The 72,089-nt window shown below is 36.5% G+C and overlaps 3 protein-coding genes across 11 annotated transcripts; 2 read left to right on the top strand and 1 right to left on the bottom strand.

Moving 5' to 3' along the window:
- Positions 1–1,407: 1,407 nt before the first annotated feature.
- Positions 1,408–24,923, top strand: LOC108680490. The gene is made up of 24 exons (XM_047882952.1): positions 1,408–1,552; positions 2,107–2,231; positions 3,668–3,759; positions 4,913–5,706; positions 6,102–6,216; positions 6,902–7,043; positions 8,312–8,583; positions 9,251–9,317; positions 9,880–9,977; positions 11,102–11,175; positions 11,738–11,833; positions 12,562–12,749; positions 13,302–13,594; positions 14,656–14,807; positions 14,987–15,085; positions 15,370–15,446; positions 16,169–17,189; positions 17,938–18,240; positions 19,392–19,571; positions 20,183–20,287; positions 21,143–21,373; positions 21,926–22,126; positions 22,552–22,645; positions 23,089–24,923. Exons 2-24 carry the CDS (start codon positions 2,107–2,109, stop codon positions 23,637–23,639), a joined length of 5,370 nt encoding a protein of 1,789 aa, XP_047738908.1. The 5' UTR covers positions 1,408–1,552; the 3' UTR covers positions 23,640–24,923.
- Positions 24,924–35,690: 10,767 nt separating this feature from the next.
- On the top strand, positions 35,691–57,600 carry LOC108680493 (serine/threonine-protein kinase Tao). Of its 6 annotated transcripts, none has more exons than XM_018169321.1 (19): positions 35,691–36,047; positions 36,418–36,621; positions 37,167–37,316; positions 37,822–38,017; positions 38,696–38,808; positions 39,410–39,625; positions 40,210–40,372; positions 41,474–41,559; positions 46,928–46,969; positions 48,387–48,608; positions 50,036–50,143; positions 50,618–50,823; positions 51,220–51,355; positions 52,655–52,792; positions 54,001–54,117; positions 54,573–54,653; positions 55,336–55,488; positions 56,282–56,562; positions 57,487–57,600. In XM_018169321.1, the coding sequence occupies exons 2-19, from the start codon at positions 36,463–36,465 to the stop codon at positions 57,593–57,595; spliced, it is 2,676 nt and encodes an 891-aa protein (XP_018024810.1). In that variant the 5' UTR covers positions 35,691–36,047; positions 36,418–36,462; the 3' UTR covers positions 57,596–57,600. The 6 variants fall into 6 exon arrangements, with proteins under 6 accessions (XP_018024810.1, XP_018024809.1, XP_018024811.1 ...); XM_018169320.1 differs by having other exon boundaries at positions 48,384–48,608; XM_018169322.1 differs by lacking the exon at positions 46,928–46,969.
- A 4,796-nt stretch (positions 57,601–62,396) lies between these two features.
- Positions 62,397–67,557, bottom strand: LOC108680492 (phospholipase A1 member A-like). Of its 4 annotated transcripts, none has more exons than XM_047882956.1 (8): positions 67,506–67,557; positions 66,786–66,911; positions 66,328–66,467; positions 65,549–65,702; positions 65,048–65,148; positions 63,972–64,172; positions 63,278–63,373; positions 62,397–62,852 (listed from the first exon to the last, which is right to left on the bottom strand). In XM_047882956.1, the coding sequence occupies exons 1-8, from the start codon at positions 67,508–67,510 to the stop codon at positions 62,731–62,733; spliced, it is 945 nt and encodes a 314-aa protein (XP_047738912.1). In that variant the 5' UTR covers positions 67,511–67,557; the 3' UTR covers positions 62,397–62,730. The 4 variants fall into 4 exon arrangements, with proteins under 4 accessions (XP_047738912.1, XP_018024806.1, XP_047738913.1 ...); XM_018169317.2 differs by having other exon boundaries at positions 67,420–67,556; XM_047882957.1 differs by lacking the exon at positions 67,506–67,557 and adding an exon at positions 67,137–67,400.
- Positions 67,558–72,089: the final 4,532 nt, after the last annotated feature.

Genomic DNA, 72,089 nt, shown 5'->3' with positions numbered 1-72,089 from the left:
GTCAGTAGTAGTATCAGATAAAATTTTCAGCCTAATTGGCACTTGAATTGTCTTGTTCACAGGTGTCATTTTTCCAATTTTCTTGGTGGGTTTCAGTAAAGTTTATTGTTCAGTTCCGCATATAAATGTTTCAAACATCTCAGTCAAGTCAACTCATTAAAAAACAAAAAACTTTTGTCTAATTTATTTCAGGTTTAGAAAATACATATTTACATATCACCTCCAACCCTTAGCTGGATATTTTGTTCAAATTTAAATAGTACAACTCAATATTGGATTAAATGAGAAAAATTATACATGCATGATGTATAATTTCAAAACTAATATATTGTAGCTAAAAATCTAATTGTAGCTCTGGATGGAGGTGTGAAGAATATCTTCTTTCCGAACTTCAACTAGTGACTCTAGTTATAAAAAAATTAGAAACTTTATTTTTAAGAATGCATGTACTGACTGAATTCAGTCAAAGGGATATCCAGCTGATAAATTCAAGGTTTATTTGTTTTCTCAAGTAGGATCCAGAGTCTGGGCAGACTTTCATGCAGCATGTCTGTGGGGAGACTTGCCCTGGCAATCTTTACCTTAAACAGGCCAAGGATAAGCTAACTTAACAGTAAAATATAATGTTTATTGCCTTTTTGATATAAATGCCAGCATTTACTATGAATTATAACTCCCTAGATAAATATATACTTTTATATGGTAAAATCTAAATTTTATGTGGAATTGCTCAACCTAATTGGAAGAAGGTTCAATTACAGGTCAAGAAGTTGCTCAGCTGACAGGGAACAGTAACACAGCAATGTTCTGGCTCACACAGCCTCTTGTGTTAACTGCTCAATGTTTTGTTTGCCACTCTATGGTAGAGATTTGGCTCCCTTGGCCTTATTTTTGTTTTCTCTCCTAATAATTCTTTTAAAAGGATAGATTCTAAGGTAACCAAGGACTCGGTCACTGCTTTTACAACAATTCTATAAGCCATTACAAAAAATGCTTACTAAAATGCCTTCAATGATTAGAAATTACACTGGCAGTGCTATCTGAGAGCAGGAAGAACTTTTTTGTTACCAATCCAGAGGCTAAAAATGATTAGCTTCATAAATTTTTTGTCCGTCCAATCCTAGCCAAGGAGGCTCAATATTAAATGGTACCTGCCACAAAATCAAGGAAATATATGCTCACATTACCTATTGATTAAATTTCAATAAATAATTGCGCAGTATGTAGTATGTACCTACCTGAAAATTTTCTATAGGCCTAGTGATAACATCTAAAGATCAAAGTAAACTAATTCTTTTACATTATTTCTTTCCATATTTCATTACCATTAAATCAATGTTGTGAGTAATTAAATCAACATGAGAGAAGTGTGCGTATTTTTGTCAATCATTAATTTTATGATTTTTCAGATATTACTTTGATGGACCTTAGAAAATAACTTTATGTAATAAGATATAAAACATTCAATAGAAATATCATCCTGACTGTGATGCAAGGGGCATAGTGTCATATAAATTGCAGCGTGGAGCAGTTCTGTGATAGCTCTGGGAAGGTAAGTTTTATTTGCTGGATTCGATGCCAAATAATCGAACATAAATGCTTGATATTTACAATAAATTTACTGTAATTATGTGTTTTATGTTGTGAATTTTTTTGATTGTATAGCTACCAGTGCAGCAGGAGAAATTTTACAGATATACGGTATTCAGAAAATGTTTCTAATATATATGTACATTTTCTTTTAAATGAATTTTTTTAATGGATGCAGTGCTTCATTTTATCTTGGTTTGCCATTTTGCTTTAATCTAAAGCATAAAAGTTATTATTTTGCACAAGGAAGAAAAATATAAAATTTCTTGTGTTCTATTTTCTTTCAGCATATCTCATCATTAATTATTTTCTTGGACTTTTTTTTTTGTCTTGACATATTCTGAAAAATAATGATGAAAAGTAAACAAAAAATTTTTTCTGAATAGAACAAAACTAATTGATTAGGCTTGGCAAGAAAGATACTTAGATGTACCATGTTTACATTCTTGAGACATATATTCTGGACATACACATATATATAAACATATATTTTTATGTATATATTTGCCATTACAGATGGTCCGCGTGGTGAGCGTGCACCACTTCACCAAGCAGGACGTTGCTGTGCTGGCTGACAGAGGCGACTGTCATGGCTGCTGTGCGGGCCCTGGGGAGCTGCTGCTGGTGGCGGGAGAGCACAGGTACAAACAACCAACAAAATAAATCATATAATATAAATAATAATTGCACAATATACATAAACTGTTTTAATAGTCAAGATTAATTGACTGCTTAGACCCCAAAGTCACTAAAAATTAAAAAAAAAGTAGCCAGAAAATTAACCATTTCTTTATATGAAAAAATGTTTTGGAGTCCAGCTCCTTACTCAGTTTAAAATCATAAAAAAATAATGACTACATTATGCATTGCAATAATTATATGAAAATAAAGATGGCATTGTGTTAATAAGATATAGGTAAATAATAACACCATTGAATTACTAATATAACAATAATAATAGCATTACAAGTATAAGATAAATATAATGTGAGTATCCCAATACTGAAATTTAAATAATAACAACTTTGCAATAATAAAATGCAAATGACAACTGCATCGCTGACTGGAGAAATTGGATATGAAATTCTCAGATGGAAATTTTAACGGCACATTAAACATGGGTACATCCTTTAAAATATTCTATGGCAGATTTTTGAATAATATTTCTATTTCTTGAATCATGACGAATGATTAGAGAGTACATTGGTAGCCTTATTGTCATCTTGGTAGCCTTATTGCCATCTTGGTAGCCTTATTGCCATCTTGGTAGCCTTATTGCCATCTTGGTAGCCTTATTGCCATCTTGGTAGCCTTATTGCCATCAAAGCCATATTGAACAACTGGATGAACTTTTCCTCCTAAAATTCTATCCTATTCTGCTTGTCAGCTATGGAGATTAGTGTGTTATTGATAATGAATATTAATAAATAGGTATTGTATTGACTGCAGAGGTAGGTAGCACCTTGTTACCTCTCTTTTTTGTGGTCAGCACAACAATGTTATTTTATTCACCCTAGGGATACACTCGCTCTCAGGTTTCAAAAAACTTAATTTTCCAAGTAGGTTGATAATATTTGGTTAGCTATGCACCACATTTGCTTCTTTGACTTCGCAACATTTGTGTTACATTGATGTCACTTGTTTGCTTAAATCACAAATTAAATAAAAATTTAAAAGCAAAGAATAGTCCGGGAAAAATTTATTCATTCATATTCCTTGTTACATTTAGGCACACATGTATAAAAAATATATCTCAGATACTTTACATTATATTTATTATGTCCAAGAAATGATTTATTTCTTCTTTATTATTTCATTGCAATATTGTTGTGAGTATCATAAGATTCAGAATTTTTGCCTGCATAACATTATCTTAGGGAGAGCTCTTTCACAACTCATGAGTGGCTTAGAATGTTTTTTTTATGTATTTATGTACGGTGTATGCTATAACAAGTACATAATTTATTTAATTATTTTTAATATTGAAATTATTATTATTAATAATAATAATAATATTAATAACAATAATTATTGAAATAATAATTTAATGATCAATTAATAATTGATTACTTTTCAGGGTGAACATAAGGGACTTGCAGGAGGGAGGCAGGTCTCTGGGGGGGTTCCCTACTGTTGACATGGTGCAGCAGATTGTCTACTGTCCGCTCGGTCAGTCTACTAGTAAACAATTTAAAATAAAACAATACTTGTATTACAATACAAGTATACAGTCTCCTGGTAAACAATTTAGAATAAAACAATACTTGAATTACAATACCTAGTAAACAATAAATTGTTTACTAGGTCAGTCTCCTGGTAAACAATTTAGTATAGTATATTGTATACTCATTTTATTCATGGTGAACTTGGGATTAGACTCATTAAAGCAAACTAATGATATGACGACCTGATGCTGTGGCTTTTCGCTTATCCTAAATATCACTATTCTCACCAACAGTATTCTATGTATACTGTGGAGTTTACAGTGTGTAAATACCATAGTCTGCAGTACATTCTATTATCATCTCCTTCTGCAATTATGGCTGCTTTGAGTACATGTCAATTAAACTAATTGAAATTTTTTATTCACGTATTTTATGCTTTTGATGCTCTACCTATGGTTGAGTTTTAGTTAACATACATCCCTCATTTTATTTAGTTAATATGGTAATTAGTTTAATAATGATTAATTATGTTATTCAAGTATTGATATCAAATGTTCTGACAATCCTGATGTCTTTTGTCCTTTTTTTTCATTATTTATATATTCTGTTTATTCACATTTGCTATTTATACACCTACTGAAATAGTAAAAGTTCTCACGTATTATTCATTTCTGAATTGTTTATTGTACTCATTTCTTAATACAGATAATTGTTATTGTACAGCATGTACATGTTCATACTTGAACATTGCATTGTTCAATATACAACATTGTTTCTGCTTCCATTGCACCCATTACCTCAATTTGAATCCTGGCTCTTCTATTAGCCATTAATAAATTTAAGCTGCTCTGTTACAGCACATCTGTTGCACAATTCTAATATGTATTAGGATATAATGTACCAGCATCTCTATTGACATATTATAATAATTACAGTATATAACATACGTACATGTATTAGAACAGAATATACTGACGTCTCTATTAACATATTATAATATATAACATACATGTATTAGCTCAGACTATACTGGCATCTCTATTAAATTATTATAATATATACATGTATTAGCACAGACTGTACCGGCATCTCTATTAAGATATTGTTTATTGAAATATTCTACTAAAATATATTAAATTTTGGCCTTATTTCCTCAGGAGACTTCGTGGTCACCCTTGAGAACGCGCCTTGTGGACCCGATGAACCTGCTGTGACGTATGTCCGTGTGTACGTCAACTGGGGGGGACACGCCCCCCTCCGGCCCTCAGTTACCCTCATACACGACATAATCGAGGGGAAAATCGGCAAGAAACCCCCTCATGATGACCCCATTGAAAGAGGAACACCCATAATTAGAGCACGCATCGCAGGCCGGGTGACCCCAGCGGGCAGCGCTGCTTCCAAGGATACCCTCGAAATGATAGAAATTCCCCTCACAAAACCTGCAAGTTTCGTGAATGTGTGTGAAGTGACGGGCAATATCATTGTTTCTTGTGATAAATCATTATCTATATTCAAGTTTGAGCGCAAAACATTAGGTATTTCTCGCGTGGAATATATCGACTTTGAAGAAGTCATGGAGATTGATGTCGGGTCCAGGGTACGAGAAGCCTGCCTTCTGGAAGACTTGGTAGGGTTTGTCTCTGAAAAAGAAGCTCATGTCTTCCAAATTGTCACCAACCAAGTCCCAAACGGGAAAATTATGTCCCCTGGTCCCAGTTCAGTGACCAACTTCTCGATTCTTGCTCAAAAATCACATTGGGATGAGATTGTGAGCAAAGAATTTAGTGAGCCGCAACGCGGGGTTTACCAGTCCCGGTCCCAGACTCGGTATCAGTCCCGGTCTCAGAGTCGGTCCCCATCTGTGCCGAGGTCCCCAAGGAGATCCCCCAAGAGGTCCCCAACTCCCACTTCCCGTCTCAGGGGCAAGGCTAAGGAAGCAAGTCGTGAGGTAAGGACAAAATTTTTTCATTTTGTTATGGACAAACATTTATATTGACACTCATTGTTCATGGGGACAAACTATTTCAGCATACCTACCTAATTTGTCTGTTCACATTTATAGTTAATAATTACTATATCTTATTTTTTCCTGATATTGCAATTTCTTTACTTAACATATAGACTGAACCAGACTTCACGCTTACCTTAATATTTCAACATATTTCATCAAATATATAGACTAAAATTGAGTTCTACGTACACTAACGGCTCTCACTTCTTCCTAATATTACAAATTATTTCTATAATAAATAGAGAAAAATGGACTAATAAATAATCTGAAGGTTTCCTATTCTATAATAAATAGAGAAAAATGAATTAGTAAATAATGTAAAGGTTTTCTAGCGCCAGGGGCCAGGCCGGCGTGGGACGCACGCGGTGTACAGAGCCGCTGGTCGCGTCGACCTCAGCAGAGCTGACCTCTCCTCCATGGTTCCTTATGGCGCCCCTAGGATACGAGGTCAGTCCCTGAGATCCTTATAGCGCCCCTAGGATACGAGGTCAGTCCCTGAGATCCTTATGGCGCCCCTAGGATACGAGGTCAGTTCCTGAGATCCTAATGGCGCTCCTGAGATCCTTGATCGTATAAGTAAAAGGATCTTCTTGTTTGTTTTGTGTTATATGTTCAACAGAACAATTTATTAAATTAGAATAATATAATCCATGAAATATTTCTTATTATATATCTGTAATAGTACTAGTAATAATAAATATATCTCAATTATTATAAATATTATAATTTATATCATATATCACTCGTAGTATAAGGTGGCAGAATTCCTTCCTTTAAATAAGTTGGATTGAAGATCAGAGAACGTGAATATTATTGATAGTGTAGGAAATATTATCAAATAAACACATTCTCCAGTTTTCAATTAAAGTTGATTATATCATTATTGTGCAGGTTTACTTGCAATTCAATTAATAATAATAATGGACATTGTTTTGTAATGATATCATAATAATAAAGGGATATAATAATAATGATAACAGTTATAAAATTATATAATAATATTTAAAAAATAGTAATAATAATTATAGTAATAAATTTATTTAATAAAATAATAATAATAACAATAATAATAGTAATGATAATAATAATAATGAAGAATTATTAATGCTAATGATGGTTGGTGACACTGTAGGTGGACTGTGCCAGTCCCTGGGCGGCAGCAACAGACTCCTGCTGCTGCCCTCAGTCCTGCAGTCCTTCCAGCCCCCTCCTCCCCCAGACCACGTCCCCCCCACCCCAGACCCCAGCGTCGGGGAGTTTCTGGGGCCTTCAGAGTAAGACAAATTACACACTCAAAAAAATAATGGGCTTTATTGTCCAAATAACGAAACACTATCTTACCCATGGCAGGGGCAGAGCCCTTTTGCCGGGCCAAACTGAGTCAATATGACCCACACGAAGACAAAAAGTGCATCAATATTTTGTTTTAAGGGTCACTTATTTTTCTGAGTGAAAGACTTTCTTGGAAAAATGAGTGGGACAAAGTTCATATAGCGACGAACTTTTTTCCCTTGTTTTGTTCATCCTTACTCACTTTTACCCGAGAATAGGAGTTAGTAGCGCTATTCCCCATTCATGTGGGTAAGAAAGTGTGTCGTTATTTTAACAATATGACCCATCCTTTTACCTGAGTGTATAGGCATTTATTTATAAATGATAGTTAAGCGAATAGGCATTATCGATGGTTTATAAATGATAGGTAGTTAAGTAGATGATAGATTTTGTTTCATTGCCTTACATCATCAGAAGCTGTCTCGGTTCCCACATATTACGTTGGTATTCATAAATATATATGAATATATTATGTACCTATATTTAAACCATAATTTCAGTGCTATAGAATAAAGCTAATCCTCAAAGGCAGTCCTGATTCTCATCCGTGAATGAAGAAAATATATTATTTCATGTGTAACCATCGTACATTACTGCGTTATTGATCCACGGATAGATCTGAGCAATTATTTTGAAATATTTCACGTATAAGAATATTATAATAATAATCGTGAATATATTGCATTGTAGGTGCAATCAATCCATTATAACAATGGGCACATATAGAAAAATTATCGAGACTTTGTCCAAATACCGATGCCCTTTTGTATGGGTCACCTTGACCCAGTTTGGTACTCCTGCATAAAGTCGGAGACAATGCATGAATCAATTTGTAGAATGAATAATTTTAAAATTTAGAAAAATAATAATAAAAAAAAGTAAAAGAATTTTTTATACATAAAAACATAATAAGAAATTCATTGTACATGAGTAACATTGGAGACATTGGTCTCTTTAGAAAGGTTGTCATTAACGAGTAATTTTTAAACGCTATTATTTTGAGAACATGACCCCTGCATTTTCCTGGGGCAAAAAGTTATTTTTAAACGCTATTATTTTGAGAACATGACCCCTGCATTTTCCTGCGTGCAAAAAGTTATTTGTAAAAGCTATTATTTTGAGAACATAACCCATGCATTTTCCTGGGTGCAAAAAGTAATTTTTAAACGCTATTAATTTTTTTGAGTGCTATTAATTTTTTTGAGTGCAGAAGTAGTCCGGGCTCCCCGGTCCGCATCCGCGTTGTGAGCAGCTCCGGGCAGCGCCTCATAGCGGGCCTGTGTTACGCCGTGTCCCTGGTCTACAGGGGGCTACCTGCCCCCCTGGGGGGGAGTAAATCCCTTCCTCAGCACATAGGGGGGAGGAATAGGTCCCCACGGGACCTTCCCCACCACTCCGGGCCTCGGTCCCTGGCCCGCTCTGATGGTCCCGCTCCTTTCTCGAATATTAAGCTGGTCCCGCTACGTCCCGGCAGTGCCGCAGGTTGGTTAGATATTTTTACTTAATTATATATATTAATAAATATATAACTAATTTTATATATTAATAAAAATATATACCTAATTATATTTATATTAATTTATTAAATATATTTAATTTAATTTCAGTTTTCAGTTTAATTCCATCTTTTTCTTTTACCCAATAAAATATCTATTTTTAAATCTAGCTATTTCTGTTCACTTCAGGTTTGATTTTTTTTGTTGGTCTGCTTTTAGGACGCATCTTTTAAGACTTTATAAAAAGTATATACATATGATCTTATTTGGGCATGAATAATAGTCTTTATTAACATCCGAACAGACGTTATTTTGCTTATTTATCTATTTGAGATGATCAGTCATAGAGTAATATGTGTAAAATATATTCGTGATCATATAACGCACTATCTTTGGGTCAGTGTATCGTGGGTTCGAATTCCGACCAGCTGCAAACATTTGGTGGTGCACTCAGAGAAATTAGTGAGACTGTCCAAATAGCGACGCCCTTTTCACGCGTTTTGTACGTCATATCGTCCCAGTTACGCCTGACTATGACCCATCCATTTTTCTCAGTGTGATGTTATAAAAAAAGCCCAAAAATCTTAACAATTTAAGTAATAGCCTTGATAAAATATGTTCTCATTACAATGTATAATGATTTTGACTGTTAGGCGTGAGCTTCAGTCGCGCGTCTCACCCGCTGCTGCCGTCGCCAGGCCACAGCGGCGCCCGTCCTCGGTCAGTCCTGTAAACGGCCAAGTCCTCATCATATATTATATTTTAATATATGATATATTGTTATTAAATATATATATTGTTATTATATATTATATTAATTTTTTGCTTTAAACTTAAATCCTAGGTATATTCCCAGCTTATCGCGTGTCAACGTACATATGATGCTGAATAATCATCTATAGTCATTTATAATGCTCAATAATCATCACGAAAAATCAGTACCTAATAATCCATAACCATCAATAACCGTCTATAATTAAAGTAATCATTTATAATCATTAATAGCCATCAACTATCATCTAAATCCTCAGTAACCATCGTTCATCATTTATAATAATCAATAACCGTCAACTATTATCTATGGTAATCCTCAGTAATCATCATTAATCATTTATAATCATCAATAACCGTCAACTACCATCTATAATCCTCAGTAACCATCATTAATCATTTATAATCATCAATAACCGTCAACTATCATCTATAGTCCTAAGTAACCATGCATCAATAATCATTAATCATAATGAGGAAATTTCAATAATCGTAAATAATGTGGTGGCAGGAGCGGGGGGGCTGTTGCTGGGGGGCTGTTCGCAGTGTTTTTCTCCGCCCCCCAGAGGGGGTACCTCTACCACCTCACCCTCACCCCCGACCCCTACGGTAATCATCCCCCCCCCCCTAATTACACTCAAAAAATTAATAGATCGCTTTGTCCCAAAAGTTCAAAAAATGACACATTCAGAACGTTACATATTCAAAAAAATGAATGGGTTATATCGTTTCAAATAGTGAGTGATACGCCTTAATAGTGGGCCAAACTGGGTCAGAATGACCCACTCACAAGCAAAAAAAGCATCACAATTTAGACAAAGGCTCGCTCATTTCCCTGAGCGTAGTAGCGTTTACTATAACTCCATACTTTAATGTTATAGAAATGCATGGGACATATTCTACTGGTGTGTAGTACATTAATACAATTTATTTATTAATAATATATAAGAAGTATCCATTTAATTGCACTGCTAATTTTATTTAAATTAACCTATTAAGTTGATTGACAATTTAAAGAAGCACATCGTGCCTAAATTACTAAATTATATTAAATTATACATCACCAACGTACTCTAATTATTGAAATATAACTCTAAATTAATAAAATCAAATTATCTATACAGCATTATATAATTAATGAACCGCAATTGTTTAATCAAAGCTCTAAATTAATATATAATAGTTAATTAATTATCAGTGGCAAATAACCTTTATTCTGTCGTCAAAACTCTAAATAAATAGAATAAAATTAACTATACAGCACTTATCAATTATATAGCAATTAATTATCTATTAATTACCTGAATAATGAATTATTACATTATAATAATCAAATTACATATTAAATACCTATATAATTATTATTACATAATAGTAATCGAATTACATATTTATTACCTATATAATTAATTAAATACATATTAATTACCTATATAATTATTTAATTACTTATTAATCATCTATATAATTAATTAATTACATATTAATTACCTATATAATTAATTAATTTCATATCAATTACCTATATAATTAATTGATTACATATTAAGCACCTATATAAATAATTATTTACATATTAATTACCTATATAATTAATTAATTACATATTAATCACCTATATAAATAATTAATTACATATTAATTACCTATATAAATAATTAATTACATATTAACTACCCATATAATTAATTATTACATAATAATTGAATAAAAAATGTAAATTATGTGCCCAGGTTCAGACGTGCGGCGAGGCTGCGTCTTCAGCTACACGTCCCCCGCCTCCGCCGTGGTGCTAGAGCAGTCTTTGGTCAGGGAAAATCACTTAACAAATGTCTATTCATTATTTAATTGTGAAATAATAGATACATTATTATTTGATAACTAAATCAAAATTAATTTTTCAATTACCACTCAAATTTAGCAATAATATTTAATGATGCAGCATCTAGCAACAATAATAATATTTAATAATGCAGCATTAGCAACAATATTAATGGTATTTAATGATGCAGCATGTAGTAATAATAATATTTAATAATGCTGCATTAGCAACAATATTAATGGTATTTAATGATGCAGCATTTAGTAATAATAATATTTAATAATGCTGCATTAGCAACAATATTAATAGTATTTAATGATGCAGCATGTAACAACAATAATAATAATATTTAATAATGCAGCATTTAGTAATAATAATATATAATGATGCAGTCTTTAATAATAATATATTTAATAATGCTGCATTAGCAACAATAATGAGAATATTTAATAATGCTGCATTAGCAACAACAATATAATATTTAATAATGCTGCATTAGCAACAACAACAATAATAATAATAGTTGTAATAATATATAATAACACAGCTGCACGCGCTCACGCTGACGGGGCTGGAGACGTACACGCTGCCTCCCCACCCCGGGGTGCTGGGGGAGGTCCTCCCCAGGGGCGTCACCATCAACGTAATTAATATTTATTGTTGTTATTATCTAGATACTATTAATCCCCACCAATTAATATTTATTGCTAATAATAAGTAAATATTATTAATACCCACCACAAGTTACCCCATGGGGTTGAAAATACCCGTGGTAACCGAATGGAATTCCTTATGGTGGGAAAAGTTATAAGATTTTTTAATTCAAATTAGGATTAAATTTACATTACTTCAGCTTGTGAAAATGAAATTGCATTCACAACCTGAAAAAAGTTAATTTGGTAATTAGTGATTAATTTTGTAATTAGTATTTGATAATTATCAATTAGCAATTTCCTCTGTAACTAATTAGTACATATTCATTTACTTTAATTTTATAGTCTTCAAACAATTAGAGAATTAGACTATGATTAATTTCTAATTTCTAATTAATCGTTTTATTTTCCTGGTCTTTGAACAATTAACATTAAAATGCAATTTACCACTAAATTTTAATAAATAACTGTAATCGGTATCATTTTTTTGGACCTTAAATGCCTAGCCTTTGCATTTAGAATTAACTGTACACTCAAAGAAATTAATGAGACCTTGTACAAAGAGCAATGCCTTCTTTTGTGGGTCATCCTGACCCAGTTTGACTCAGTAAAGTGACACATCCGATCTCTGCTCGTGCTGTGTGGTAAGAAAGTGCGTCACTATTAGGACAACATGACCCATTAATTTCTCTGACTGTACACGATGGATCTCCCCCAGGTGCCGGGGGAGTGGAGCGTCAGGGGGGGAACGGGGGAGTCCTGCCCCCTACCAGCCCCCAGTAATGGGGGTGACGGTCATGGTGGGGGGCTGGGGGGATGTTTGGTGGGGCTGCGCCCCTTCCTCAACGTGCACTCTCTCGCCCTCACCCCCTCCTGCCTCGCCCTCATCGCCTCCCCAGGGGATGCGTGAGTCAATTATCCTCTACTTAATTAATTAACATAATTAATATGTAATTATTTAATAACTCTAAATTCAATAAAATAAATATCTATTGCTCCTCACAAATACCTACTTACCTAAATTATGAATTGCTGTTTCTTTTCAAAAAAATAATTAATCTACATAAATTATGAATTACTACTACTTAAAAAAAAATAAATGAATAAGCTACATAAATTATGAATATAAGCTACATAAAGTATGAATTACTATTACTTTGAAAAATAAATAATCTACATAAATTATGAATTACTATTACTATTACTTTTCAAAAAATAATCTACATAAATTATGAATTACTATACTATTACTATTCAAAAAATAATCTACATAAATTATGAATTACTATACTATTACTTTTCAAAAAATAATCTACATAAATTATGAATTACTATACTATTACTTTTCAAAAAATAATCTACATAAATTATGAATTACTAGGTTATTACTTTTAAAAAATTCATAGTACAAAAAAATGTATCAATTAATGTCGGTAACCATGAGGTTCACTCACGCAGGCCACGGGGGTGCCGCTCCCTCGGTCCCTCCGAAGACACCCTGTACTCCCTACGCCTCCCCTCCCCCCGCTCCCTCTACCGAGAGATGGTGAGGGTAGGTCACACTCACTACCTCTCCTCCCCCTCCACCTACCTCCACCTCCTGCTGGAGGGCATCATGGTGCTGGTCATGCACCAGTACAGTGCCACCATGCAGTGCCACCACACGCCTGATGGCAGTGAGTCATCGCGCAGTGATGGCAGTGCCACGTCCGGCCACAGCAGTGACAGCTCAGGTGCCACCACTGGTCCTGGTGAGTGCCACTCAATACATATTCCATTAGCCGTGCCAGAATTTAATCTATTTTTTTAACTATTTAAAAAATTAAACTTGTGACCTTGTGATGAGTTTAGGACGTCGTAGTCCGCGGTCAAGCTGATGCTCCGCCTTCGTCGTCCTCCATCTCCGAGTCGTCACTAGGCGTTAAACTGTTGAAGTGTTAAACTATCTTATTTCAGGATACGTCTCCTCTGCAGTTATATCAATTAATGCCGATAATTTGATAACTAATAGACATAAAATTCGTCAGAATTAAGAAATATTCACGGGATGTAATGAACCTAAAAATTAGATGCGGGCCGGACTCTGAAATAGGTGCCGCCCAAGACTCGGGGAGCACGTAAATCAGCCGCTCCATGTCCACTTCGACTCGGGGTTTCAAGACCAGCCTCTAGACCGCTTACTAGCTTGGTATGACTCTATTGGCCCACCAATCTTATACCCTCAAAAGACGATGAAGTCTTAGGGAGATTCTGACCAAAAACTGTTTTTGATCGGGTGGCTAAGCAGACCCAAAATAACTTTAAATCGAGTGTAGCGACTCCTGGGCAGAAGTTTAGGCGGTACCCGAATTTTGTTAGGTATGTTCATATTATGTTAGGTTTGCTCATATATTGTTGGTTATGTAGCCTGAATTTTGTTAGGCATGTTCATATTTTGTTAAGTATCTACCCCGAATTTTGTTATGTATGTTCAAATTTTGTAAGGTATTTTCATATTGGTAAGGTATGTTCATATTTTGACATATATGCTCATATTTTGTTAGATATGTCCATATTTTGTTAGGCATGTTTACATTTTGTTGAGTATGTGGCCCGGATTTTGTTAGACATGTTCATATTTTATAAGGTATCTACCCCTAATTTTGTTAGGTACCGGTATGTTCATATTTTGATATATATGTCCATATTTTGTTAGCTATGTAGCCCGGATTTGGTTAGGGAGCGACTCTTGGGGTACGAGTGTTTGTCTAACCAGAATTTTTATCGGGGATAAGCGTGTCGTTAAATACTTGTGTTCCCCCACCATTACTAGACACCGCGGGTGGAGGTATAGAGGAATGCATGAAGATCAAAATGGCTGGCAAGAAACTCGAAGAAATGGAAAGCGACGTGAAAGTTTTGCACTCTCCTCGAAACTTGACCAAAACCACTCCTAAAAAAACCGAACACTCCACCACTCCTTCCGTGAGTTACTCATAGGCTTTGTGTTTATAAACTTTAAACCAATTTCTGTTACTATTAATATTATTATAATGCAGATATATTGTCTTTATTTCTGTCATTATTGATTTTATTATAATGCACATATTTGGAATCTTGTCGTTTTGAAATATATATACAGTTTGTTGCATTTACTCCCCTAGCCCCGTGAACCCCCTGCGTCTGGGTGGGCCCGGTCCCCCCCGCGACGCAAGCCCCGCACCCCCATCAGGGGGCGGCGCCCCGCCTCCTCTGATCAAAAGGTCGCCATGACTCACGCAATCTGTGTTATCACAAGTTTTATATGTGTGTTTTAATACAAATCTTTTTCTTTTAATCTTTTGGTTTAATTATTAGGAATAGTCAAAAAGTCGCTTTGTCTCACACAATCTGTGTTATCACAAGTTTTAATTTGTATTAAAACAAGCACTTTTGATCTTCTGTGTCAATTATGAGGAATATTTGGGATAATCAGGCAAAATAATCCCATTTGATTATCAATATTGTTTATATATTTTTATTTTTAAGCATTGTTTTTATTTTTTAGCGCGCTGAAGACGGCGATGTTGACCCGTGGACTTTACTGAAGGAAGCCATGCTGCTTCTCGCCGACCACCACGCGGTGTACGTTCATTAGTTAATTAATTAGTGCTAATTAGTTGAGGTTAATTAATTGGAATTAATCAGAGTTAATTAGTTGGAATTAATCAGAATTAATTGCTTGGAATTAATTAGAGTTGATTGGTTGCAATTAATCAGAGTTAATTGCTTGGAATTAGTTAAAGTTAATTGGTGGAATTAATTCGTTAATTGATTGAAATTTATTAGCATTATTTGCTTGAAATTAAGTCGAGTTAATAGGTTGGAATTAATTAAAGTTAATTGGTTTGAATTTAAAATGATAACTTCTGACCAATGTAGCAAGTTTTAAGTACCTATCTAATTAATATGTGGGACTTTTCTATCGTCCAAATATCGATACATTTTTGTCCTTATGTGTGTAATCCCGATTAAGTCTGGCCTGATAAAAGGGCTTATCAGTGCTTCGTCCGCTCTCTGCTCGCTTCGTACCTATGAGAGTGTCACTATTTGGACAAGATGATCCATGCATTTTTCTGAGTGTTCTGCTGACAGGCCTAAATTTTAAGAATTTATGCACTTAACTAACCTGAAGGAGACAGAGAAAAAGAAATGTGTCATATTGTTGAAATAGTGACACGCTTTCTGTATGTAACACTGATACACCCTCATGCCGGCCAAAATGGGTCATGATTAGGCAAAAAACACAAGGGCAAACAGTGCATCGCTATTTGGACAAAGTTCCACTAATTTACTTGAGTGTGCAGGCACGGCAAGGAGCAGGAGTGGCTGTGGGCCTGCGTGCAGGTTTACTTGGGCTTCGGTGTGTCCCCCAGCGCCGTCATATCCCGCCTTACTGCTATCAATGTCGCCAGAACTGGCAATTCCAGTGCAAAAACTGGCAATTTCAGTGAAAAAACTGGCGATTCCAGTGCAAAAACTGGCGATTCCAGTGGAAAAAATACTGCTACTTCCAATAAAAGTGTTACTTCTTCCACTGTAAGTTTGAATACTTCGTCTGAAAGTACGACTGTTTCCGCAAAAAGTTGCTCTGAGCGAGTCATCACCACTAGTGCCCCTGCTACACTAGTCTCGAATACTAGTGTTAAAACCGCTACTAGTTCCATTAAAGCTATATCAGGTGCTACCAGAAGAGGTAGTACGGTTAATCGCTCCAACCAATCCAAAAAGCCGCTACCACCCAGCAACCAGGGTAAGGGATCTACCGGGAATTCGGTTAGGGGAGCATTACCTAGTGCTTTGCCCAGTGCCTCAGCAGGTGCCTCATCTAGTGCCTCACCTAGTGCCACGCGACGGTCTTCCCCTGGCACCATGAAAACTAGTGCTGGTAGTGACAGTAAACCTTCAACTAGCGTTGCCAGGAACAGTTCACCTTCCGGGAAATGCACTCCTGGTACTGACAGAGATACTGTGGCTCTGTCATCAGTGTCAGAGAACAATAAAACTGGTGACCCACTTTCAGGGACCATCACGTTGGTTAAGGACCCACCTACAGAGGCCATCGCGTTCACAATATGCAACATGTTGACCCACTTTGATGCTCCAGTCTTGTCTTGCTCCGAAGCGACCTCCGTGCTGGAGTCCATGGAGCAGCTTGCTCCAGACTGCGTCTCCAGACTCCTCTTGATATCTCCAGCAATTAAGGAATTTAAAAAAGATAAAATATATTCTCTTCTCAAGAGGAAACTGGCCAAGTTTTCGCCCCCGCGAGCCACGGATGTCCTGGCGGTTGCCACAGTCGTCGTCGAGTGCGGGACTCCCGAACAGGTATTGAGAATTTTTTCATAATTTCAGAATATTTCATAATAATTTTTCATGATGATTTCAGAATTCTTCTTAATAATTTCAGAATTTTTCATAATATTTCAGAATATTTCATAATAATTTTTCATAATTTCAGAATATTTCATAATAATTTTTCATAATTTCAGAATATTTCATAATAATTTTTCATATTAATTTCAGAATATTTATATGATAATACTATACTGTTATTATTATGGCGAAACTTTATTATAACATAGTATTATTATATTATACTGACGTCTCGGCGGTGGCTACGGTGTAGAAGATGGCATTCCCGAAAATGGATTGCAAACTTTCAATTGTTATTCCAACATTTTATGATAGATATTATATTGTTTTCTGGAAACATTATTATAATAACTTTATAATAATGTTATAATTTCACGGATTAACGACGATAAATATACTCAGATGAAGTTCTGAAACATTTAATGCACGTTTCATGCCATAAAATTCTATTGTGGCATCGATTGCTATATGTATCCTACTTCATATAATTTGTCTGGATTATTGTTACCGAGCCCAATTGAAAGGAAGATAATTCAAATCTTATCAAATTTTGATAAACTTATCAAACCCTTACTTTTATAATTCAAACCTCGATAAAAAGTAAAAATAGTTGCCATTGATGCTCATACAGAGTGACCCAGATAAGCGTAAAAAGAGCATCACCATTTGGACAATGAGCCTCTTATTTCTCTGGGTGCAGGTTTCGTCAGTGCTAAGTCTTCTACGGCCGCACGAACTGCTGCATGTCCTGCAGCAGCATCCTGCACTGCTGCTGCAGCCTGTTGCTGCTGCAGAGGACGGCGAGAGCCCGCGCTGCAGCTCTGCAGCAGCTGCACGATATGCTTCCTCAGCTCCCCCCACCCCCCGGGGGGCGGGTGCCCCCTATTCCCTCACCCCCCTCGCCTTGGTTCTCCTGGACCACAAGTGGGACGTTTTCTGTGCCCTCTTCATCGGCCTCATCGGCGACGGCTGCGACCACAACCTGACACACAATCCTGACAAAGTGGGTCATGACTTCTAAGTGGGTCATAACCTTAAAGTGGGTCATAACTTCAGAGTGGGTCATAACTTCTAAGTGGGTCATAACCTTAAAGTGGGTCATAACTTCTAAGTGGGTCATGACTTCAAAGTGGGTCAAAACTTCAAAGTGGATCATGACTTAAAAGTGGGTCATAACTTGTGAGTGCGTCCTAACTTCAAAGTGGGTCATAACATCAAAGTGGGTCATAACTTCAAAGTGGGTCATTACTTCAAAGTGGATCATAACTTCAAAGTGGGTCATAACTTCAAAGTGGGTCATAACTTCAAAGTGAGTTATAACTTCAAAGTGGGTCTTAACTTCCAAGTGGGTCACCCGGTCAGAACTTCTAAGTGGGTCATGACTTCTAAGTGGGTCATTACTTCAAAGTGGGTCAAAACTTCAGAGTGGGTCATAACTTCAAAGTGGGTCGTAACTTTCAAGTGGGTCACCCGGTCAGAACTTCTAAGTGGGTCATGACTTCTAAGTGGGTCATTACTTCAAAGTAGGTCAAAACTTCAGAGTGGGTCATAACTTCAAAGTGGGTCGTAACTTTCAAGTGGGTCACCCGGTCAGAACTTCTAAGTGGGTCATGACTTCTAAGTGGGTCATTACTTCAAAGTAGGTCATAACTTCAGAGTGGGTCATAACTTCAGAGTGGGTCATAACTTCAGAGTGGGTCATAACTTCAAAGTGGATCATAACTTTCAAGTGGGTCGTAACTTTCAAGTGAATCGTAACTTCAAAGTGGGTCATAACTTCCAAGTGGGTCACCCGATCAGAACTTCTAAGTGGGTCATGACTTCTAAGTGGGTCATTACTTCAAAGTGGGTCATTACTTCAAAGTGGGTCATAACTTCAAAGTGGGTCATAACTTCAGAGTGGGTCATAACTTCAAAGTGGGTCATAACTTCAAAGTGGGTCATAACTTCAAAGTGGGTCATAACATCAAAATGGGTCATAATTTCAAAGTGGGTCATAACCTCCAAGTGGGTCATAACTTCCAAGTGGGTCATAACTTCCAAGTGGGTCATAACCTCCAAGTGGGTCATAACTTCCAAGTGGGCCATAACTTCGAAGTGGGTCTTATTCTAAGTTGGTCCTAACTTCTACCTAACACAATCGTTCTTGGTCAGAAGCAGAGCCGTGACCAGCACAAGCACGCCACGTCACGCGTGACGTTGGACGTGTTCGTAACATGTCTGATGGAGGCTCGTCCCATCGTCACGTGCGGCCCAGAGTGTAACGTCAACTCCCTCAGGCTCAGGGACTTTCTCGAGGCCTACTTCATGGAACACGTCGATGTCATCGTCAAGGTTACATTATTATTATTATTATAATTCACCGTGAATTATTCAATTGTAAACGCGTACTATTTGCAGAAACTAATTGTAATTGACCAATAATTTTTCCACCGGGAAAACGAAAGGTGAAATTATTGTTATTATAATTCACCATGAATTATTTAATTGTAAACACCTATTATTTGCAGAAACTAATTGTAATTGACCATAAATTTTCTGACCAGGCAAACGAATCAACGTTAAAACAAACGCTTGGTTAAATCAACGTTGAGTAAACGTTATACCAACGTCATTCGTATTGGTTGATAATTGCCATCGTTTAACTAATTATTGTATTTATGTATATAAATTTTAATTACCAAGAATGAATTAATGATAATCATACGTGTTAATTGTAAAGATTTAAAAGTTTAGAAGATATTTAAAAGTATTAAAAATTTAAATTGTAAAGATTAAAGATAAATTGTTGCAAAGAGTAAAAATTAATTGAGCTTAAAGTAATTAATTGTAATGAATCTCAGGCTGCAGCACAATTAAGGCTCCCAGGTATTAATTGTAAAGATTAATTGGGCATAATTTAATTTATTATCATTTAATTATTATATAAATATTAACAATATCAGGCTGCAGCACAAGGCCCCCAGGACGACACGCGCCCCTACAGCCGCGCCGTGAGCGTCCTAGTGAGCCTCTACCTCGCCAGCCTCCTGGGCGCCTTCACCCCGCAGGTCATTATTATATTGATATTATTTAAATTATTAAATGTTAAATAGCGTTTTATAGGTCATATATTATTATTGAGTAAGGCGTTACACCTCCATAATACGGATTTTAGGAACTCAAGGAATCATCCCGCCAGCCTCCTGGGTGCCTTTACCCCGCAGGTTAATATTGTATTGTTAATTAAATTATTGTATGTTAATTAACGTTTTATAGGTCATAACATTATTATTGAGTAAGGCGTTACACCTCCATAATAGGGCTTTTAGTAACTCAAGGCAGCACCTCGACATCGCAGGTTATTATAATGTTAATAGTTAATACTTGATTTATAGATGTTAAATAAGACGTTATAGGTCCACAGGATATACGGTTCTTAAATAACACGTAAAAGGCCGACGAAACAGTTATTCAATAGTGTGTACACATTTTACTCGTGACAAACAATAAATGAATCGTAAGATTTTACTGCAGTGATATTAAATAACACTTTATTTGCCTCCAGTTATTAGCCTACACTCACAGAAATGAGTGAGACTCTTTCCACATAGCGATGCACTTTTTGTCCTCGTACGTTATATATAGGAGTCATCCTAACCAAGCAAAAGAGCGTATCAGTGCTACATGCAAGAAGTGCGTCACTATTTGGACAGTATGACACATCCATTTTTTTTAGTGTAAATGGACATATTATGCGCTACCGTGCAAGGTAAATGTGTGTCACTATTTGGACATTATATGACCCATTTTTTCTGAGTGTAAATGGACATATTAGCGCTACCGTGCAAGGTAAATGTGTGTCACTATCTGGACATTATATGACCCATTTTTGTGAGCGTAACTGACCTAACTGCCCCTCTCAGAGCCGCGACGCTGCGGTGCGGGAGCAGCAGCGTCAGTGCGTCAAGGAGCTGTACGGGCGCCGCCCTTTGTACCTCAACCTCCTGGACCCACCTGCTGCTGGGGGACAAGGGGCACCCTTCCCCCATCAGGGGGGATGTGAGGGTGTGGGGGTGCAGCCCCCAGACGGAGGGAGTGACGACGGGGGGCGGCAGGGGGGCGGTAACCCCCGAACAGACCTCCTCATCCTGCAGGTGGGCGGGGGTGTGCTGTTCCTGTTAGTTTATTATATTTAATAATGAAATAATATTTATCTTATCATTTATAGAAAATGTATAATATTTATTTATATACATTTTTAAATAATAAGTAATGTAAATATATTATATATATTTATTAGTTCATAATTCTACCATCACTTGACCTGAATCCACACGAAAAATATTATAATCGTGTAATAATTATAAAGAAATAATAATTATATGATTTACTATAATACTGCACTGAAAAGATGAGTGGGACTTTATCCAAATAGCGATGCACTTATTCCCTTAAAGTGAGTCACCCTGACACAGTCAGTATCAGAACCACATCGGCACATCCACGGCTAATCAAGCTGTGTGTAGGAAAGTGTGTCAATAAATACGGACAATATGACCCATGCATTATCCTGAGTGTTGACTGCTACAGTCACTGCTAAATACGGACAATATGACCCATGCATTATCCTGAGTGTTGACTGCTACAGTCACTGCTAAATACGGACAATATGACCCATGCATTACCCTGAGTGTTGACTGCTGCAGTCACTGCTGTGTTCGCCGTTGCCTTCGTCTTGTGATCGTCGCCACGTCGCCAAGTTCGTTGCCAGCAACGCTGGTATTGCTGGCAGCAGCAGCATCCTGGCAGCATGTCTGACAGCACCGTGCAGCACGTGCAGCATCAACGTGCAGCAGCTGCAGCTCCTGCTGGACCAGCATCCTCATGCTGTCGTCGTGTATGCCAAGGTGCTGCAAAATTACATATTATACCAAAAATTCTTAAATTTTTTTCCAATCAGACTTTGTTCCTCCCAAAATGGGCATTTTTTATAAAAAAATGTTATTTGATCTTTTCCCATCAAAGATTTTTAGTTTCATTTATTTTGCTAAATATAATGATTGTCTATCAGTAAAAAAGCTACTTTAGTTTCCTGGTGAAGAGCATCTTTTCACTTTTTTTAACATTATCCTTCTGTTTTCAATTGAAAAATATCTTATTTGTTTCTGAAGAAAAATAATCTAAAGAAAAATAATTAAAACAACTTCGGTTTCCTGGTGAAAAGCATATTTTCACTTTTTTTCAAACATTATACTTACTTTCCCTCTTGAAATATATCGTTTCAATTTCTGATTTAAAATAATTTAATTAAAAATAAATAACTAATTTCCAGGAGACGTGCGAGAACGTCGCTCAGTGGACGTCTTTAGTGACGCACGTCGTGCGTCTAGACGCGCATACGGGGCGCTACGCCCCCCTCCTCCGAGGTGGGAAAAATCTTTATCTTTTGTTTCGCAATTATAATAATATATTTTATCATATTATAATAATAAAACCGAACAAAAGTTTAGTTAAAAACTCCTGGTTTAATTTGAGTAAAATATTTTATATTCATAACTGTCGTTGAATTACACTATTTCGGAATTATTAGAATATATTTTATAATATTATAATAATAAAAGCGAACAAATTTTAGTTAAAAACTCCTAGTTTAATTTGAATGGAATGTTTTATTTTCATGAATGTTGTTGATGTTGAAGATAAGAATATGTGTTGATAACCATGTTGATGATATTCATAATGTGTTGACCATTTGTGTTGATAACCATGTTGATGTTGAACATACAATATGTGTAGATTGATGTTCAACATAACAGTTAATGTTGATAACCACATAGATTTTCAACAATATCCTGTCATCGTCTTACAGATATTCTGACATGTCTCAGCGAGACGATGAGCTACCGCGACTTCATTTCTATTTTGCCCATGGATTTCATTGACCAAACTTTGATTCCAAATTCTACTACAACTTCTACTTCGACTTCTACTACAACTTCTACTGCAACTTCTAATGCAACTTCTACTGCAACTTCTAATGCAACTTCTACCGCAACTTCTACTTCGACTTCTACTACAACGTCATCTACAACTTCAACTACAACTCCAATTTCAGATAAAAGTTACGCGTGGAGGCTACAGAACGTGTTTTCCGCCGCCGATCGATCGAAATTGGGGGAAAATTCATGTGTCGAGCGCACCCAATTTGATGATAATAAACACGACGGATCTAAATTGGGTGAAAATACAGATGTAATAGGCAGCCAATTCGACGGTAAAAGTTGTAATAAAATAGGAAATTGTTATTTTGATTATTCGTTGTGCGGCGATCTGGCAAGAAGATGCCTGGCTAGAGCCTTCACTGAGCATGTCAACAGCTCGTTGATAATCTATGCTGCGGCCGTGCTGTCTAAAATGTAATTAAACAATTTAAACTGCTTAATTAGGCCACATTCAATTATTAAAGTATTTCTGATTATCATCGTTCCCGTTAAATTCAGTCAGACTTAATAAGACGCGTACGTTAAATAATATATAATCCTTGACTTTGATTATTATTTTAAAAAACACAATACGGTGAAGTGGTTATCGTTTGACCTCAATAACATGATACGATAATATGGTAGCTATTTGACAAATACGGTAATTTGTTCACCATTTGACCTCGCTTAAAGGTTATTATTTCGTTGCCACCTCACGATTCCTTGTAGAAAATTTGACTCACTGATCGGTATTTTCGTATGCGAATTTCATTTCTACTTCAATTCATTTGAATGTATATTTTTCATCGATGATTATATATATTTAAGTTTTTGAATTTTGGGGATTATTAGCCAGCGATCTGCCATTTTAGAAAGACGTTTCTCTCGGCCCTATTTCAACGAGAGAACATTATAGTGTAATAGAGTTGAACTTATTCTATATTATAAACTTAATACCTTCGTTGATTGTGTTCTTAACTCTAGTCGATGCTTTATCAATATTGTCATTAAAATGTTATGAGTGCCGTATAGCTCTTTCTCAAGTTATTTTTTAATCTCTCTTTGATGTATTCATCAATTTAATATAATATATCTAATTTCATGACACTTGAGAGTCGCCACTTGGCGACTCTACTGCACTTGAGTCGCCGCTCTTAATAACTGTTTTAATTGCGCTAATTGTGCTTAAGTTTAGTCATTATAATAGATCGTTTCTATTGAAGGCCGGCGACATTCGTGCTGTGCTACATTCTACTTTGTTCTACTGACGTGAGCTTTATTCGTCACGACTCTCACGTCTTGAAGTTTGCACTTCTCTACATTTGCCTTCATGCGCAAATGTTTAATATACTATAAATGTTTTCCTAGTTTTGTGATTTTTTATGGAATTTGGTATGCAATAATTGTGTATTCCATTAATTGACTTTCACACTCAATCTTTACTAAGTCATTTTAAATCACGAGATCATTTTTCGATTTTCCGCCTCCTGAGTTTCATTTGTTTTTGCAATAAAATTTTCATTCAAAACTAACCTTCAAATGTAAACCTGAAAACTTATCGTCTCAGTTTCCTGCTGGAAACCAATATAAATTTCACCATGATTATATCCAGTCAGGGCAGCCATTTTGTTGAAAAATTCAATTTTACTATTTCATGACATATTGAAATTTCTATATCATTCTGTGAATGAGGTGACCAAGAAGAGGTGCGCGTCATTCTTAACGAAAGTATTTCATAATTAACATTTAATTATAAATTAATAAAATCTTGAGTTATTTTTTTTTTTTTTTTTTTTGAGGAGAGGGGGCACCGTTCACGGTTCTGCTGATGCACCACCTTCGACGCCTACCTAGGCGGTTACTCCCATTGAACTGTTCACACTCGTGCCGAGGTTTCGAACCCGCGACTTGTCAACGCTCGTCTCGCTACCGCCTGCGCACTCAGAGAAATGAGTGAGACTTTGTACGAATAGCGATGCACTTTTTGTCCTTATGCTTGTGTGAGTCATCCTGACCCAGTTTGTCCCGGTTAAAAGGCGTATCAGTGCTACGTGCAAAAAGTGCGTCATTATTAGGACAATACGACCCATTCGTTTTTCTGAGTACGCGGTTCCTAATAATTTATTGTTTATCTTAACCCAATTTTGAATAACTGTAATGAATTTATCCCTGTGCCTTATCTTCTTGTCCCTTGCTTCTTTTTTCGCCCATATATGCATTGATATGTTCCAATATTGTTATATATAATAGAGCAATATTATACATTGAAATAACTACTTCAACTAAACTTGGTGTGAGTGAACACAGCTTCTCTCCAACCTGACGTTCACTAAGACAAATGAATGTGACTTTGTCCAAATAGCGATGAAATTTTGTGTTGGCCCCTGATCGCTTTTGCGTCCGCTTCTTGTTCGCGCTAAGGGTAAGAAAATCAGTCAATATTTGGACAATATGGCCTAATATTTTTTTGAGTGTTGTTTTTGTTAACGAGTATCCGTATAGTTTATGACTAAGGTATGAGTGAAGCCCTAAACAGTCAATATATGCTTCAATTAAACTTGAGAATGTTTATTTGAAGGAATACGATTAATAACACATTATAACGACGATTAATAACACATCATGCCCGTATACAGTAAAATTATAGCAGTGAGTTGCTGGTTCCAACCACAATTATTTGTAAAAATTCTGCAATTTGTGGGTCATGACCGGCGGCACATGGTCTAATCTTCAACGCTGACATTATTATATGGAATCATTATATATTATTATTATTATTATTATACTTTATACAACGCTGACACTTGTTATTCACGACTTCCATCTGAACGTGTTCATACCTCCTTAGCTTAACAAAAATAAGTCAAATGTGCTGATATTTTAAGTGCAGAACTTTCTACTCTGAACTTCTTTTAGGATGTATACGTGTACATTTACATATTTGTTGCAATTTGAATTCTACTTCGTTCTTTTGTGATGAAGGTGACGAGAAGATATTGCCTTTTGTGATGAAAGTGATTAGAAGATATTACCTTTTGTGGTGAAAATGATTAGAAGATATTACCTTTTGTGGTGAAGGTGATTAGAAGATATTGCCTTTTGTGGTGAAGGTGATTAGAAGATATTGCCTTTTGTCATGAAGGTGCTGAGAAGATATTACCTTTTGTGGTGAAGGTGATGAAAAGATAATGAAGATATTGCTTTTTGTAATGAAGGTGATGAAAAGATATCGCATTTTAATGATCGTATTCAAATGATTACTCTATCCTTCATACTTATTAACACAGAATGGTTTTTGAAAGCGTATATATCTACCATTTATGGCTAATATATCTAATGTTTATCTATTGTTGTATGGCTAATAGCTGCTTTTTTCGAACCAGCTTCAGCGGGCTGGACAATTGAGACCTTCCGCCCCTTGTGGGAGATGATTAATTTGAGATTTCGAATAATTGAGACCTTCCGCCTCGCTGGCGATGTTGTATTTTGACCTCCGGTGCGAAATATCTGGATAGCTGAAGCGCCAGCAAACCATTCTACTACTAGTCTCCCTCTTAAATCTACCGTTGTATTTACAATTTTATGGCTGATGACAGTTTTATCTATAAATGCAATGCTAGTAAATCTACTATATTGTCTACTGTATATGGCAAATATATTTATCGTATTTATGACTGATACCTGTCCACGATTGATCAAAAATAATACCTTAATTAATAAGATGAGGATACTGTTGACGTTAAAATGAAGACAAATATTATTAGCTTGTTGACGTTTTAATGTTAAATAATGACAGGAAACTCAAACGATTATTATCAATAACAAGGGAAGATGGAAAATTACAATGTTATATTTTTAAATCCATATTCATTATTTTCAGATTAAACTCTCTCAAACCTTGAAGTTCCATGTTCAATTGTTCATGTATATTGAACGAATGCATTTGACGTAGGCAATTAAAGTTATTATCTAGGTTGCCATTATTTGAAGGTAGAATGTTTATTTGCATCATCCTCAGCACAATAAGTTCCTCACTATAATGCTCTCTATAATCCTCACTTAAACAGAACATTATGTTCTATGTTGTCTATTACTTTGTTTCAGATTCGTTGGAAGTTTTCGTAGCTTTTTCGACTTAATCTTGCGCTCTACTAAATGGTAACTTCATTGCTCTAAACCGTGTGCCAACCTAAATGTATAACATAGAATTTCCTTGGTAGATTTATAATCCATTCATACTTGCTAGTTCTTCTTAGTAAGTGAAAAGCAGTTTAAGCTTTGTAGTATTGACTGTTTTTTTCTAATAATTAGAATATAATTAAAATTTATTGTAACATCCCCAGGCCTCGCTTGTGCTAGACATGTCGCTTACATGCCTCGCATCACTCAGAGAACGGAGGAGACTTTGTCCAAATAGCGATATATTTTGTCCTTGAGTGGGTCATCCTAACCCAGTTTGGGTGTATCAGTGCTACGTCCATGCTCTGCTCATGCTGTGGTTGAGGAAGTGTGTCACTATTTGGACAATATAACCCATTTATTTGCAGTGATGATCGCTTGTGTGGATCTGCCAGAATGTACAATTCTGTGTGAATGTAAAAGCGTACACCCAGAAAAATTCATGGCTCATGTTGTCGGAATAGTGACACATTCTTTGTGTAGTACTGATACCTTCGTTTGCCAGTCACAATAAGGCCAGGATGACCCTCAGAAGAACAAAAAGTGCATCGCTATTTGGGCAAAGTCTCATTCATTCCTCTGAGTAACATGATAATGAGGAGGGTTTATTTGTGTTGGAGGTTATATTGTATATTGAACCTTGCTCTGTATTAATGTATTGAATTATACTAGGCAAAGAATACATTGTTTGCGTCTTGTTGTTGTGAACGCGTTTATTGTCGTTATCTATTTAGTCACAATGCACCATTGATAGAAATCCACCCTACACGCAGAGAAGTAAGATTTTGTCCGAATAGCTATGCACTTTCTTCCTTATGTGGGTCATCTCGACCCATTTTAAGTCGGTAAAAAGGCATATCAGTGAATAGAGTGTCACTATTTGAATAATACGACCCATCCATTTTTCTGAGTGTACGTTCATTGCCTTGTCCCACGCTTACAAGTCTTGCTTTCTCTTACAGTTTAAATAAACTTATTCTACCCATGAAATAATTCTTACCCTCAACTCTGTTGAATTAATTTGTTTTAAGTTAATTTTAATGGCCTAAAAATCGTTCATGAAACTAAAAGTGTTTGCGTATCGCTCACGAACAGTAGGATGCGGGTTCGAAATCCAGGAAGCTGTGAAAATTCTACTATTTTATGATCGGCGAAAATTCAGGTATGGCTTCATCTTCTATCCAAATATTGCTATATTATATCATTATTTTTTTATTATTATGTGTTACGAGAAGCCACGATCAATTATTTCTTTCAGACAGCTTTGACAAGCGCTAGTGACAAGATATGACCACTAAAGATACACATTTAAATCACAGACTTTGATTCACAATGCAAACCCTAATTTTACAACATTGAATTTACACGATCCAATTGGAATGTATCGTGACCCATTAAAGAGTGGTATTTTGTCACCATGGGAATACGTAACTATAATGATGGGTGTGACCATGAGAATGATACATACCTTCTGGTTTCCATATGTTTTTCGATATTTAGTTTAGTTTTAGTTTTAATTTAAATTTATTTTATTTGATAATTGCGTCATTTAGGCAGAGTGGCCCAGTGGTTACAATTCAGAGTACCATGATTGGAGCAGAGAGGTGTGGGTTCGATCCCAGCTACCTGCGACAGTTCTGGTCAGAATCGGCGAGGAGGCCGGGCGGTTAAGCACAGCAGAATTGTAGCAGTGAGCTGTGAGTTCGAGACCGCAACAAGCTGTGGATGTTCTGCGATGTTAAGAATCGGCGACAGGCCTACGGCCTAATAAACGCCAAAACCGCTATATAATATATTGTGTGATAAGGTAGGCAATCCATTGATCGATTTGTGAGAGAACATTATTCTGCTTCACGTCTTCTGTTTCACGTCTTCCGTTTCATGTCTTCTGTTTCATGTCTTCTGCTTCGCGTCTTTTGCCTCCCGTCTTCTGATTCCTGTCTTGTTTCACGCCTTCTGTTATAATGTATTAGTAATATAATACCGTGGTTTCAGCGTTTATTAGGCCGTAGGTCTGTCGCCGATTCTTAACATCGCAGAATATTCACAGCTTGTTGCAGTCTCGAATTCGCAACTCGCTGATTCAAATTCTGCTGTGCCTAACCGCCCGGTCTCCTCACCGATTCTGACCAGAAACTGGCGCACAGAGCTGGGATCGAACCCGCGCCTCTCTGCGCCAATCTTGGTAGCTGTAACCACTGGACCACCCTGCCCAATGGTTATGCTTCTTCTGATTCCTGTCTTCTGCTTCATGTCTTCTATTTCGCGTCTTCTGCTTCACTTAATCTTTTTCACATCGGCTGCTTCGCGTCTTCTGTGTCACGTCTTCTGCTTCACGTCTTCTCTTTCTCGTCTTCTGCTTCGCAATTTCAGCCATGCGATTGCTGCTTGAATATCAGAAACAATCATCAAACGTGCACGATGTTTACACCATTTTAGTAGAAAACAGACCGAAGTTAAGCCTGGGCTGTTTAGCGCCTTGTTGATGGCGTTGATAGGGGAGGAAAAAGGTAAAACTTCTTCGAGTGTTATTTGTTATAGACCAATAATGCCAAGTTGATTTGTAAATTTCATTACTAAATTTGGCAGTTGGCAATGCTAAAGCCGAAAATAATTCATTAGATTCAACTCTAGTGAACTGGTAAAAATTATCTATTTTTTTTATTCCATGCAAGCGGCATAATCCTTATGTGGTTTTTGAAGAAGAACTTATCAAAGATAATATTGCAGTGTTCATTAAAAGATAAGGCTCTGATAAGATTCTAGCATTTATTGGTGTGAATGGAGTTCAATACCATCGCTCGCCCAAATCAGTGAACGGAATTCTTCATAATGGAATTTCCTATGAATCATTGTCGCGTCTGAGAAAGGTGTAGGAATAATATCAGTGAATCCTCTCTTTTACCTATTTGTGGATCTCGTTAGAGTAATTATTGTGTACATTCTTATCAAATAATTTCTATACGCATGCGCAAGACGACGCCATTTTCGCTATTCGAGCTAAACGAGGAGAGAGCGGATGAGCCTGTCGAATTTACCTCTTATCGTGAGCGTTTCCTCTGTCGACAAGCTTGAAATAAATTTCAACACTCCTAGGCTATGTTGATAATCCATCGTGGGCGTTTTGGCCAAGACCTTCATTCAAGTGCGCAAATCAAAGCCGACGAAATCGAGTAATCAGTCGAAAATTTTCAAAACTTTGTAAATTAACTCTTTCGGTGAAAGAACAGCCCGGTTGTTTCTTTTTGTGCTCTGTCTCGTTTGAATAAAGTAAAGTAGCGAGACTCTGTGCTCACTATAATGAAGAGTTTTTAAACACGAGTAAAAAAACTTGTCGAACATATGACTAATTAGTGATAGGTACACACCGATAAAGTTTGCAGATATTTTAGATTCTACAAATCAAGTGTGCCACGAAATTCGTGTTGGTCGTTTGTTATTTCATTAGAAACTTGAATTGTCACTTGAGAGAATTAATCTTGAACAATTGTTATTTGTTGCACTGGAACTGAGTTCATACTACTTCATAGACTTAGAGCAAGCCGAGTTTGATCTTAGGCTACCTATTTGAAAAATTGAAACTGAGAACCATCAATGAATGAATGATTGTCAACTAGCGGTTTACTAGCCTAAATGTCAAGCAGCTGTCAGTTGCACTAATTCACAGTGCCAAACTGGAAAATATTGATGTCTGAGTCTGACTTGTAACTGACTCTTTCCACAATTTTTGGGATATGAAATTTCTGCTTTTAGAATAGCTAGGCTATCATCAAATTGATTTAAACAACACTTGCAAGTTGCATGATTTTGAATTTCACCAGCATTCTTTTGAGGCATTGATCTTTAGAAGTAGAAAATTGGGCAAAGGCTACCTGAAAATTAGATAAAAATGCCTAAAAATCAGGCCAATTTTGCAAATTATTATATCTTTTTTCTAATTTATTCACTCAACAGTCAACAGTAGAGAAACAGCCCATTTTCACCTGCAATTTTGGAAAATTGCTAATGAACGGATGGCTTTTTTCCCCCAACTTCCCAAGTGCAGAAATTGAGTGAACATCTGAAAATCTTTGGCAATGCCTCAGCAGGCAGCAGCAAAATATGCACCTTCAGAACTTCAGAAGATCTGCTTGACACATTTTGATTGAAATTATCGCATTTCAGATATTCACAAATCTTTGTCAAAATGGCAACACTAACTGCAGATCAGGGTGCAGAGGGTGAATGCAGCGTCGCCAATATATGGGTTTTCAAGCCCTAAGCGTTGCCGGGTAATTTTAAGAAGCGTTGCCGGGTAATTTTTAATGAAAAGCCATTTACGCTGAGTAATGAAAAACTATTTACAAGCCACAAACTTATTTACAAGGTTGCATGCACGTGTTACCCCAAATAACTAATTTTGCCCTATAAACAGTCCGATTGTACAGCAAGTGTCAACTGAACATGTGATAATGCAGTCTGACCGCTCTAATGTGACCGCAACTAGGGTAAACGTGGTATATTCCGACATCGTGGGTAATTCCGCCACCTCTTTAGTTTTTCCTTTATATTAAGCTTTGTTTTAATTCCATGCATTTGTTGATGGTTGAAATGGTGACATCATACATTTGCGTGTCAAACTACTGCCAAAACACTAGGTCTTGGCCATCTAGTGGGAAAATATTGAGATCCAAAGAGAGACGATGCACGCTACCCAGTGAGATCATCGAAAAATGTGTCAAATTTGACAGTTTACCTTGCTCTACCAAATAGTGCATAACTGTTTGTATAGGAAGAATATTATGGTTTGAGACTTTTAAATACGTCTGTGAATATATTAGGAATCCTTTAAGTATACCTGTATTCGCTGATTTCAAGTGGTAAATAAATTAATAGATGATTAAGTTGAGAAATGGATTTAGACACATGAAAACTAATTCCGTCACAACTTGATTTGGTCACACACAGATCGTTCCAAGCTGTGTACAAAAATTAAAATTTGCTTAATTAAAAGCTTAATAGTTGTTAATTAAAAGCGTAATTAAGTAGTGTTCAATATTCATTAGTGTTCTAATTCAAAGCCGTGTTGTATTCCAATACAGCTCACACAGCGAACTGAATTCAACACGTGGATGACGGCATTACGTATCAGTAGAATTTGAAGCGTGGACGGAATACGCCTCACCACGTGCCGAATATTGCCACACACAGTGACGGAATATAGGGATTTGGTAGGTTTCCATTCTAAAGGCTTTTAAATAAATATGGCAACATTTTGTGATGTTTAGTTGTTGCTGACACATAGTGCGGTGTTTTGAGAGTCACATAAAGCAAACAGAACTTGAGTAACGCATACGGTTATTTTTTTATAGTTTTTCATTTCTCGATGCGTCCTAAATGTGACGGAATATACCGCGTTTACCCTACGTAATCACAAGCTTGATGTTTACATTTTTTTTGCGGGAACTCATCACAACTGATTTCCTGACAAGCTTCACTGCATCCTGATCCATCCAACATACTGGAAATCTTACTTTTTTTTAAATAGTTGGCCAAAGACTGACAAATATATTAAATGCAAGAATTTCAATCTAAAAGTGTTGGCAAGATCTTCTGAATGCGTAAATTTACTGAAGCGTTGCCAAAGATCTTGCAATATTCCTCCACTCTCTGCACAGTGGACTGCAGAACAGAAGCTACTACACTCATACTAGTTGGGATTTGAAAAAAGTTCTACTTTTTTCTGAAATATTGCAGATTTAATATCATGTAATTTCAGTAGGGATGGAATCTTGTGGCTCTAATGTCAATTTGTCAATTTTCATGTATTTTGATAGATTGAAAAAATTGCAATTTGCATTTTGCAAAACCTGTCATTTAATGAAATTATCAACTTTTGCAATTTGCAGTACTTCATTGTTCGCTCCTGCTAAAATATTCTGCATAAGGTCATGATAACAAGACAACCCAAAATGTTTCATTGAAGATTGCATAATTGCGGTCACATCCAAGCAGTTAGACTGCATTATCACGTGTTCAGTTGCCGCTGAAGTAAAAAAAATATTAGTTTTGCTATTTCTAAGGTAAAATTAGAGATTTGAGGTAACTCATGCACAGGACTTTGTAAATAAGTTTGTGACTCATAAATTGTGTAGATAAGTTTGTGACTCATAAATGGCTCTTTATGTTCATAGCCAAGCCATTAACCAGCCATGGCTGGTTAAATTGGTTCCAAGATACTTGGTTGCAATGCAATTGTTTACTGCAATACCTGGGTGGGATGTTGAAGAGAAACTCACCAAGGTTGATTTTGTAAGAAATTTGATGAAAATTGTTTTTTGCAACATACCTTGGACTTGAAGACTGCCAGCAATGTTAGGCACTGTCAGCAATGTTTTTGTTCTACAAATTCCAAAATGAGCAATGCATCCATCAAACTTTGCATCCTGGGCTTTTGCCGGAAATTTAAGGAAACTTCTGTAAATTGGTGATCTTTAATGTTCCAAGACTTGAATAAATGACTCATGACTGTGACAAATGAATAAAATTCAAATGAAAAATACCCAAAAAAATACCACTAGGCTAATTTGGAATATCAGGCAGAATTTTCTTACAAGTGCAATTGAAACAATAGTTTCATAAATGATTTTCAATAATCATAGGTGAAAATAGACCATTTTTTTCACTGAAAACATCAGGAGAAGGCCATAGGAATGGGTAAAATTAGCCAGATTCTGGTGCATTTTTGTCCAGTTCATGGGTGGCTTATGCCTAATTTTCCACTTTGGCCACTCAGGTTCTTGGCCAATCTGAAATATTTTGCAGAATTGTCTAAAAATCACTGGGACAAACTATTGTTCTAATATTATTTAATTTTTAAAAATTCCTCATAAAAATGTGGCATCTTTCTTATTTTTTTATAAAAGAAATTAGACATTGGATATTAATATGGGTGAAATTGACTGCAAGCACAGGCATTTATCTTGGTCATAATTGGCCTCTTGAACAATTTTCCAGAATGGTCAGGTCCCATGATTCAAATGGATAATATCTACTTTCCAAGCTGTAATCTGGCAAGAAACATATACCTATACTCCACAAGCCACAACTAGAGCTTTCATGCCATTCTTGGAGCCCCAAGATTCCAGCTAGATGAAATATCTCCAATTAAATTTTTAACAAAAGTGGTGTATGATTAGTCCACCAGATCCAAAATGTATGGAAAATATCGTGCTTTAAAGCTGAGAAAATTCATCCAGAAACATCTAAATTTCAATCCTGTCTGTGACTAGAGCTTTCTTAACATGTTTGAAGCCATTATATTCTCACTAGATAGATTATCTTCTCATACAGAAATGTATGATCAAGATGTGAGGTACCAAAATTGGCAAAAAATGTCACATAGGAGCCAAGAGATTTTAGTGATATATGAACTTTTCCAAGCCATGACTGAGGCAACTAGAGCTTTTGTGCCTGTTTTGATTTCTGCTGGATGAAATATTTCTTATCTAAATGTTCATAACACAGCATGATTAATTAACTTGTTGAGTGTGGCAAGACCCAGTGATGGGTCGTACTTGCAGTATGAAATACTCCCTGAATACGACACAGCTGCACTTAATATGGTAAAAGGATTCAAATGGATGAAAAATGTAGACATATATAACCTTGGAGCCCTAAGATTTCAGTATGAAGTAATTTTCTTATCACACAGAATGGTCACAATTTGATCTATTTTACTGCAATAACTCTAGTACATGGGGTACAACTTTTGGAAAAGATTGGAAAATGAATCATTCCACTTGAATATCACAGCTCTTAAGTTGCATATTTTTGGCTGGTGATGTAATTGAAGGATCAATTGTGCTCTTCTATCAAGGGTTTTTAGCTATGATAAATTGGCTTGATTTTGGTGCACTTGTTTATTTGAAATTTGTGGCAATTGTTCTGGTCACATACCCTTGGTTTAAATATATTCATGTTCAGATTGGGGATAATTTATCTAGGAGAATTCCTAATAATTGGAATTGACCATGTAGTAACTTTTGTATCAATGACAGTACTAGTTAAGAATTTCAGTCAGTATATTTTGATTAAAATGGCCAGTTTTTTATTAGACAATTAGAACAATGTTATCTTTGAGCCTAATTGCCTAACATATCCACGTGTCAAGACGTGATTAGGGCTTACAAATCATTTTTTGAAACCGCAATATTCTTGCTACATGAATTTCTCCTATCTGATTGTTAACAAATTGTGCTGTGAAGTTTTTTCATTACATGGTGAAATATAGTATATGCATGTGACTAATTTCTAATATTTTCTATTCCAGGTGCATTGTCACAAGCAATATGGCCAAAATTTATTAATGCATGATTGGTTGAAGTTTAGGCTTGCCGCTGGGGCCTTGCTGAGGCAGAACCCTACTTTGTTTATAGCCTTTTGCTGAAGAAAGGAAGTGATATTTTTGCTCAACTCGTAAGATTCTCAATAGCACACTTACAATAATAAAAATTTTCTTCACAAAGTTCACAAGTTGAGGCAACCTATATTTTGAGTGGTCATGAGATAGCATTGAACTGTACAAGTGATTTTTTTCTGCTGTCCATGACTTGTGATTAATTTCTTCACATTTTAATGAGGTGCAATTTACATTCTGATTTTCAGGCTTAAGAGCCATGTAAAATAGGTAAGTAAATCAAAGCATCATTATCTATTTCAGTTGAATACTGCATTGCTTTCAGTGGTACCGTATATGTTGCTTAAAAATGTGAAATTCATAATTTGTATTGGATTTTCCAGTGAATTTATTCATATTTTTTTATCTTAATATAATTTTGTCAGTGGCCTCAACAAACCTGAAGTGGCATGAAACTTTTGCTTTGACTCTAAAGGGCAACTGCTTGATTTGAAATTAATAACTTCAAAACCAATTGACTGTCATATACACAATTTGTTGTGCATAATTTACATTTTTATTCACCATTATTTGAAATCAATTGATTGTACATCCACACAATTTTAATGAAGAAAATTCAAGATTTTATTTATTCTTACAGCTTGCTCATGTACAAGGTGTCCTTGCTAGCGCCCTGTGCTTCATCATGGCTCTTGCCTCGTCAAGACCGGGCAATCTCCGCAACCCTGAGGTTGCCGAGCTGTTTGACCGGGAAGATCCTGAACGGCTCTTCGATGATCTCCGGGAAATTGGGCATGGCAGCTTTGGTGCCGTGTACTATGCTCGACATCTGCAGACCAAAGAGGTGCGGCTTTAATCCCTTTAGTGGCTCATTCATAAAGTTATATAGCAACCTATTTTCTTGCGAGTGCAAAATGCTACATTGCATCCATACCACATTGCTGAAATTTATTCATGGAAAAAAATTAGACAGGTGACATACATATGTATACCGTATGTCTACCTGGTCATAGTGCAGCTGGAATAGGTATATTATGGTACATGACAAATTATTTGGCAATATATTTATCAAATTAAATTAACAAGCTTCATAAGTAAAACAAAATTCTCATTTTAAAATTCAACATGTAAAGCTGGATACCAAAGGATTAATGAAAACGTAGGTGTAAAGATACTAATTAGGTAATGATACTAATTGTTGTCTTGAAATAGTTGAAACAGATTTTTATTGTGAAGAAAATATTTTTCCTTGCATTTATTCATACCGGTAATCATTGTATGCTTTTGAGGATCTAAAATGGGGTAATACATGTATATATGCTTTTTCAATATACTGTCGATATTTCAATGGTTACAGATCTAAGCTCAGTGTATGGACTTTTTCCCTAGGTGGTTGCAATTAAGAAGATGTCATACAGTGGCAAGCAGAGTTTAGAAAAATGGCAAGACATTTTGAAGGAGATAAAATTTCTTCGCTCGCTGCGCCATCCCAACACTGTCAACTACAGAGGCTGCTACCTCAGAGACAACACTGTATGGGTAAGATGCTCTTCTAGGTTGTGATGTCATCAACGAGGACTGTATATAGTACATTGGTATCACAAGTGTACTGACAATGTACACTAATGTACTGTGATGTCAATGGGAATCAAATGTGGTACATTGGTATCATCAATGTACAATCTACCTAATCCAATTTTATGCCAATGTACAATGTACACCAATGTTGTACACTATTATCTACAATAAAGTGAATAACTACCAACCTTCTACTAGTTCCCTTTTTCTGGCAGATAGTTAGTACACTAATAGTTATCCATGTTCCAGCCAGCAGCTGGTTCGTATGTAACTAGTTCTCTTGTTGAGGCATCTGGTTAATACGTAACTACCCTCTTTGTTCCATTAACTAGTTTGTATGTTACTAGTTAATGACCCCCTATCCCGACAGCTGGTGATGGAGTACTGCCTAGGATCAGCCTCGGACATCAGTTCGATTAACTAATTGGCATGTTTCTAGTTAATGACCCCCCCCCTCCCCCGACAGCTGGTGATGGAGTACTGCCTAGGGTCAGCCTCGGACATCATAGAAGTGCACAGACAACCTCTACGAGAGGAGGAGATCAGCGGTATATGTGAAGGCTGTCTGCAGGGGCTAGCTTACCTGCACTCGCTCTCTAAGATACACAGGGATATTAAGGCTGGCAATGTGCTGCTTACTGAGAACGGCACTGTCAAACTGGGTAGGTCTTTTGAATATATAACATGATGTACAGTGATATATATATGAGAATTGAGCTGTCAAACTGGGTAGGTCTATTGAATATATAACATGATGTACAGTGATATATATGAGAATTGAGCTGTCAAACTGGGTAGGTTAATTGAATAATTAACATGATGTACAGTGATATATGAGAATTGAGCTGTCAAACTGGGTAGGTCTATTGAATATATAACATAATATACAGTGATATATATGAGAATTTAGCTGTCGAACTGGGTGTGTAACTTAAACATATGATAGATAAGAATGTCCAAGAAAATTGAATGCTCAAGCTGGGTATTATGTAATTACAATATTTAATTTAATCTATATAAGGACGGCACCGTTAAGCTGGATATATTACTTATAAATAAGATATATACAAATATCTGTGATAATAATAACAGCTCTGTCAAGATGTATATCTGACGTGAAAACCTGATTTATATTAATACCTATCTACGGGAAAAGCTAAAGGCTAAAAGCATTATTTGCTATGTTATGATGCTTGAACTATTCTTACTGCGGCAAACTTGACACTAGCAAACTTGACTATACAAGCAAACTTGACACTAGCTTGTATCATAAGCCAAAGTAGATACAAAATTTACTAGAATTACAAGCTAAAGTTATCATGCATGACCTGTTGTTACAGCGGACTTCGGCAGTGCAAGTATCAACTCACCAGCCAACAGCTTCGTGGGCACCCCTTACTGGATGGCGCCTGAGGTCATCCTGGCTATGGATGAGGGGCAGTATGATGGCAAGGTCAGTGCTTTGCTACTTAGAAAATATAAGAAATTTGTCCAAAGTGTGATGTACATATTGCCCATGTCATGTGTGGGCCATCTTGACCCAGTTTTGCCTAGAAAAATAATGTATCAGTGCTACGTACAGAAGGTGTCACTATTTGGGCAATATGACCCATTAACTTTTCTCTGATCTCTTCTCTGATCTGAATCAGTTCATTTCTCTTCATGAAATGAATACATTTTCAAACAAATTTACAAATGAAAATAAGTGCTCCTATAGAGATATTCGATTCAGGCTTCGCGAATGATATTTAAAATGCAGCCATCTAAAAGTTTATCGGAATTTCCCGTGTTAACTTTTTATAAAGTGACAATTTCTACACATAATTAGGTATTACTACCACTTCCACTTTGGTTGATGTAGAAAATTTTGAAATTATTTACAATTTCTTCCCAAAATGTAAGCCAAATCTTACAATTGTTGATATTACATCGAGAGCCTACAAAGTTTCCCCCTCTAACTTGAGCAACTTTATTGTTGCTTATATACATGAATTGGTCATTAGGCATAAAATTCATCAAACTGGGCATCACTTATCCTTGTTTGTACGTTGCAGGTGGATGTTTGGTCACTAGGCATCACATGCATTGAACTAGCAGAGCGCAAGCCGCCCTACTTCAACATGAATGCTATGAGTGCGCTCTACCACATCGCGCAGAACGACCCACCGAAGCTGCAATCCGCTGAATGGTCCCGAGACTTCCAGCAGTTTGTCGAGTCTTGTCTGCAGAAGTCTCCTCCTGACAGACCAACTTCTGCGCGACTTCTATCCGTGAGATTTATTTATTCTTATTATTTGCTGTAAGAAGTATGGAATCCATTATTACTTATATTTATTGATTATTTGATTAGTATTAATATGCCACTATGGCGTATTTTTGTCTTGAATTCTAATTGTAATCAATTCGTAGCGATTTTTGTGAATTTATGAAGGAAAGAGTTTTTTTGCATGATCACCTTGTGGCCACCAAGCTACCTTCGCATCTACTATAGACGCTTTTGATGCTCAAGAGTTGGTTTGCCGTCTGCTAAGCCTGGTCTAGTTTCTAACTAAGCCTCTGCTTTCCCAAATATTTTAGATATTTATTGAAATAATGAACCCAAAGCTGAGTTTATTGAAATTTTGCACCCAATGCTGAAACAGCAATCCAATATCCAGCCGAAAACCATGACTGAAATGTCCATGTGATGGATGCAACTTTGGTTTTGCTAGAGAGATTATCGATTATCATTTGCAGCGAAAGCTCAAAACCGCTGTGATGAAATTGCTAGTTACAATCCGTCATGACTGCTCTGTGGGTAATATTGTTGAAGAAATTGTTATTTGAATATTGCTAAATAAATCGTTATTTACAGCACGAGTTCATACACCGGCACCGTTCGTCCCACATCATCCTGGACCTGATCGCCCGCACCAAGAAGGCGGTGCGGGAGTTTGATCATCTCAACTACAGGAAGATGAAGAAAATCTTGCTCTATGATACTGAAAGTCAAGCTGATGTCGACAATGTCACCATAGGTGAGTGTAATCTCTAGAACATTAATGATGATTTCGTAAAAACAAAAGGTTTTTAGGTTGCCATGTTTGATCATTTCAACTACAGGAAGATGAAGAAAATCTTGCTCTATGATACTGAAAGTCAAGCCTATGTTGACAATGTTACCGTAAGTGAGTGTAATCTCTACAATTTTAATGATGATTTCGTAAAAACGAAAAGATTATAGGTTATCTCATATTCAATCATCTCTACTAAAAGAATATTTAATAAATCTTGCTTTTTAATACAGATTACAGAAAGCCAATCCGATGTTGACAATATTACCATAGTCAGTCTAACCTCGAAATCATTAACAAATGATTTCATAAAAATGAGAAAAAGTATCTACGAAGTTTAAAGGTTATGCCATTTTCAGTAAAGTCGTTGAAAAGTTTTTGCTCCTTGACATTGAAAACCAGGAATACGTCGACAATGTAACCATAGGTCTATCAAACCTCCTAATCATTAATTATAATAAGTTAGTGGAGATTGTGCAAATGATTCCATGTCACTTGTATATAATTCCAGAATGAGCCCCATCATTAAAATAGTTTATGTTTTAAGTTCAAAATAATAATGACAAGAAAGACTCCAGCACTTCGAGTTCCACTCGTATCCCTAGCTTCAAATGAGTTACGACTTACGGTATATGTCACTGACGACAGGCGGTTTTTAAAGTCATTTTATCAGAGGAAGAGAATCTAGTGTCCAATGGTTTAGTGACGTTATAATAAGCTTGTTAGGTAAGCAACTGTTGTGGAAATTAATATTTTATAAACTAGTTGTGCTGTCTTATTTTTTTCCAAGTTGAATCTGAATCAATTGCCATGACTGCAGGTGGACGATAGCACCAAATTTAGCCCTAACATTTGAAGATGTGAAGCTAGTCATATTTCTACGGGAATAATTGAACTATCGTCTCAGACTCAGCCAAAGAAAAGACAGCTGGCCACGATAGCTCGCAATTTTGTCCCAATTATCAGAAATTTTTCTGGCAGCAAGAAGGTAATTTTACTGATGTTTCAATTTAAATTATTGGAATAATTGAATTTAACATATTGAAATAATTGAACTATCCCCAGACTCAGCTGAAGAAGAGACAGCAGGCGGCGACAGCAGCAAGAGCAACAGCATCACTTCAGAACAAAGCGTTCACTCCACGGCCGGGGTCAGTCACTCCTCTCAGTCATCATCCACCAGCAGCCTACATCACCACCACCTACACCACCATCACCCTCATTACCATCACCAACATCCCAGCCCCACGGTATATAACAATTACGGAGGTCTGAATCACAATGACAATATCGCACCATCATCAGTCAGTAGTTCTACTCCCATCCCGCCACACAGATCTCACCATCATCACCATCATCATCACCAAGACCAACGTAGTATTAGTAACAGTAATGATAGCTCTAGAAACATACCCTCAGCATCTCCCGTTACCAGTAACCACCATCACCATCATCACCAACAAGCTAGCGGATACGGGCTAGAAACAAATTTACAGCACCAGCACAACGTGTCACAACATCACCATCACCACCATCACCCACACAAACACTTCCAGCTGCAGCAACATCATTTGCTGCAGCCCCAAACATCTTCTTCATCTTCCCCACATCTCTCGGATGGTGGGGGGGACCACAGAATTATGGGTGGGGACGAAGACTTCGATGAGACCCAGAGTTTATCCTCAGACCGCGGGGTTGGGGGAGGCCTGATGCACCCCTCACCCGCCCCCGACGTGGTCCTCGAGAGCACCCTAGGGGCTAATTCCCCCCACTCCTCCACCCCTTCCCTCCTCGAGGATAATCTCCCCACTCTTCCCCTTAACCACCATCACCAGCATCACCACCACCACCAGCAGCAGCAGCAGCAAGCAGCTGCGGCAGCAGAGGGGACGGCGACCCCCAGGCCCCCCGGGGGGTCCGTGCGGTCCGTCAAAGCGCGTCGGTTCCTCAGGGTAGGGGGGCGGTGGGGGGCGGGGCTTGTGAGGCATGTGAGTGTTGTGTGAGTAGCTGTGTAGGTTGTGTGAGTAACTGTAGGTTGTGTGAGTAACTGTGTTGGTTGTGTGAGTAACTGTGTTAGTAACTGTGTAGGTTGTGTGAGTAACTGTGTAGGTTGTGTGAGTAACTGTGTAGGTTGTGTGAGTAACTGTGTAGGTTGTGTGAGTAACTGTGTTGGTTGTGTGAGTAACCGTGTAGGTTGTGTGAGTAACTGTGTTGGTTGTGTAAGTAACTGTGTTGGTTGTGTAAGTAACTGTGTAGGTTGTGAGTAACTGTAGGTTGTATGAGTAACTGTGTAGGTTGTGTGAGTAACTGTGTGTTGTGTGTAAAGATATGTTTATTTAGAAGAGCGTGCTAACAGTGTTTGTGATGTTGCCCTCTCTTCATCTCTTGCCCTCTCTACTTCATCTCTTGTTTCCTCGCTTCTCTCGCTCTGCTTTTTCTTTTCATTGCCTTACCATCATTCCGTGTTTCTATTCACTCAGGAGAAAGAATGGGTCATATTGTCCAAGTAGAGACCCACTTTCTTACCCACAGCATATACAGAGAGCGGACATGGCACTGATACGTCCTTTGCAGTACAAATTTAGGTCAGGATGACCCACCCTGGGCAAAAAGTGCATCGCTATTTGGACAAAGTCTCATTCGATTCTTGTTACTACATACGTACATACTTTGATATTTTTCTTAATTTCATTCAAACCAACGTATTTTTTTAATTTAAAATTGATATTCTTAATTAAAAACTCGCAATTGCCCAGTTATCTCTAACCGGAAGTTGGTTGTTGCTCGCTGGTACTAACTCCTTTTATTTTTTGTTATCTTGTGTGTGGATACTAACACTTGCGTATTTTCATGTATTTAACAACATAACTCTCTTTAAATACTAATCATATTTTGAGTTTTGAGAAGCAACTCTTCATAACTTTCTTTTGTTTTCCTTGCGTTGATGTTGGCCACAGTTGAAAATTTACAATTTTTTATTTTAGGTTGGAGATGGTCTCCGAAACATTCTTGATGAAGATATGGTGAATATGATGAAGATGATGTGAATATTATTTGCTTTTAAATCCTTGTTAAATCTGCGATTCAGACAGTCTAATTTTCCATGTTTCAATCTCAGGTCCATGTACATGGACCTGAGATGAAAAGTTCCACAAAGTTAAAAGCTTTTCTTTAAACAACACATTTTTTAAACAACACATTCTGTGACAAATAATTAACACGCACACAAGTTCTGTGTAAATCAACGCTCTTACTGAATCATTATTGTTGCTATGTTAGAGATTAGCTGAAACGTTCTCATACGAAAACTTTAATCGTTTCTATAGTTAATGTTTGTACGATCTGTCTTATGGAACTTGTATACGTACTTGCATCGCTACTCATATTTGTGTCACGCATGCATGTTTTCCATGCATTTATGCTCTATAGCATGTAATAATGCTATATTGCTCATCACTACGACATGCTATATAACAAACATTGTACGTTACGTATAACAAACTTTCTCAAGATGCACATGTGAAAATATCTTTCTGATCTCAAAACAATGATTTTAACGAAACATCAAGCCCCTTCGTTTACATATGCATTACATACTACAATTAGTGTTCAATGCAACTTTACTTTGTTTTTTAATGGAAAGCCATAGAAGTAGTGTAATGACGGGATTATAGGTTTAATCAGAAGATATTGTTGGCCTTGCATTAGATTTATCACGATTTTTAATTTGTTAGCTGATCGCTTGGCCGAAAAATATTTATTTAATACTCAGATTTCATTCTTTGACCGGATAATTTTCGAATTTTCACTCATTCCGGGACACGTTCGTTATCAAGCATACTTCACACATTGCCCTTATCGTTTTTCTGCATATGTCGTCAAAATCCCGATAGCCTTGCTGCGACAACCTGTTTCCTATTACGTTCCCCATAGCAACGATCTCAGTTATTATGCGGTGTCATCATAACTCTTGTTTCCTTGCTTGTTGCTGCTTGTGCTTCCAATATTCCATCTTTTCTATTTCCTTTTTTTCTATCTATTCTATCTGTTTTTTCTCTATAAAATCTATATTTTAGGCGTTTAGCCACGCATTGCAAATCGTTCGTATGTTTCAATTGAATCGACGAAATCGTTTCTTGTAATATATTTGCCTCTCACAAACTTCAAAACAGTTGTAATTTTAAAAAATCCTAATCTCAACATTCACATACGAATTGTACGAAAAAAATGCTAATATCATTAAATTTAATAATGATAGACTATATTTTGCATCACTTGTCACCACCTTAAATGTGATGATTGTCAATTATCATTATTATTAATTATTATTGTGATGCTTGGCAACTGCTTGACTTGTCATACTTTCCGCCTCTCCCTCCTCCTGTGCCCCTCTTCGCTCCTCTCCCTCCTCATGTGTCCCTCTCCTGCGCCCCTCTCCCTCCTCCTGTGCCCCTCTTTTGCGCCCCTCTCTCTCCTCCTGTGCCCCTCTACTACGTCCCTCTCTCTCCTCCTGAGTCCCTCTCCTGCGCCCCTCTCCCTCTTATGCCCCTCTTCGCCTCTCTCCCTCCTCCTGTGCCCCTCTCAGCTCTCTCCCCTCCTGTGCCCCTCTCAGCTCTCCCTCCTCGTGTGCCCCTCTTCTTCGTCCCTCTTCTACTCTTGTTTCCTCGCCAATAATTACAAAAAATAGTCGTATTCATTTCATTCCAATGGCTCTACAAGCTTCATTATATTACTTAACTTCAATTCAGTTCATGTGAAAACAAAACAATCTAAAACTCTTCTTGTATATCCACTTGCTCTTGTTCTTCGTGTTTTCATTTCTCAGCTTCTCGAGTTGGTTTAAGCTCGCGTTTTTGCACTTGTCCGCTGCCTTTCAAAGCTAGAATCATAATCACTGAATCATTCTTTTAATAATGATATCAGAGCCAGTGTACATACAATGGTTTCATCGGATATTATTGGACATTGTGTTTCAAAACAAAATCTCAATGATTTCCATTGATATCATTGTACACTATATCTTTCGGTCCTAAAAGTCTTATGGTTTCCACCGATTTCACTGGACATTGTGTCTCACGTCTCCAAATTCTTAAATAATTTCGACGGCAATCACTGGACATTGTGCCTCTAGGCTCTAAAAGCTGAGAATATCCCTTTGAGTTTCTTCGGGCTATAATCATCACGCTGCTGCAAGTGCTATGGCTTGAGACTTTATAAGGAATGCCTCCCGACTTTACCATTGATAGTGAACTATATAGTGCTAGTGAAAAGTGCTATACCGCCCCGACACTACTTCTGCTGCCGCTGCTACTGGTGCTGGTGCTGCTGGTGTTGACACGCTAAATACTCTCACTAACATCATCACTTCTCACCATCACCACTTCTGCCATGAGTATCTAATTGCTTAAGTGCCTCTCTTTACTTACCTTATTAATCTAAACTATACATTTAAGCAACTTTATATTAAACTTTTGTGCGACAGGTTCCAATTTGTGCGCACAAACTGCACATTGGAACGAAATTGTTCTTGCCACGGCTTGACGCCTTCTTAGTACATTATTTTCGTTATTATTATTATCTTTATCAATATACTAATATGGTATATTAATATGGCATCATTGATAGTATATATACTATATATGCTTTCGCGCACGTTTCATATAATAGCTGTTTTTTTTAAATATCGTGAAAAAGCATGGGATATATATTTTCCCTATATACATGAACTTGCTATACATGACTGCTAAGTTGCTACGTTAACAAAACTTGAAACTAAAATTTTTTTATGCGCGCTGAACAATTTTTTTCCGACCTCAAGTTTAAATCCTAAATGAAAAATATTAAATTCCTGCAGGATATATTTTTCCCCATGGGTTTGTCTTAGTAGCAGGTCGTCTTTCTCAAAATTGTCGTTGAATTAGAATTATTTTTCGCAATTATTTATTCTCTGAATCCAGTTTTCTTGACTAGCAATGGTACTTAGTAATTTTCTGTTTAATTTACTACCATAAAATAATTTCTTTTGTCAGGACCTTTAAATTATCTTAATTACATCCAATTTCTGAATTATTTTGACAAGTATTCTTATTCGACTTTGAGCGTTAACAACGTACGATTCCATTAAGGGCAAATAGAACTACAATTCTTACATACATTGAGTCGACTTTCTAGAACGTACAAGAAAAGAGGGCGATTCAGATTATACCCCTGGAATAAAATATATTGCAGAATTTTTGACAAACGCGGTCTAGTCGTTCCATGAAGCCTTTCAGCTTATATTGAGATAAGATGTATTTTATATTGTATATAGTTCAGTTGCGCGTTCAAATTCATCGCGTTGAAACTCTTCAATCTTCGTCTAGGGATATGTGGTACTAGATTAAGTGATATAAAACACGTTTAATAAAAAGATGGTAGACATAAAAAAATAAACTATTTTAATTTAATTTTTCTCTTTATTTTGATTTAACATGTTTTCTTTGGCGTTATTTTCGAATCAATTTTATTTCTCATTTACAGTTTCACTCTCTGAGGATAAGCCTAAATAGGAGAAGGTACGAGGTCAGTTCCCGATATCTCGTTTCCGGTATTTTTTTTTTGTGATTCCATTACGATAAATATTTTGAAAATTGCTTGCGAGGAAAGATCATGGGAATTGCTTTACGCTTCCAGTTACCCCATCCACGTCATGTTCATTTATAACTAATGTCTTATTGAGTTAATGGTCACTTTACATGTTGTCCCTGCAATTTTATATACATACATTTTTGATTATATTAACGTGGGTGTTGAAGGAAGTGCGGTTCAATGAATGCGCGCATTTAAGATCTAGATTTTGTCAATAAGCTTGATATTTTCATACAAAATCTTTTCTTGATACGCACTAAGTATATAGACTCGTACGCCCAGGACCCTAATTGATTTAATTATTTTGATTATTTGATTTATTTCAGGTATTCACATTTATCAGTAATTCAAATGTATATATACCATCGAGTTTATTGTCACGGGGTCAATTTCAGCGTGCTTTACAATCGAGTTATTGCTTTTAATTATCACCATCCCGGGTCATGATTATTGCCTCTTCTGTACGTGAATCATTCGTAAATATTGATTGGAATATCAATGCACGTTCATTTCGCTTGTAGTAAATATAAAAGCTGTTGTTCTTTGGAAACGCTACGCATTTTTGTCAATGAATTTGTGAGACTAAAAGCAATTTATGTTTGAAGCTTGGATGACATTTTCCGCTGGACTGATCAACGTAGCGTAATTTTCGCAGATATATGGCGCTTCTTCTATCCATGTGGCTTTCCATGTTATTAATTGCTTGGTTGATTCTTCATCATCCTTTCTTTTATTCCTGAGTTCTCCCTTTTTTTAACAAACTAATTTTTTTGGGTGGTTGGTTGAATTTTATCAGTCTTTTTCGGTTTTTCCTCTTATTTTTTTATCTATAATTTCATATCCTGATTTCTTATAGGAATCGAGTGTCTGCTTTTTCTCCTTCTTGTGACATGTTGTCTTTATAATCCATGTTCATAAACGTTCATTACTATTCTTAACAGTTTCTGATAAAGTTGGCAGATCTTTTCGTATTAATTCCATGGGGTTTAGCTACGATATAACCTAACTCGATTGCATCAACACGAGCTATTGCAGGAAATTCGCTTGAGGGAAAAGGCGGACAATTTCTTTTTAATTTGTTGGAGCTTTTAAACTTGTTTTTATATATATATATATAACTCCGACTGATTTTATTCTACTTATTTTTTGTAAATTTTGCAAATGAGCGAACTTTTGTCCCTGATTGCTCATATATTTCAGTAATTACAATCGATTGTGGCATAAGGTCATTACGTATTTATCGTAATGTCCATCTCATAAATTTACTTTAGACTACGGTATCTTATTACTCTGTCAAGTTATCAAAACATAATTAAAATAATTTCTAATAAACAACCATGTATGTTAGCAGGCAGGTGGAGGTGTTGGAGCTATACAGGGAGGCGCCGAAGGTGGTACATCAGCAGGAGCAGCAGCAGGAGGAGGAGGTAGGGAAGGTAGAAGTAACTTCGAGACTCTACGTACGACGTCCATCGTCAGCAAGCAGAACAAAGACCACCAGCCTGGCGACATTGGTGATGCTCTGTCAGGCTACAAGCGCATCAGGCGGGAACATCAGCGAGCTCAACTCAAGGTGAATAATTGTTTTATTAACTCATTAATATTATATTAACTTTAATTAATTAAATATATTAGATATTGACATCACTAATGCGTGATAGTTTACTTTTTTGAAGACTTTGTACAACCCTATGGGGAAAATAATTAAACCCATGAGGAAAATGACTAACCCCACGGTGAAGATATATAATCAGCCCTATGGGGAAAATTATTAACCCCATGGGCTAAGGATTAATCCCTCGGGAAAGTATTAACCCCACGGGAAAGTATTAACCCCACGGGAAAGTATTAACCCCACGGGAAAGTATTAACCCCACGGGAAAGTATTAACCCCATGGGGAAGTATTAACCACACGGGGAAGTATTGACCTCACGGGGAAAAGGATTAACCCCACGGCCAAGTATCAACCCTATCTGCAAAATTAGTTACTCCTTTCATAGACGAGCTCAACTTAGGGTGACTTATGCTTGATAGTTTACTTCTCTGCAAACTACCAACATATTGTTTTATTTTAATGAGAACGTAAATAATCTAATGTGTATTGAATCAATCATTTTTATCGCGTGTATCCCTGAAGTTCTAGTTGCTATATAAGTGAGGGAAAGTATCTCGCCTTGATTATTTAATATTGAAGTTGCGGTCTCGTATGCATTTCTCGATTGTTCATTTAACTCGAGCTGGCTGTGAACGTCCTTGCCAAATTCATGCACTTTCCTAATGTATTTAAATCAATAGATTTTCTTGGGTGGTAGCTTACTTGTCTTTCTATGTTTATAGCAAGCTTATCATCTGAAATACATTTTCCTTGTGAAAAGATTTGTGAAGTGGATAACATAATTTAATCTTTCTCTGGCTTGGAATTAGGTAACATGACGTAAACGTTTTGTGACTTGGAATTGTGTAACGCGACGTGAACGTTTTGTGACTTGGAATTGTGTAACCCGATGTGAACGTTTTGTGACTTGGAATTGCGTAACCCGACGTGAACGTTTTGTGACTTGGAATTGTGTAACACGACGTGAACGTTTTGTGACTTGGAATTGCGTAACACGACGTGAACGTTTTGTGACTTGGAATTGTGTAACGCGACGTGAACGTTTTGTGACTTGGAATTGGGTAACTTGACGTAAACGTTTTATGACTTGGAATTGGGTAACTTGACGTGAACGTTTTGTGACTTGGAATTGTATAACTCGACGTAAACGTTTTGTGACTTGGAATTGGGTAACTTGACGCAAACGTTTTGTGACCTGGAATCGGGTAACTTGACGCAAACGTTTTGTCACTTAGAATTGTGTAAGGCGACGTAAACGTTTTTCGACTTGGAATTTGTAACGTGACAAAAACGTTTTGTGACTTGAATTTGTTACTTGAATTTGTTTCACACGACAAAAACGTTTGTAAATTTGTTAACTTAACAAAAACATTTAAACGTGCAGCTGGAGGAGCGGTGTCGCGTGGAGATGGAGGCACACAAGCTTATGCTGGATAAGGAGTACGACGCACTGCTTGTACAGTTCAGCAAGGAGCTCGAGAAGCTGCGACTTGTAAGTCTATACTTAATTGTGTATGCTGGAAATATACTTATTATGTGAATAAAGGGAACAAATTATAAAATGCAATTTTTTGAAAATAAATCTCTCGTTTGCCATTTCCTAAATTTCATTGCTTCTTAGCTCCTAGAACTTTGAGAGAAGAAAAATGTCATTCATTCGCATGTTACATCTAAACGTCATTTCCAGCGCTCTATGTTATGTAGATTAATGTATTTCTCTGTTGTTACTGTGTTATAACTATGATAAATAATATAATATAAATATAACTGGTAAATATTATGCATCAGAAAGAGAGTTATTTATAACCATAATAAATAATATAGTAACAATATAACTGGTTATATTATATATCAGAAACATAAATAACATAATAATAACAATATAACTGGTTATATTATACATCAGAAACCTAAATAATATCATAATAATAATAATAACAATATAACTGGTTATATTAATCATCAGAAACACGAAAAAGAGAGCGAGAAGAAACTGGACAGTTGCTCCGTGGTGGTTAAGAGGCTGCAGGCTGACATCACTAACCGACACGCGACTGAGTTCAAGAACTTCCAGCAGCAATACAAGAAACACTTTAAAGAAAATATGGAGAAATGGAAGAGAGATATCGCCAACCATGATGCCTCTAAAAAACAAAAAGAGGCCACCTTGCAGTTAGTATAAATTTTTTCATCCTGTCAAATCAAACGACATGATATTTGCTATTTTGTTCAAATCTGGTCATACTCTAAAAAAGGAATAATTGTTAAAAGTAATATATTGCAATTCTATATATTTATTGGAAACTGTACGTATTTCTCCCTATTGCTTTGGATAGAAAACCTTCCCGAATACGAATAATCTCTTCACATCACCCATAAATCAATACATTTTTTGACCTTGCCGGAAAACTGGCGTATCTTTCATATTATTTATTTTGCACCTTGATAACGTATGTTCTACTGTACTTATACAAAATTATTTTATTAGTAATAGATTTTTCTATTATTTTTATTTGTTTTTATTAATACATAGATTTTTCAACAATAAAAATTATTTTCTGTTATCAGGGCGCATCGGGACGGCCTGAAGGCGACCGAGCAGGACGAGATGACGCGCCTGCAGGTGCGGCAGGCGGAGTACCTCAACCTGGAGACACGCAAGTGCCGACGACGAGGCTTGCTGTCATACTTCGCTAGGGAACAGGTGAATATTTAATTTTTATTCACGAGTTTGGTTCTAAAGTATGTTTTTTTAGTGCATTTTTTCATTTTTGGAAAAAAGATGCTATTGTGCTCGTCATGTCCGTCCGTCCGTCTGTCCGACGAGGCTTGTTGTCCTACTTGTTGTCGAGGCTGTTGTGCTAGGGAACAGGTGCCTATCTTATGTCTATTCTTCACTTTGATTCTAAAGTATGTCTTTTTTATTTTAAACTTCCTTAGATTCTAGTTTCACTAGCATTCTAATAATAGGTAAGGTACAAGAGTAGTGTCAAAATCTCATCTTTATTCACGAGTTTGATTCTAAAGTATATTATTTTTATTTTGAACTTCCTTAGAGTTTAGTTTCACTAGCTTTCTAATAATAGGTACAAAAGTAATGTCAACATGTCGCTAAATTTTTCCAAATGAAAGCTCTTGTACAGTTCAGTGTACTGTCCACAGTACTGTCCAGTGTACAGTTATGAAGTTTCTAAGTGTGCGTTGAGATCCAGTTGATCGGTTGTTTATGCGTGAATTATTTCGCTGGATTCCTCCCATTGATTAGTACCGTATGTATAAATGAATGTTGATGAGTTCGTCATAGGCCGAGGCTTGCTGTGTTATATCACTCGAAAACAAATGACATTTGCGGCTCTCATTTTTCTATGAATGAATGTGAACATGTTAGGTGTGTAGTGAATAGTGAAATAATTCAGGACACTTGAGTTTGAATAGCAAGTAATCACTTCAAAGCTGAAGACAGAACAAAGAAATTATTATTTTACATATGGCCAAATTATAATTTCTATCATTCTTTAAGCTGTCATTGCCGGAGTTACAATCTCGGAACTAGTTTTTGAAATTTCGACCCTGTTTTTGGCTTCCTTGTATAGGTACGTGTTACTAATGCATTCATGCTTGACATGAATATGTTCATGTATCTTTTTGGCTTTTCTTTCATGTGTGTTATCAATGCATAGTTTTTTCGGCTATTGTGTATGAATTTTGTCAAGTTATTCATAATTTGTGATGCGTGTTGCTAATATGTTGTACAGGAACTGCTGCGCGAGGTGGCTTTTTTCATGAGTGTGTTATTAATGCAAAGTTTTTTCAGCTATTGTGTATGGATTTTGTTATGTTATTAATAATTATTGATGCGTATTACTAATATGTTGGGCAGGAGCTGCTGCGTGAAGAGCTAAGCAGGCGAGAGAGTGTTATTAATGCATAGTTTTTTCAGCTATTTTGTATGTATTTTGTTAAGTTATTCATAATTAGTGACGCGTGTTGCTATGTTGGGCAGGAACTGCTGCGTGAAGAGCTAAGCAGGCGAGAGCAGCAGCTGGAGACGGCGCACGCTATGCTGCACCGCCACCAGCAGCTCACAGAGGAGCTCGAGTGCCGGCAGCAGAAAGCCATTCATATGCTCAAGGAGGAACAGGTTACTTTACTATCAATATTTATCATATGAATATTACCGTATAAAGGGTGACTTGTTTTGAAGCGTTTTGTCATTTTTTTGAAGCGTTTTGTGATTTTTTTTGGGACCGTTTTGTGAGTGCTGTCAGCAGAAAGCCATTCATATGCTCAAGGAGGAACAGGTTACTTTATTATCAATATTATTAGGAACTTTTATTATAAGAGTGTTACCTACCGTAAAATGGGTGACTTGTTTTATTTTCAATATTATTAGGAATTTACATCATATGAATATTACCTAACGTAAAATGGGTGACTTAATTTGAACCGTTTTGATATATCTATTTTTGGAACCGTTTTGACAATTAAGAAAAAAAAATCCCTATAATAAAAAGTTCTTGCCCTAGAAAATTTGTGTTGATGGCTCTTGAAGTATCATCAGATATCCTACAAGTGCAATGAAGATGTATATTTTACACAACTATGTGGCTATTTGCACCTATCTTAAAAAGGTAAGCGCTAAAAATTGTCTAAGTCAGCCCACTTTACGGTAGGTATATTATTATAATTACCTGATAAACTTAAGGAGAGGGACAGGTGACTTGTTTATTAGGAATGTTATAGTAAATTGTATTATTATAATTACTTTCCATGCTCTCGTGACTCGATTATTATGTATTAATTACTTGACATGCTCAAAAAGGAACAGGTCCCTTCTATATTATGAATATTACCTGATATAATTATTTGTACTACCGTATTATAATTGCCAGACGTGCTTAGAGAAGAACAGGTGATTAGATTAATAAATACTATTTACCTGCTATCGGGATAAAGTTTCATCAGTTGAATGTATGTATTTTTTTTCATTTTCAAAATATAGGAAAAAGGAGAAGAATAAAACGAAAATCTGAAATTAATTAAAAATTTATTTTATTACTGTGGTACATTGGTCGAAAATCAATTCATGGGTCAAATTTAATAATTTTTCAATAATTTTGATGCTGTGGTAAAATAGTCAGGCAGTTTTTAACGGATCGTGAGATGCAAAATCAGTTTCGTTAGCTGCAAAACCTGTGAAGCTTTTTAGCTTATATGGACATTTACTTGGAAGCTTTTTGTCATTTTAAATCCTGTTGTTCTACTATATGTTGTGTATATCATGTGTGACGTATGTTGTGTATCATTATGTGTACTCCTGTGTGAACAAAGTGCTTGTGTTTGTAACAGATGACACGACAACACAACGCAGAGACGACGAGTCAGAAGGATTACATGAAGCGCTGCGAGAAGGAGCTTCATAAGAAGCATGCGATGCAGCAGAAGCAGCAGCCTAAGAGTCTCAAGGTGAGACTGCTTCTTGATCTGTGTAGAATTTATACAGTGTGTTGCCGTGTAGAATGTTGTATTTTTATGTGTAATAAACAGAATATTACCGTGTAAAATATCACCTGAGAAACTTGATATTTGTTGTAGAAAAGGTTTGTGATAATGAATAGTGTTGATATAAAAACTCATGTTAAATGTTTGTACCTTTATGTGGATTATGTCAACATTTAGCTTGGTGCAATTCTTAGTTTGTTATTATGTATGTCAACATTCTATTGTTGGGGGAAAAATAAATAAAAAATATGTACGATTGCGCTCGAATTTCATCCGTTTGATATATTGCCTTTATAATGAGCTTAACAGTACAAAACATTAGCTGTTGTCCTGCAAACTAATTATATCTTCTAATGATGTCGACGATTTGTTGTATATAAACAATGATTTTTTTGCAACGATATTTAAATTTTTCGCAGCAAAAAGAAATTGAGATCCGCCGCCAGTTCCGCGACACGATCAACATCCAGCGGCAGCAGTACAAGGAGTACAAGCAGCAGGTATCATCAGTAATATATTATAAAATATAATAATAATACTAATATAATTGTATATCATTTATCGGAAATTTAGCATCGGCAATATATTATGATACCTAATAATCATGATTGATATAAGTTAATAACTTCTATCGTAAATTTAATGCACTCCATTTTGATGGGATTATTCACTTATATTATTGAATATTTATAATTATTTGCCGTTATTCTGACGCCAGTTACTTCTGCCATTAGCTGCTGCCAAAAACCCCGCAAAGGTAGCACTTCATTTATTGAAAGACAACTCTATTTATTACTTTGTAATTACTGCAGCATTTTATTTTATATCACAGTAGCACTTTATTACTTAATTTTTTAATTTTGCTGCTATTTTGCCGTCATCTACTGGCCAAGACGCCCCGCGAAGGTAGCAGTTCATTTATTGAAAGGGATAATAATATTTAAATATTATTAATAAATTTTAATTGCAGGAGCATTTTATTTTACATCACAGTAGTACTTTATTAATAAATTTATTTAATTTTGTTGTTATATTGCCGTCAGCTGCTGGCGAAGACGCCGCAAAGGTAGCTTTTCAGTTATTAAAAGACAACTTTACCTATTACTTTTTAATTACAGAAGCATTTTATTTTGTATCACAGTAGCACTTTATTAATTAATTTAATTTTACCATTATTTTCAGCTGCTGGCGAAGACGCCCCGCGAGGAGCACCGCGCTGTCCTGAAGCGCGTCAAGGAAGACCAGCGCCGCAAGCTGGCTATGCTGGCCGACCAGTACGAGCAGAGCATCGCTGAGATGTTGCAACAGCAGTCACTTAAACTGGACGAAAGTCAGGTGAGTCAAGGCTGTAAAGTGGGTCATGGTACCACACCAGAGCCAGTTAAGTCAAGGCTGTAAAGTGGGTCATGGTACCACGCCAGAGTCAGGTGGGTCATGGTGGTAAAGTGGGTCATGGTCCCAGATAGTAGAAACCTATAGTACTAATGCTACTAAACACGAAACATTGCCGAGGACTTGGTCACGAGAATAACTCGATCTTCTTTTTACAAAACATTCGTTCAACCAAAGGCCTAACATATTAAGTAGAATAAATTTTGTGCTTTAGATAATTGTATATGAATTAGAGTCTAATTATAATTAAATTATTCAAGCCTGTTCTTCTTTAATAACATTTTTGTGGTTGTTTGCACACTCAATGATACGGATGGACCATATTGACCAAATTGTGACACTTCCTTATTCATTATATGAGCATAGAGCGGATCTAACACTAATACGCCCTTTAGCCGAGCCTAACTGTGTCAGGATGACCCACACAAGTTTCAGAAAAAATGTGCATATCACTAATCTCATTAATTATAAAGAATTCATATTGCATATTACTAATCATATTAATTCATGACTAAATTTAATTAGTCGTTTAAATTAATATCAATAATATTAATAAGTAATAATTTTAATATTGATAATATTGGCATAAATTAATATTAATCTTATTAATCTATGCAAGTGCAGGTAGTGGAGCAGGAGCAGAACGCCCTTTCACCGGGCCAAACTGTGTCAGGATGACCCACACAAGTTCCAAAATTCGTGTGCACATCACTAATGTTATTAATTTATTGTGCAGGTGGTGGAGCAGGAGCAAACCACGGAGAAGTTAAGCCACGAACTCGAGGTTCTCACGGAATATCAGCGACGTAACCGTCAGGCTGCTGAAGCTTTACGTCTGCGTGAACGTCGTGAGCTGGAGGAACGCGTGGCCATGCGTAATGCTTCACTCAAGCAGAAAATGCAACAAGAAGTCATGCGCTTTGAGCATGAGAAGAATGAGAGGATCAGACTGCTGCAGGAGAAGCAAAGTCGCGAGCTCGAGGAGTTCGATAAGGAGAGCCTCAGGATGGGCTTCACGTGAGTCTTTGAGTGCTTTTATTATTATTATTATTAGTGTTCATATTATGTGGCATTAACTTGATAATTTCTACATTTGTAATACTGTGATGATTACTTCACTGGTAATACTGTGATGATTACTTCACTGGTAATACTGTGATGATTACTTCATTGGTAGTTCCTTGAAGATGCCTACAGATTACTAAGCTGTTAATGCCTACAATTGCACATTCATTGCAATTTGTATTTTTATCACTATGTACATAATTCATCGGCAGGCATTAAAGCACATTCGTTGCTTTAATTCGAATAAACTTGAAGGTTTAAAACACTGAACCGTAACACAAGTTCTTAGTAATTCCTGTTAATTGTAGATATCATGCATAAAAACATTTTATATGTGATCACTTACACGCATATATCAGAGGAATTAGAATGAATTTAACATCCAACCGTTGCTTTAAACAAAATTAATATCAAAGTTCTGGGTAAAACTTCACTAACATATTGTCATCTATCAAACTTCACGCGCATAGTTGCAGTCAGTGTTCGTTACTCGTTTGTGAGTCTACCTCGTAAATTTCTATTTCCATGCGGAATTTATTTCCGTATGGAAATCGCTTCGCTCTTTCAGAGAAATGAACAGTTTTGTCTAAATAGTGATGCACTTTTTACCATTGGGTTAGTCATCCTGACCCTATTTGGCCGGACAAAAAGGATGCATCAGTGCTACGTCCGCTCTGATCAAGCTGTGGATAAGAAAATGTGTCAATATTTGGACAGTATGGGTCATTTGTTTTTCTCAGTGCTAATTTGTTGTCCGTATCGCAGTTACCCGCGTGCATGTTCATCGCATGTTGTTTTTATCTCATGGTTGTTATTTAATAATAAATGTTATTTTGATGTCATGTTCTCTTGTTCTGACTTTTGTTCTCTGTTCAGAGCGGCGCGTATCGCTGAGCCCTCCACCGAGCGCTCCCCTGAAGAGTTCAACGTCTCGTCACAGATGCTCTCCCTGACGCTGTCCCATAGCGCCCCCTACACCACCTGAACGCCCCCTACCTTACGCCCCTCCACGCCACCTGAACGCCTCCCCACATCGCCCCCCACGCCACCATAACGCCTTCTCTTCCCACCTTCCTAAATTCTTCCCCAGCTTTTTTGCTGGGATTTTAACCTTCCTACCATTTTCATGTTTTTTCTCTTTACTATCTTACAATTACCTACTATATATTTCATTAATTTTTTCAATTTATTCGTTCACACTCCCCATTCTTCATTCTTTATGTTTTTCATTTTTTTAATTTCATCCTTTGAACCTTCTTTTTCGAAAATATTTATTCAAATTCAATATCTTTCAAATGCCACTATTTTGGCCAAGATTAACTTCCCTATATAAGTTCCCCGATGATATTGGACTCTTCAAATCATCAGTTCACTACTTACTTATTGTGACACTCATCCCGCTAGTTCCCTATAGTGAGTCATGTGAGACTCGCTCATAAAGTGAGTCACGGAGACCCACTTTGAGTTCCATGAAGTGCGTCTCATTGCTCCATCAATAATAGTCAATCAAGTCTTGTTTCTTCCAGACCTTTATTGTTACGTAATATGAATAGTGAAGGATGTTCACACGTGAGGAATATTCATATGTGAAGATAATGGAATTGCCCACGCGCATTTCCTTTGCACTCAGAGGAATGAGCACGATTTTGTCCAAATAGCGATGCACATTTGGCCCTTGTGTAGGCTACCAGTTTGGCCTGGCAAAAAAGCAAATGTGTCACTGTTTGGACAATATGATACGTTCATTTGTGTGAGTGCATGAAGTCGCAGTTAGTTGTAAGCGCTTGTATTAATTAAGTAAGCGCTTGTATTATTTATACTACGTGTGGGTTCTGCAGTTCATGAGTGTCCGCCAAAGTGTGCCCTGTCGGGAGGCTAAGTCTGCTACTGTAAATAGTGCAATTTTAGATCTAACATTTAACCAAGCTCCTTAAACTATAACCTAGTACGCTCAGAGAAATTAATGAGACTTTGTCCAAATAGCGATGCACTTCTCTGTCTTCCTGTCTTTGTTTGGCCCGGCAAAGAGGGATGTTATCAGTGCTACGTCCGCTCTCTGCTTGTGCTGTGAGTAAGACAGTGTGTCACTAATCGGACAATAGATCCATTCAATTTTCTGGGTGTACTCAAGTATAACTGCGTCACCAGAATAACTCTTCAGAGGTTTTTGGCCTGCTGTTTTTCCGAAATTTGAATTGAATTTTTAAATTTCGGAAGTCGAATTTTTTCTAGCGGACTTTTTTGTCCGCGTCTTTGGATTAAATTCATCATCTCAATTTCTTGCTTTCTCTAATCTCTAAAATATTTCTTTCTTTCATTATAGGAGTGCATTGTCAGGTCCTAAGCATGCAGGGATATTCGAATGTAAACATTCTATTTCTACTACTTCTACCTGCGATTTATGCATTGATAAGATCAATTATTGGGTGTTATAAAAAAAACTAGAAAAACGGTGCGTATTTCCTTCGCGTAGCAATAGTCATAGATATCAGAACCCTGAAACTGATAGAATTGTTTTAGCAATAGTATATACTAGATACCGAAGTCCTAAAACTAATAGAATTGTTTTTTTACAAAGTATTGAAGATACCCTGATCGCCACGCTCCATTTTTAAGTTCAAATAAAGTATAGGGTTTATCACGTGTTCCGATGAGCATGGTTTTTTCCTAACTAGTCGCTGAATAATATTTTTCATCATTAATCATTTATAATGAATTGCTATAATTCAGGTCTCGTGAAGCTCGTTCGCCTTTGATCTTTTTAAAATGTCTACGTTTTTTTTAACCCAAATATTTTTGACGTGTTGATTGAGAAGTTTTTCATGTACTTTTAACGCTATCTTGCTGTTATTTATGTTTATCCGGTTATTTTGTGTTATTGCCGTGTTTGCTGAAATTGCTTTTCGGAATTCTAAATTTATTTAGAGAATATGAAGGGAAATTTTGGGGGATCTTTTACTTGGTGAATGATTTCCTTGCAAAATATTAATGAGAAATCAAGATTTCGTTTCCCATATTGAAATTTCGTAATTTGCGTATTCGGTAGCGGCAGGGTTTGGCATGCTAATTATGCACCACGGGCGTCTTGCTTCAAAAATACCAATTCTCATTTGATGTGAAATTTGGCAAGATAAAAAAAGTCGTTTTTATGGTTGAAATTTATTTTGTTGGAGACTCGGCATCACGCTAGGTTAATGTCCTAATTAGGAAAAAATATTAGTAAAAAACTTACTAGGATTTTCATGCATTCAGAGAAATTGGTTCTAAGCTAGGGAAACCAGTTATATTTCGAATAATAGAAGCTCAAAAATAAACAAATTTTTGTTCGTAAAATTGATACCTTTCAAGGGCACTCGATTGAAATTCTTAGACCAAAAAACGTGAATTTACCGCCGTACAAAGTCTTACTGACTCGCATGTTTTGGGTCTTTTTACCGCGATTTTAATTTTCCCCCACAGGCGTAAGCTTTATCAGGTCTGTATTGCCCGATCAAATGTTTAAGTATTTCCTTGTAGTTGCCTAACAACTTTTACTTAATGGCCTGTAATGCACGAGCTATACGCGAATAACATCATCACAATTATATTTGGTGCGTCTCAGACGATCAAAAGTCAATTTTACTCAATATCTAATAATAAACCGATGTAAATTGCTTCATCAATGCTCTGAAAGCTTCTCCAGCCTTTAATTCAACTCTAATTTCAGGATTACTAATCAACGGAGTCACTGTAACCTGGCTATATGTTAAATAAAGTTCTATGTGTGACATTCACATTTACACAGTTTATTACACTATTTTTCTGCGTAAATAACATTTGAAACAAAATTCGAACTTCCAGTGGTCATCTATTTTAAATATAAATTTTCCTTTGTTGCTCAATAGTGCCTGTAGTAAAGAAGAATTTGTGAACGAGAGTGAGTTGTATATTTGGTGGCCCCCGTGGGTAAAATCAATGCATCTAAACCATCGTTTTAAACGCTTCTATTGTCTTTACCAAGTTTCTCCATCATTTCTACTGTTTTTTCGCTTTATCAAGAACTGTTTTAGCCTCGATGTGTGATATGTATACTCTCAAGAAGAACTGGAGTTACACTATCAAAAGTTTTCGGGACCTAAAGAATTAAACGACTGTCGTAAAATCATTATTGCGTACTACATCAGCTGGTTGCTTAGTGAGAATGATTTGTATTGATGGCTTTCACATTTCATGTTAAACTTTGAACTTCTTGCCTCTGTTTCTGTAAGCAACTCTGTAATTGTCCCGGGAGTTGAACTTTCTATTCAATTGTATTGATTGAATCGCAGGTAGAATGATGAATATCTATATCGTTATAACGTATTTAACTTACAAAACAATCGTACAGAATTTCGCTTTATTTCATGTGTTCCGCCAAGAATGTTCGTTCTCCCAACGTGATTACTATTATTATACAGCGATTTGTATAATGTATTTGTTGTCTTATGCATTTGTGTTGGCGCTGATTCATCATGTGTTTCTTGAACATTTCTTATTTCTTGAAGTGGTAATAACTAAACGTACTCTGGCAATCCGCGATTTCGCTCTCAGCGTCGGATATATTTCGAATATAACATTCTAGCTTTTCTCGTCTTTCAGAATACTTGGCATATTCTTGAGCCGTTTTAATTTTGCGCCGTCGTTGTATAAAACTAATACTAATAATCCTAACCAATATAACAATGATTGTAACGGTTAATGTAATGTTCGGCTCACTGGTTATGAATCTACTTTCAACGACGACTCAAAATAATTAGATGAAAAATCACTTATAGCCTCGCTCGTGCCAACCAAAACTCTAACAAATATTTCGTTCATCCAGTGTCACTAGGTTTTTGAATATTTAGCTATAATCAATTGTGTTATGCTATTCCGCCATCAAAAATTCATGCAGTAAAATAACGACATGAGTTTTCAAAATGAATGAATGAATACCGCATTTTCTAACATTGTTGATCATACATCGCGGAGCACAATCGACAGTAGTGCGCCCGTTACCATAAAATAATCATGATCATAAAATAATCCTAATCTTGAAGTAGTCGCCTGTGTACGATAAATGTTGGAGAGCGGCTTGCAATAAAACGTCCTTATTGGGATAATTTCCATAAATTTCTGGCGGGATGTGCACTTTTCATCTAATGTTCGAACGTTGGAAACGTAAGGCTCTTGTAAAATATAGTTCGTATCATCAGCTTTCGTTCAATTAATGAATTTTATTTGAATCATCAAAGTAAGATTGTCATTGGAAAGGCATTTATACGAACTGAATGCTCTTGAAATCGAACTGACTTCGTTGACAATCGTTAATCCTGATGACTTGAATACGATGGAAGTCCTCTAGTTCTAATTCCCTGATGTCATCAGTAAGCGTTATTCGTAACTTCAATTAATACTGAAACCTTTTTATCATACCAAACAAACCCATCAGCGGCCTACATGATGTCCGAGGCCTCGAGTTTTATAATATTCGTATAATAACAACTGGACGATATAACAACTGATATATTACAACTGAATGATATAACAACTGCCAGGATATGATTTGTGCCGCTAAATTTAAGTAGCCTTTAATCTTCCTTTTAATCACTCTATGTTTAAATTATGTTTTCAGATGTTTTACGAATCTATCCATGCAAATAGTAGCTGTAATATTTTGTAAATACATTTTAATTGTGCTACTCTGAGTAGATATGTTTTTTTCTTAATTCCCAAAGGGTGTGTTAAAACATGAACATATTTTATTGATATTTTCTTACTAATGACTGCATTGAACAAAATTACACAATAATAATTAATTATTGAATAAATACGTCGGCAAACTCTCAAAGCTGAGCACCGATATTAATTTGTTCAAGTTATAATGGAATATTATGGCATCTCTTACATCGCGGATGCCCTCAAGTGAACATTATTAAATAGCAATTACCGTCATTAGACAAAGGGTTAACCCTTCAGTCAATAACTAGATTTTGAATATATCTATTATATTGATAATATTGGTATTCAAAGACCTAGTAACTCTAAATGGAAATAATATGCCTGAATATCCCGTGACCTGGCAAAAGAGCAATACAATATAAATAAGAATGTATTGTATGTTCAGGCTGGGAGGTGTGATGTCTTCATATCCAAAGTCCAAAAATTAATTATATAGAAAACGTCAGGAAATTGGTAGGCTGTAGGGTGGTGTTGCCGCCGTCTTGATGAAGAATTTGCCAGGTCTGAAATAAATAAAAACTGTATTTATTTCCTTGCATGTAGTAATAATCAAGTTCAATCTGATAACTGTTTTAATTCTGCGATGGTTATTTGATGTTATCTTTAAAGGAATCTTTTAATCCCTCTCCTTGCTATCATCACTATTCTTACATAGAGTAAGAAGAGTGATAGAAAATGGAATTAATAGAAAATTACAATTTACATACAGTACGAATAGTGTGTAATAATACAGTAACAAATTCAGATCCTATTCAGAAATCAAATTAAAACAACATTTAAATTCTGCTGCATTATAACCTTACTTAGTAACATTAAAAAAAGGGATAATTTAATTAAAGTGATCATTTGAACATGATCAGTTAATTATCAACTAACCGAACATATTCGTCCATGAAATAAACGGGATTTTCGCACTCGGAAATTCCACCTTCCGCGCCTCCGGAACAAGCAGGAAAAGATCCGTCGTTTAGTAGCGCTTCAATGACCAGCCAGTGAGCACGGTAGTGAGAGCAGATGTTGCTCACTGCAAAACACGAATAATAATTAGCATGAAAAATTTTGAATTCTTAACTGTGACTGGAAAATACTTAGAATATTATGACTTCGTTACAGTAACTTAAGAATTCTTACACTGAAATATGATTTGAATCAATGAATCTAACAGAAAGATGCACCATGTGCGCTAAAATCGATTAGGTCGAAATGAAAAAATTTTGCGTATATGAAATTCGATTAGAAATGAAAAAATTTGAAAAATCGAATAGGTCGAAATGAAAAAAAAACAGCCCATACGCGTACAGTACATGGTAGGGCTTGATATGCGCCAAAAAAAAATTTTTCGGCCGAAACAGGCATCTTCATTGACCGCGGGAAAAAGTCTGTTGGGAGAATAGGCGTCCTACCAGACACCTGACGTTGTAATAAGGCCGATTAAACGTTGTTCCATGTATCATCTCTTAATCAACATTTTTGCAGCAAAATCAAATCGTAATCAACGTTGTTTCAATAAAAAATATCTTAATCAACGTTATTACGCAAAAAGTCAACTCGTAATCAACGTTTTTTCAATGAAAGCATCTGTTTCAACTTTTTTAGCCTGAAGGGGACGTCTATATACTCACGGAACTGAGGCCAGTGCCAGCCGTAGCATCCCTCCTGCAGGAGGCCGCCGTTGATAACGAAGTCACGTGCCAGGGGCGGCAGCGACGACGAGACGACGGAAGACCTCAAGACGACGACCTCGTCAGCGTCGCCGTCGTCCAGGAGCTCGTCGGGACCAAGGTGACGATGATAGCCCGGCCAGGGCGTGGAGGGGTCCATGGCTGCACACTCAGAGGAATAAGTGCATCGCTATTTGGACAAAGTCTGAGTCATTTGTCTGAGTGCAGAATGTCTTCAGTTTTTTCACAAACACGAGTCATCGTTTGGCCGATAAGCGATGAACTTTTCGCTAGGAATACTTAGATTTTATTTTATTTTACTTCTTATTTATTTATTATTATTAATTAATCTTCGCATTTCGTAATAATTAAATTGGTCTCACTTTAAAAAAGTGAGAATTTGCCCAAATATCGGTCTGAATTTTGGCATTGTGGGTAATCTTGACCCAATTTGGCGCGGAAAAAAAAGCCTATCAGTTTTAGGCCCGCCCTGTACTAGCTCGCTGTAAGTAAATGGGTCATTATTTGCATAATTGACCCATTCATTTTCCAAGTGAGATGTTAATCTTTAACATCCTGCAGTTAATTAACAATTCTAGTAAAAAATAGAACAGTTTCTAATTAAACGAGCATATCTCCATACAGTATTTATGTTATCTTCATTATTGCATTTCGCAATTACTTATGGTAGACTATTCAATTAAAGTATCTGATAGTAAATATTATTGTGAGTGACTGTCAGTTTCGTATATTACATCCACCGTCAAATGTTCACTGACTGAATCCCTTGACAATTCATAATAATCTTTACGTTTTTCTTCAGCTCATATCTTACACATTTTTAATGTTTATTCTATAATAATATAATAATAATAATAATAATAATATAGCGGTTCCAGCGTTTATTAGACCGTAGGCCTGTCGCCGATATTAGCTATAGATCCTATCCTGGATTCGATTACGAACATTTATTACCTCAATAGCATTTATATTGTTTAATATTATTCCATTACCAATTATAATACCATTTATATTACCTGTTATTCGTCCAATTTTTTGCGGCGTTGAAAGGTGTTGAGGCATAGAGCCCATTACGCGTCCAGCCATCGAGAAACACAGCACGTGGACACGGGATAAGCTTCGAAGTAAAAATTAAAATTTTAATATATTACGTTATATTTTATTACATTTTATTATATTATGTTACATTATATTATATCAAATTATAAGTCACAAAATATGAGAATTGGAAATATAACTCAATGAATTGAGTCCACATATTGCTGAATGGATTCATGTGGTTCTGATACTTTTGAATTTTGAGACGAAAATTTGTTCACTGGATAAAATTTCGTATCTTAGTTTGAATGCGTCGGTAGCATGGTGGTCAAATAAATAAAAATTGCATAGCTAGCAACAAAGTTGAGAAGATTTCTATTGCGTTTTAACAATCTGAATATATTATCAATACAACAAATTTTAGAACACAGAACGAAAAAATGTCAGTGAATTACAGACCACGCGAACACACTACATACCTGAAATCTCGATCGTTAGCTAAATGGCTGAAAAATTCGGCCAGAGTTTTAGCGACTATATCAATATTGTTGTTCATGGCGGGTCTGCTGATGGTGGTGAGGTGGTAGTAGTCAACCAGCAGCACCACCCCCGCCCGCCCCCGCCTCAACAAAGCTGCAAACACCGAGCTCAGTCAAGGTGGGCTTGAATTCAGTGATTGAATTCATCGCAAATCCGTTTTTCACATGAAAATGTTTCATTTTTTCATGACAGAAATTATACGATTGTATTTTGCTCTGTGGTTGCAAATCTTGCAGCGCATAAATTTGGCATAAAAATTTAGCATTTAAAGAGACCACCAAGTATGCGAATTTGGTTTATAACAAGATATTTACAGCGTCTTAGAACTCCTTAGCGATTCGATTAATTCTTTCGTACACCAAATAGCAATCAATTCAAACGTAACACTTCGCACAATATATACAAAGCCTTATATTATTCATCTCATCCTTCATTATCATAGATGGACGATTATAAACTTTTATTAAAACATTATCGTAATTACCATTGCCTTAAGCTATCATTGATGAACGATTATAAAAGTTGATTAAAACATCATCGTAATCACCAGTGCCTTGAGCTATCATTGATGAACGATAATAAAAGTTGATTAAAACATTATCGTAATTACCATTGATTTGAGCTATCATTGATGAACGATTATAAACGTTGATTAAAATATCATTGTAATTACCATAGTCATTATGAACGTTGATTAAAATATTGTAATGCCCATTACCTTGAGCGAGAGGTATGGACCATGAAGAAATAGCTTGCTCAGTGTAGCCCGCAACGATGACACAGAGCTTGTCATCCCCATGGGGGGTGGGGAATGTTCGTAGGGTTGAGGAGTTCAGTAACACAGGTTCTCTGTCATGCCTGATGTTAGGGGATGACTTAATTATCAATAATATATCGTCTTATAGATTATTAACTATTATTATTATGATATAATTAGATTATTTATTATTATTATATTTTGTTACATTATTATTATTTATATATAAAACTTAATTTTCGACAATATTGTCGTAGTGCATCACGGGTGAAATCAAGCTCCGCGATCCTAAAAAAAAAGTGTTACCTCTTTGTCTACTGACCGCAAATCCTGTTACCAGGCCTTTAGGTACGAATATCATTGACGACGGTTAACGAATCCGTAAACAAAAGGTTAAAGTTCATCACCGCATCACCAACCTGTCGGTGAAGTAAACCCTGACACCCACGGCAGGGTCAGGAGCGTATTTGTGATAGAGGAACCCAAGCACTGCCGCAAGGACAGCGACTAAGATGGCCAGTGTTGACCGACTCCGAGCTTCCATCCTGACGGACGTCAAATAATTCATTATAGATGTTTGTATCCGCAGTTTTGCAATACAATAACATATGACCGAATAAATTAAATCATCAGAATCATATTTCTAAACTTTGACATGTCAAGGGGACCCTTCATTGTGCTATGTAAATCGAGCTCACTGCTAGTGATTGTCTATCAAAGCAACGGAAACGAAGGACGCATTTGCAAGTGATAGAGACAGTTATATTTACCAAGCACCGTTTCCACGTTACAAGGAACGCGTTTAAATTACTGGCACTGTGGCACATTGGGAGTGGAAACTAATATGCCTTCACTTCAAAGATGTTATAGTTGACTTTATAAATGTTATTCTTATTATATGACCCATTGTTTCTGCGTCATGTGGAACACAATTGTATTCCTACTCATCTTGAAGGAAAGCAAGGAAGACGATAGGCAAAGAGTAAGTTTTAAAATTCGTAGGACTTCTCCTCTGACACAAGATAAGCTTTTAATCCAGATTTAATAACACACCTTATTAAAACGAACGAGTAAGCACAGCAAATACAAACTATTAACTCTTATTAGCACTGAGATTCGAAGAAAGAATTTTCATCAACCTCATGACGATGACGTCGGACTGCGCCACTGACAACACACAACACCCACGACTTTTGGAGTGCTACTGACGGGCGACGGGCCGGCTCAGTGTTGCCAGGTTTTTTCTCTGCGAGAATACCAGATTGCCTAGCTCAAAATACCAGAAATATACCAGAAATTCTATTGTTCGAAAACTGACTAATACCTCCAAATTTTATGAAACTATTCGACGGAAACGTTGGTTAGAAAAAGAAAAATATATAGATCTCAGTACTCACTGCAGTGACTGACAGAGAGCGCATTTTCTCGTCGACGGAAACGTGGTCACGGACGGATAGACGGACGGACAGTCGGACATGGTGAGCACAATAGTGAATTTTTTTCATAAATGAGTAAATGCGCTAAAAGTATTTTATGTTCTGTACATTTATCAGTGTGGCACTTCTTCCCCTTCGCTCAACATGAGCAAGCCACGGAAACAGGTCATCTTCCATTTTCATACATGCTTACAGGTCATCTTCCATTTTCATACATGCTTACAGGTCATCTTCCATTTTCATACATGCTTGCATATTGCATTAATCTAACATTTCGGGTTTGATCACTTGTTACAGCTAAGCAGGTAGCTTTTGGTCCGAATAAGGGACTGCAGTACCTTAGTTGAAATTTTATTTCGTTACTTGTTTTTCACATAGGTGACTTGTGAAAACATTCAACTCCACGAATGCATTAGAGACCTGGTCAAAGTAGACACGTGGTGCAGTAGGCAGCCAGTTCTATGAATGGATGATGATTTTCAAGATCAGAGAAATATTGTACGGCACCCCCGAATTGAAGTGGCACTCTATAATTCAAACCACCAAACAAAAATGGTGGAGCTTGCGTCGCAGAGATCGGTTCGACAACCTAACTCGTCCTGTTCCATATCATCACTGATCAGTAATCAATCAAGGATCATCACTCTCGTGTTCATATTGCACTAAGCACTTTTGTTAAATGTTAACAAATAACAAATAGATTGGGGTTATTTCATCAAGCGGTAAACTTGCGGTTCCAAAAATGGCGGGAAAGCTCTAATCGCGCCGCTCTGAAAGCAATCTATATAATCACTCCTACGCTGGAGGAAGTTCAAACTTCAGAGGTGGAACTTGATGCAGTAAATTTGCAGTAAGTCAGAAAATACCAGAAAAATACCAGATTTAGGCATATATACCAGATCTAAAATATTCATACCAGACACCTTCTGAAAATACCAGATTTGTGAAATCTGGTATAGAAATATACCATCTGGCAACGCTGGGCCGCCGGCTGACGGCTCACGGCCAGGACTCCCAGCCAATAATTTGAGAAAAACTTAGATGGTTGCTGAAAAACACCCAGATTCTGCAGATTTTGTGGGAAAAAACCCAGACAACAAATTTCATCAAAAACATTGTAATTTTACTTACTTCTGATGGAATTATAAATCTTCGGCTGCTGCTAAATTTGGTATTGTGTGAGTCTCTGTCTTGGTTAGCTCTTGGATGAGCGTAAAATCCATATTTCTCTTACTACTCCGGGAAAAATAGAAGGTAATATTCTTCAAAAATGATTCGAGATATTATGGCAACATTTCACAGCGTGACTTGTGCAAAGAGCAAAAGAATGGCATTCGCAACCCATAACAAAAACTGATAGAATGTCTTTCTTCAATAGGGTTTGAAAGCCACTCATGTTGCCCATCATAGTAGAACAATTATCGCTTCCAAATCCAATAATGTTTCAAAAAGGATTTCTTTTTCTCATTCAGAGTCGTTTTAACAGCGTTGTATAAACCACTGGCACTTCCATCTTCAATATCAATTGAGTCAAGCAAACTATCACATACATTATTTTTTTCAACATCAAAATATCTAACGACAACAGCTAATACCTGTGGGTACTATTTTTTTGAAACTGGTCCGCCGGACCGGTCCGGGTCCGGGTTTTAGTCACTCGGTCCGGGTCCGGCGGACCGGTCCGGGTCCGGGTTTTAGTCAGTACCATACCTGTGAAACGGACATGTCTGTGCTCTCATAGATTTTCAGACTCAACTTTTCATTTCTACACTAATCAACAATTTCCCATTTTTCATGATAAGTAATTCCTTCCTGAATAAGATATGAAGCTTTTGTTGCATGAAGTTTTACATTTTTAGCAATACTGCTATCATGAAATGCTCTCTTGCACACTTCCACTAGATGATCTACTGGCGTGAATGGCGCATTGTGTTCAGCAAAATAAGCAGATATTCTGCCTTTGAAACTTCATCACTCTCCTTGGGAATCTGTTTCTTAATAAATGAAACAATTTTAGTAGCTGCTTTAGCTTCTTTCATGTTGTTGAGATGCTTCGCAGTCTTACAATGTGCCATCAACACGGATCTATTAGCATTTTTGATTTGAGTTTTACAACATGCGCAATAGGAAATACCGTTTTCTTTCGAATCTTCTTGCAGCCACTCCTTAAAGTCTTTTTCATGTAACCACTCTTCTTTAAAAAGACTGTTTGGACCACTTTTTAGCAACTTTTCTAGGAGGACTTGCCATTTTCGGGGCCTTCACTGTTCACTATGTTAATTTAACAGCACCGATAGGTACAAAAGTAACAGTAAAACTTAACGCACGACACAACTATAACTTGTCACTTGTCAATAGCGAGTGCGGTACTGCGAAGTGTGCGACGAGAAGTTGGGAACCGTTGCTTTGACTGGTAATGAACGCGTTCAATACTGAAATAAACGCGTACAATACCAGTACCGTCTGTCAGCTAGGGAATTTATATAGTCTGACGGTTAGTGCGTTGCTCCATTCATTGTGTCTTGACTCTGACTGCATAATTAAATTTAAGGCAATGAGAATATTTCAATTATATTATTGGCTGAAAATAACTTACTTAACGAAAAAACCCAGATTTTGCCATTTAAAAGAAAAATACACCCAGACACCCAGGTGACGGTCAAAAAACCCAGATCTGGGTGGAAAAACCCAGCGCTGGGAGCCCTGCTCACGGCTGAGCCTTGAACGAGTCGCCGCGCTACGAAGTCGGCAATCCTGATTTTTTTTGCCTGATGACGTTTGATGGCGTTTCAGTTTTTGCTTTGTCGTAGCAGCTTTGGATGTGCTGCATTTGCAAGAAAAAATGTGCTATCATTAAAGTTTCCATTAAACTTCAACATGAACTAAATACTCACTCTCGATAAAATAATGTTTTTAAGGCGAAAACGTGTAGGTTCATGCAAGTAATGATGCAACCTTCATCACAAATGCTTCGCTGGCACTCATCTTAGTACGTAAATACTAGGTAGTTAATTTTCATAGAGCCAGGAGTGCTTTATGAATTCCAATGAAAATGATCATTCAGTGATTCTTTGTCGTGCGGTCACTTTTTAAGATTAGTGTAACACATAAAACTTATTAAAGACGTTGGACATACAGGACATACAGGCCCCAATTTCAAGGTGTGAAATTTTGTGTTCAATATTTAACCATCTTCTCTTGCAATATTTTTCCCTCCCATTTTTCTTTTAGTTCGCTCTAGAATACGCTGAACTTCACGACAAATCAATATTACATTTATGCCAATATATTAAACAAGATAATCAACTGCACCCTGGACACTCAGGGAAGTTATGCGCTTGGAATATTTGGGAGCTGCTGGAGGGTCAACGTCTCAGTTTCCTGGCACACACGCACAGAAATGAGTGATACTATCTCCAAATAGTAATGCAATGCTTGCCCTTTTGTGGGTCATCCTGACCCATTTGGGCCAGACAACTAGGCGTAGTAATGCTACCTGTAGAAAAAGTGTCGTTCTTTGGACAATATGGCACATTTATTTTTCTGAGTGTATGCTAGTTTTTTTTGTTGAGAATATGAGTGCACGATTCCTGAAAAATAAGCACAGACTAAATAATTTTTGAGTCACGACATGTCTCAATGATGCCAATGTATGTAAACAATAGTAATCGCCTCAAAAATTACCTCATTTGCAACTTCAAAAAATTATTATTCAAAATATTTGTTCCAATTTAACAATATTCTATTTTATTTGTAAATTCATATAAATTTACAAATTGTCGTTCAGCCCTGTCTGTCTACACGATAATAAGTAAAAATATTAAGTTGCGAAATCATCGACTTATGAGAGATTTTTACACCAATTATTTAACATAATATAGTGATATGTCGGCGCTAAGGAGAAGGCCTGATGTGCCCGTCGCCGATTCATGAACTTTTCGTGACTTGTTGACAGAAGATCTAATATCGTGTCATTTGGCCGGATCTTTTCAGGACTACGATAGTTTGAAGTTCGATACCGGGTTCGATATGGTGCTAGGCATTTTAAATCTGAACATATATTTTTCCATAGCTTTATCTAGTCTGTTCTTGAACGCGTTCATACGTGGAGCGCCAACGATGTCATCGGGGAGGCTGTTCCACATGTCGGTGATTCGAAGCAAGAAGAAATTTTGTCGAGTGGAGAAGTTGCAGCGCAGTTTTTTTAGTTTATAGCCGTGGCCCTTGGTGTTGGTTCTTGTTTCAAATTCTAGTTATCCATCGGGGACCTTGTACAAACCATGAGTA

The sequence above is a fragment of the Hyalella azteca genome, unplaced genomic scaffold, assembly GCF_000764305.2.
Source record: "Hyalella azteca isolate HAZT.00-mixed unplaced genomic scaffold, Hazt_2.0.2 contig11707, whole genome shotgun sequence".
NCBI classification, from domain to species: Eukaryota; Metazoa; Arthropoda; class Malacostraca; order Amphipoda; family Hyalellidae; genus Hyalella; species Hyalella azteca.
The sequence above is the reverse complement of the archived record's forward strand: the minus strand, read 5'-3'. Positions and strand labels throughout refer to the sequence as shown.

Excerpts from the sequence above, each read along its gene's own strand:
- LOC108680490 (XM_047882952.1), top strand. The coding sequence starts at position 2,107 with ATGGTCCGCGTGGTGAGCGTGCACCACTTCACCAAGCAGGACGTTGCT. Across the intron at positions 11,176-11,737 it reads TGGTGCTAGAGCAGTCTTTG|CTGCACGCGCTCACGCTGAC; the intron begins GTCAGGGAAAAT and ends ATAATAACACAG. Across the intron at positions 13,595-14,655 it reads AGGTGCCACCACTGGTCCTG|ACACCGCGGGTGGAGGTATA; the intron begins GTGAGTGCCACT and ends CACCATTACTAG.
- LOC108680493 (XM_047882958.1), top strand. The coding sequence starts at position 36,463 with ATGGCTCTTGCCTCGTCAAGACCGGGCAATCTCCGCAACCCTGAGGTT. Across the intron at positions 38,018-38,695 it reads GAACGGCACTGTCAAACTGG|CGGACTTCGGCAGTGCAAGT; the intron begins GTAGGTCTTTTG and ends CTGTTGTTACAG. Across the intron at positions 40,373-41,473 it reads TGTCGACAATGTCACCATAG|ACTCAGCTGAAGAAGAGACA; the intron begins GTGAGTGTAATC and ends AACTATCCCCAG.
- LOC108680492 (XM_047882956.1), bottom strand. Across the intron at positions 66,468-66,785 it reads AGGGTTTACTTCACCGACAG|GCATGACAGAGAACCTGTGT; the intron begins GTTGGTGATGCG and ends CCCTAACATCAG. Across the intron at positions 64,173-65,047 it reads AAAAATTGGACGAATAACAG|CCATGGACCCCTCCACGCCC; the intron begins GTAATATAAATG and ends CTGAGTGTGCAG.